General features: G+C 63.7%; 4 protein-coding genes and 2 long non-coding RNA genes across 9 annotated transcripts in view; 4 read left to right on the top strand and 2 right to left on the bottom strand.

Moving 5' to 3' along the window:
• Positions 1 to 2,062, top strand: part of EHD1 (EH domain containing 1) — a 23,229-nt gene extending 21,167 nt beyond the window's left edge. For both annotated transcript variants that reach the window (XM_051964654.1, XM_051964653.1), the window contains exons 5-6: positions 1 to 86; positions 239 to 2,062. The exon at positions 1 to 86 is cut by the window's left edge and continues 79 nt beyond it. In XM_051964654.1, coding sequence (XP_051820614.1) covers positions 1 to 86; positions 239 to 763 — 611 coding nt within the window. In that variant the 3' untranslated portion in view covers positions 764 to 2,062. The remainder of the gene's footprint in view (positions 87 to 238) is intronic.
• Positions 2,063 to 18,381: 16,319 nt separating this feature from the next.
• On the top strand, positions 18,382 to 38,629 carry CDC42BPG (CDC42 binding protein kinase gamma). Of its 2 annotated transcripts, none has more exons than XM_051964624.1 (36): positions 18,382 to 18,571; positions 22,064 to 22,155; positions 22,241 to 22,324; positions 22,526 to 22,621; positions 23,030 to 23,178; positions 23,541 to 23,634; positions 23,716 to 23,916; positions 24,245 to 24,493; positions 25,482 to 25,552; positions 25,732 to 25,844; positions 26,478 to 26,557; positions 26,891 to 27,070; positions 27,555 to 27,647; positions 28,278 to 28,411; positions 28,502 to 28,580; positions 28,913 to 29,019; positions 29,089 to 29,203; positions 29,494 to 29,642; positions 30,324 to 30,412; positions 30,572 to 30,624; positions 30,754 to 30,858; positions 31,221 to 31,274; positions 31,515 to 31,620; positions 31,705 to 31,838; positions 31,919 to 32,058; positions 32,819 to 32,900; positions 33,002 to 33,218; positions 33,393 to 33,455; positions 33,662 to 34,240; positions 34,392 to 34,489; positions 34,657 to 34,741; positions 35,118 to 35,238; positions 35,433 to 35,541; positions 36,255 to 36,381; positions 36,493 to 36,578; positions 37,192 to 38,629. In XM_051964624.1, exons 1-36 carry the CDS (start codon positions 18,403 to 18,405, stop codon positions 37,246 to 37,248), a joined length of 4,560 nt encoding a protein of 1,519 aa, XP_051820584.1. In that variant the 5' UTR covers positions 18,382 to 18,402; the 3' UTR covers positions 37,249 to 38,629. The 2 variants fall into 2 exon arrangements, with proteins under 2 accessions (XP_051820584.1, XP_051820583.1); XM_051964623.1 differs by having other exon boundaries at positions 30,751 to 30,858.
• On the bottom strand, positions 23,808 to 25,475 carry LOC127540111 (uncharacterized). The gene is made up of 3 exons (XR_007948099.1): positions 25,012 to 25,475; positions 24,663 to 24,749; positions 23,808 to 23,891 (listed from the first exon to the last, which is right to left on the bottom strand). It is a non-coding gene; the product is annotated as an uncharacterized LOC127540111 (long non-coding RNA).
• On the bottom strand, positions 38,585 to 41,083 carry LOC127540112 (uncharacterized). Its single transcript, XR_007948100.1, has 2 exons — positions 40,081 to 41,083; positions 38,585 to 39,764 (listed from the first exon to the last, which is right to left on the bottom strand). It is a non-coding gene; the product is annotated as an uncharacterized LOC127540112 (long non-coding RNA).
• A 283-nt stretch (positions 41,084 to 41,366) lies between these two features.
• On the top strand, positions 41,367 to 46,545 carry MEN1 (menin 1). 2 transcript variants are annotated; one of them, XM_051964647.1, is made up of 10 exons: positions 41,367 to 41,468; positions 43,048 to 43,498; positions 44,017 to 44,225; positions 44,315 to 44,443; positions 44,563 to 44,603; positions 44,685 to 44,772; positions 45,228 to 45,364; positions 45,484 to 45,619; positions 45,712 to 45,867; positions 45,979 to 46,545. In XM_051964647.1, exons 2-10 carry the CDS (start codon positions 43,054 to 43,056, stop codon positions 46,426 to 46,428), a joined length of 1,791 nt encoding a protein of 596 aa, XP_051820607.1. In that variant the 5' UTR covers positions 41,367 to 41,468; positions 43,048 to 43,053; the 3' UTR covers positions 46,429 to 46,545. The 2 variants fall into 2 exon arrangements, with proteins under 2 accessions (XP_051820607.1, XP_051820606.1); XM_051964646.1 differs by lacking the exon at positions 41,367 to 41,468 and having other exon boundaries at positions 41,906 to 43,498.
• A 297-nt stretch (positions 46,546 to 46,842) lies between these two features.
• MAP4K2 (mitogen-activated protein kinase kinase kinase kinase 2) lies at positions 46,843 to 60,218 on the top strand. Its single transcript, XM_051964675.1, has 32 exons — positions 46,843 to 46,972; positions 47,116 to 47,173; positions 47,284 to 47,374; positions 47,647 to 47,711; positions 47,907 to 47,962; positions 48,298 to 48,345; positions 48,553 to 48,595; positions 48,839 to 48,911; positions 48,980 to 49,111; positions 49,192 to 49,254; positions 49,372 to 49,453; positions 49,541 to 49,648; positions 49,815 to 49,893; positions 49,979 to 50,037; positions 53,795 to 53,838; positions 53,921 to 53,959; positions 55,265 to 55,298; positions 55,424 to 55,528; positions 55,619 to 55,723; positions 55,816 to 55,857; positions 56,030 to 56,114; positions 56,235 to 56,314; positions 56,467 to 56,527; positions 56,735 to 56,858; positions 57,048 to 57,106; positions 57,674 to 57,777; positions 57,949 to 58,126; positions 58,457 to 58,525; positions 58,932 to 59,018; positions 59,357 to 59,427; positions 59,520 to 59,575; positions 59,769 to 60,218. The coding sequence occupies exons 1-32, from the start codon at positions 46,877 to 46,879 to the stop codon at positions 59,854 to 59,856; spliced, it is 2,484 nt and encodes an 827-aa protein (XP_051820635.1). The 5' UTR covers positions 46,843 to 46,876; the 3' UTR covers positions 59,857 to 60,218.
• Positions 60,219 to 65,323: the final 5,105 nt, after the last annotated feature.

The raw sequence follows: 65,323 nt of genomic DNA, 5'->3' as shown, positions 1-65,323 counted from the left end.
TCAACAACCTGGGGGACATCTACCAGAAGATCGAGCGCGAGCACCAGATCTCCCCCGGGGATTTCCCAAACCTTCGCAAGATGCAGGTACGTCTGCCCCGGGGAGCGCAGGGAGGTTCCCCTCCCGCGGGTCCTGCGCTGGGGGTGAGGGGCCCCTCGGGGGCGGGGCTCGGTGACCTCCCTCTCCCCCCCGGGCCAGAGTTCAGAGGTTGAGGGGCTCGTTCTCGCCCTTCCTGTAGGAATTGCTGCAGACTCAGGACTTCAGTAAGTTCCAGGCCCTGAAGCCCAAGCTCTTGGACACGGTGGACGACATGCTGTCCAAGGACATCGCCCGCTTGATGGTGATGGTGCGCCAGGAGGAGTCGCTCATGCCCTCGCAGGCCGTGAAAGGGGGCGCCTTCGACGGCACCATGAACGGGCCCTTCGGCCACGGCTACGGAGAAGGGGCCGGGGAGGGCATCGACGACGTGGAGTGGGTGGTGGGCAAGGACAAGCCCACCTACGACGAGATCTTCTACACCCTGTCTCCCGTCAACGGCAAGATCACGGGCGCCAACGCCAAGAAGGAGATGGTCAAGTCCAAGCTCCCCAACACGGTCCTGGGCAAGATCTGGAAGCTGGCCGACGTGGACAAGGACGGGCTGCTGGACGACGAGGAGTTCGCCTTGGCCAACCACTTGATCAAGGTCAAGTTGGAAGGGCACGAGCTTCCCGCCGACCTGCCCCCGCATCTGATCCCGCCCTCCAAACGGAGGCATGAGTGACCGCGGCCTCCGCCCTCCCCGGCAGGGGGGCCGCCCCCCTCTCGCCCCTCGGCGTCCCCAGCAGCGGCAGAAGTTGGGGGGGAGGGGAAGGGCTCCCATTCTCAGCGCTCCCTTGCCGTGTCTGTTCCATAAAGACCTAACTAACAGATGGGTTTCCGCAGCTCTCGAAAAGGAAAACCACCGTTCAAACCGCTTCCCCCGAGCCTGGTGGGAGACAGGGCCAGCACTTGTCAATGTTGGAATTTTGTGCACAAGAACTATGGATATTTTTAATATATGAAGTTAGAGGCAGTATTCTTTCTTGCTCCCTCCCTCCACTGTGTGTGCCCCCGCCCCGGGAAGAGACCCTGCCCCTTCCCTCCCCCGACCATCTAAAGCAGGGGCCGGACAGCCGGAGCCCAGGCCCCATGGCGTAGCTCCCCGCTCCCCGCTCTGGCTGCGGGACCTCTGGCCGTGACCACCGCGGGGGGAGGGGGCGTCACGGGCCGCTGGCCACCTCCCTCTCTGTTCTTGAATTCACTCGGTACTCGTGCCTTTGCCCACCCTCGCCCACAGCACTGGCTCCCCCCTCGAGGCCCTGTGCACCCTCCCCAGACACCTCCCCCGGCACACCAGCTTAGATGCTCCAGGAGCTCCCCCCGGGAAGGCCCAGCAGCCCCCGGGGCTTTCGTCTGTGGAAGAAAACCAACTAGTTCTTTTTTACACTTGACTTTGGCTTCCTGGAAGTTTCTGGCCAATCTGGAAACGGGTCTAGACCCCCCTTCCACAAGCACCAGCCTGAGGACAGCTGTGGAGGCCCCTGGTCTGGGAGCCACTGACGGCCCTGCTCAACCTCAGACCCTCTGGGTCAAGGTGGTGCCTTCCCTGGGCCCGTCCTACGTGTCTGAGAAGGCTCGGTACCGTGGCCCGAGGACGCCCGGCCCCCCCTTAAACCGGGCCCAGGTCTCGGAGAGTCGAGCCGAGTCCCGGGCCTGCTCTCCCCCTTGTGGGCGGCCTCGGGAAGCCGGTGCCCATCGGGAAGGCCTCCTTCTCCTGCACTTTGGGCCTTGGGAGCTCGTGGAGGACAAAGCGGCCCCTGGCCGGGCTGGACTCGGGGAGCCTCTTGTCCTCTGGGCCCGAGGCCTCCAGAACGTGGCGGCGGCGTTCCCTGCAGCCGCACCGGCCACCTCCTTCCAGGGCTGGGGGGTGGGGGGAGGCTCATCTCTTATGGAAAGGGTCTTATTTATACTCACATGTGGAAAACCTGGAAAAAAAGGAAGATTTTTTTTCTTGCATTAAAAAATGGAAACTGGCGCCTAAGCTGTTGGCTGGTGATTATTCGCACATCTCCGGGGGCCTGCAAGCCGGTCTCGGGGCCGCCCACCCAGCCTTCTCCTGCTGAAGGGCCAGGGGCTGGGGACCGGCCTCCTCTCGGGGTGTTGGAGATGGGCCAGCTGAGAAAGGGAGGGGAGGGGATGAGTCTCTGAGCTCCCCCAAGCCTTCCCTGGAAGGGGATGAGCCCTCATCTGAAGGGGCGGAGGCCTGGCTCCTCAAGGCTTAGCTGGGACCCCTGGGGCAGGGGGTGGGGCTGCAAGGGGAGACATTTATTGGGTCCTTCAGACAAGCTGGCTCCCAGCTGGGCCCCGCAGGCCCTTCACCCACGGACTGGATCTTTATCAGGAGCTTGGCCCAAACACATGAGATTTTGTATCTTTTCCCACTCGCCACGGCGTCCTAATGACAGCTCCCTAATTACCGGTGTCAGGAGGGCCGGGGAGGGACTGGGCGGCGTTCCCGGCCGTTCCCAAAGTGCCGCCTCAGGAGCCCGGCTCCCCAGGCCTGAGGGCCACGACCCGGAGCTCGGGGGCCCAAAGCGGGAGCCCCTGTGGCACACGGTGAATGCTGTGTCTGGGGTCGGGGCAAGGATTCGAGCCCAGACCGGCCTCTGCCAAACCGGGTCCCTTGGGTGGGAGTGGCTGCGAATGCCGGCGAGAAGGCTTTGAGTGAGAGGGGGCTTGGCAGCCCCCGGCCGCAGGAGGTGCCTTCGGGCTCCATATCCAGCTGACCCCGGACGGGTTCAAGTCCCGGAGAGCAAGCTGACCCGTAGGGACGGCCAGGGGCGCGCGCGGTCCCGGGGTCACTGACGGGCAGCTGGGAGGGGAAATGGGGACGGCGCCGTCCCTGGCTGTTGTGTTGGGGAGGGGGAGACCAACTTGAGAGATAGATCAGGTGAAAAGGGATGGGGGCCGATTGTGGAGACACAGAGATGTAGAGGGAGGGAGAGTCCGAAGGCCGGGCCCCTGCGGGGGGAAGTCGGCCGAGCTCGGGGCACGTGGGGGGTCTGGCTGATGCAGTTTCCCAGGCCAGGGTCCAAAGAGAGCACGGAGGCTGCCGTGGGGGGGCCTGTGCCGAGCCGGTGAGAATGTTGGGGAGCAGACGGGAGAGCGGCGGGGCACTCGGGGCCGGCCCTGCTGGTCCCGTCTCCTCCAGTGACGAGTCTATAAATAAATGTTCTCCTCACGGGGCCACCCCTCCCCGTGTCCCCCTGACCCCTCTCTGGAGCCCGGCCGTACTTGGTCGAGGGTGGGGCTGGAGACTGGTTGGCGCCTGAGGGGCTCGGGCCTGGGCCCCCAGCTGGGGAGGGGAGGCTTCCTCTGGCTCGGCCCGGTGGATGATTAGAATACCATACGGGGCGCCTCTCCCCCAGTTGCTCAGCCGGGCCAGCTGGGGGTGGGTGGGAAGCCATCTGGCTCATTAACTGCAGGCAGCGGGAGCCCGGGACAATGAGAGCCCCTCGGCTGGGGGGGGGGCGGGGGCTCTGAGGTACACGTGAGCCCAGAACTCTGGGGCTTGGCTGGGCCGTCCCCCCCCCACCCTGGAGGGGGGAGGCAGAGGAGGGCCGGAGCCGGGGCCCCTAGTCCGTCTTGGAGCACATGGGACCAGGTGATGACGGAGGCCCTTTAGGTTCAAAATTCTGTGCTGTGGAGGGGGCCTGAGGGCCAGGGGCTCGCTACAGAGGTGCGGCCACTCACCTGGGCAGCCCTTCTTGCAAGAATGAAAAATAAATCCCTCCTGCGTTCAAAAAAATAAACAAACAAAAGTAAAATGAGCGTGCTGCCCTTCTCCGTCTTAGCGGCCTGAGCTCATGGGTCCGACTCAAGGCCCCGATCCCCTACTTCTCGTTGAGCCGTCCTTCACTGGACTGGGCCCCATCAAATGACTCCCAAATTTGGCTCCCCCGGCTCCAGCCCCCCGGGCTCTGAGCCCCGCCAGCCTCCCAGCAGCTCGTGGTGAAGGGCGCGGAGAGCCACATGGGTGGGACCGGCTTCCTGGAGGGAGAGCCTGGTCTCGGCCCATTTGGAAGCGTGTTCGGTTCTGAGCCCCGAGCCAAAGCATGAAGGATTTCTTCTGGAGGCAATGGGGAGCCACGGGTGCTGGGGAGTGAGGGGCCACAGCTGTGCTTTTGTCTGATCCGGCAGAAGTGAAGAGCTCTGACATTGTCAAAGGGAGTGACCCGGAATATGTGCAAGGATGGCCGGGAAGCAGATCGCGGCGGGCCCGGAATGCCGAGCTGATGCGTTTGTGGTTTATTTTAGGGGTGATGGGGAGCCCCGGGAGACTTGTGGGTGAGGGAGCGCCGGGATCTGCGTCATGAATACTGCTGACACACCGCCTGCCTGCCGGTCCGGTGCTCTGTTCGGCCATAACTACAGGAAAGAAATTGGTTTTTCTTTTTAAAGCTCGTGGGAAAAACATCACATTATTTAGTTCTGAGGAAAAGCTTATAAGATGAGCATCGTGGAGCAGATAAATAGGAAAACCCAACTTGGACAGAATCCCTTGGACTCAGAGGACATGACCTCAGGCCCGGAGGTGGCTCATTTTATAGATGAGTAAACTGAGGCAGAGAGAGTGAGTGCAGAGAGTAAGAGACGGGGGTCCTCCCTGCGGGGCTATCTCCAGTGCATCGTCCGGGGGGGACTAGGACCCGGCGCCCACGTCCTTCCCCGTCTGCTGCTGGTCCGCCTGGGGGCCAATCATGGTGACTCGGAGCATCTGGCAATGGACGGGAGTTGGGAGAACTGGTGACTAAGGAGGCTAAGCCGGAGCCGAGCGTCCCTGCCCCGGGTGGGACCTGTCCAGCTCCAGCTGCTCCTGCCCCTCAGCGAGGGGCCCTTTGTCTTCCGATGGCAGGGGAACGAGTATTCCAAGGCCACTGCGGGAGTCCTGAGAGCCCACCAGAAGCCTCCGTGGGGACGGGAGTCAGAAGCAGAAGCCGCAGAACTGGGCCCGGGCCGAGATGAGGAGGGGTGAGCATCCGGGAGGAGAGCGGTTCCTGAGGGGAAAGGTCAGGTGTCCCCCCCACCTCCCAGACAACAGCAGCTCAGGGGCAGGCAGCCTGAGGGACAGATAGGAGGGGATCCCCCAGACCCAAGGGCTTGGGGAGTCCCTGGCCACTAAAGTCCTGGGCCACCACACGTGGTTCAAGATCTGATGTCATTTATCAATGGAAATGATCTCAAAGAAGCCCGAGTACCACGGGAGCCTGCAGCTGAAACCTTCCGCCATGAGAACGAGTTCTGTCCCACTCTTCCATTGGTATCCCCAAAGCTTGGCACGGGACCTTGCATATAGTAAATGCCGAATGAGGACTTCATTCATTCATTCATTCACTCTGTTACTCATTCAGAGCCCCAGACAGCTGTCTAGTCAATGACGACAAGCCCAGTTTTGAGGGGAGATGCTCCTTCGAGGAACCAGCCCAGGTACAAGCACCCCACCCCGCAGTGACCTCACGAGCACTCCTCAGAACAGGATTCTCAGAATCAGGACCCCTTGGCCCCACGTGTTAGGGACCTTTGTCTTTTAAGCTCCAGCCTGTTATGCCCTAAATAAAAAAAAAATTATTATAGCCACCCCCCTTCCTTGCTAATAGGATGGGAGAACCGAGTCAGGAAAAACCCTGGAGCTCCCATCACCTTTACATACCTGTCATAAAATCCAGGTGCATTATCTGACCCTTGCTAGGATAGTTCCCCCTCCGACTGAGGCATCTCCCGCCCTCGACCTTCTCTTGACCCATATCCTGGCAAGACTAAGTTAGGATCCCTTCCTGGAATTATGGCTTGTTGCCCACCCCTTACCTGCCTTTGTTTCCCCTGTGAGATTGCATACTCAGGTCATGTATTCTGTTTGCAAACCCTAGTTAGCTAAAACCTTCTATCAGTTCCCTGTCTCAGTTCCTAGAATGATTTGGACAAGGCCGGATAGTCTAAACTCTCCACGTTAAAAGATTAAAACCCAATCTCTGTCTTGCCTCAGTTTCTCTGGTATTACAAGCATACAACCTCAAATACAATTCATGCACCTGTCAAGATACCAGCTTTTCTTTTCTGGCTCATGGGAGTGGGTTGTTAATGGCGGAGAGTCTGAAGTCTGGAAGCTTTTTCGGTGGCTCCTCACTGGGCCCCCGGCCAGAAAATGACTCCATAGAGTTACACTGAAAATGGTATGGTTACCCTTGCATGACCAAGAGAAAAAGAGAAAGAAGCAAAACCCAGAGGCTCATGAATGTTCAAAGAAAGCAAGGAAAAGGATTGGCCAAAATCGACCCTAGACGGCGTCGGGTCGAGAAATCTCAGACGAAAAAGATCAAGATGCACGAAGAGCGAAATATCGAGGGAAAGGCCGATGAAAAAGCTCCCAGGGAGGGGATCTGCTGGATGGCGAGGTGGGGGACAACCCAAACCGAGGCCCTTCCCCACCCGACTTGGCAGAAACAAGAAGAGAAAGCCGGGAAATGAGGAGTGCCCTTGCCAAAAGTCCGGGCCCAGGGAGAAGCAGAAGCGTGAAAGGTTGTTCCTACAGGAAAGGGAGACTGGGAAGAGAAGGTTATCAACTTTACCTAAAACCTACCAAAATCGGGAAGATTTATTAGGCCAGTGGTTCAAGTAACTCATCCTAAACTTAAAAGGCACTCTTTGTGTATCCATCATTGGAGGGAGAAGAATCCTCCACCCCTCCCCGTACAACTTTGGGTGTTATTACATCAAAGGGACCGTCCCTGAGGTGAGTGTGAGTGAGCTGGACCTTGGTTCACAGGGGGGCAAAGTTATCTGGGGAGAATATGCACAGGTGGCCGACAGTCTGGCCCATGACGCAGCCGGAATGGTGTCTCCCGCTCGATCGATCGGCTGAATAAAGTTCTTTGACGATTATTGGAAATTCTACACTACAACGAGAAAACTGACGCTATTGAATAGTCACAAAACAGTCCAAGACCCAGCTCTACACCTGAATTGTTTTGGTTTGAGGTTAACTTGGAAAAGAGATGAGACGCCATTTTCTATTCTTTTATGAGACTTCTTCCCATTTTGGAATGGTCGGTAAAAAAACTTGGAGTTACTCAGAGGCCTGAAAACATTGGAATCATCTCCCCGGAGATCAAACAAGCAAACAAACAAAGAAGTCATTATCCGGGTTATCACCTCCTAGAAAATGAAGGAGGAACAACAACTTTATAGGACGGTTCCCCATTCCTTCGGGGTGTATTGCTCATGCTTTGCTCACAAACCTACCCAACCCTCCATAAAGTCAGGGAGTCACATCCTAGGTTCAAATCCTGCCTCGGGCACCTGCTAATTCGCTAATTACTAATTGTGTGACTGGGCTGATGGCTTAAAGTCTCTGGGCTGGGGCTTCCCCTTCTCTACAGGGGTGAGCAATGGGAGCCCAAAGGCTCTTTCTTGCTCTAGACCTTGATTACCAGGGAAATAATGTTGTTGTGCCAGGATCACCCATTTCTTCTTCTTCTTCTTTTTTTTTAATAGCCTTTTATTGACAGAACATATGCATGGGTAATTTTTCAACATCCTTGCAAAGCCTTCTGTTCCAACTTTTCCCCTCCTTCCCTCCATCCCCTCCCCTAGATGGCAGGTAGTCCCATACATGTTAAATATGTTAAAGTATATGTTAAATATAATATACATATATAATATTTATTCAATTATCTTACTACGCAAGAAAAATCGGATCTAGAAAAAAGGTAAAAATAACCTGGGAAAAAAACCAAAATTCAAGCAAACAACAACAATAAGAGTGGAAATGCTATGGTGTGGTCTGTACTCATTTCCCAGAGTTCTCTCTCTGGGTAGAGCTGGTTCTATTCATCGCTGATCCATTGGATCCTCTCATTGTAGAAGAGAGCCACGTCATCGTATAGTATTGTTGTTGCCGTGTATAATGATCTCCTGGATGACTAAGAACTATTACATAGAATTCCCAATCCCTCTATTTTCGCCCGCCTGTATTTTGGATTTCCTTCACAGGCTAATTGTACAATATTTCAGAGTCCGATTCTTTTTGTACAGCAAAATAACGGTTTGATCATGTATATTTATTGTGTATCTAATTTATACTCTAATATATTTAATATCTACTGGTCAACCTGCCCTCTGGGGGAGGGGGTGGGAGGAAGGAGGGGAAAAATCGGAACAAAAGGTTTGGCCATTGTCAATGCTGTAAAATTACCCACGCATATAACTGGTAAATAAAAAAGCTATTAAATAATAATAATAATAATGATCTTCTGGTTCTGCTCATTTCCCTCAGCATCAGTTCATGTGAGTCCTCCAGGCCTTTCTGAAATCATCCTGCTGGTCATTTCTTACCAAACAATAATGTTCCATAACATTCATATACCACAATTTATTCAACCACTCTCCCATCGATGGGCATCCACTCAGTTTCCAGTTTCTGGCCACTACAAACAGGGCTGCCACAAACATTCTCGCACATGTGGGTCCCTTTCCCCTCTTTAAGATTTCTTTAGGATATAAGCTCAATAGAAACACTGCTGAGTCAAAGGGGATGCACAGTTTGACAACTTTTTAAGCACAGTTCCAGATCGCTCTCCAGAATGGTTGGAGGATCTCCCGTTTCTGCCGATTTATCTTGTGACAATAACTGGCCCCTTTTACAGGAGAGGAAACAGTAGATCAGAGAGAGGAAGGATGGTTGACAAGCATTTATCAAGTACCTACTATGTGCCACGCTCAGGATGAAGGATGAAAGAAGGAAACAAGCATTTATTAAAAAAAAGCTTACATCCCAGCCCAGAATTCAGGAGGACCTGAGTTCAAATCTGCCCTCAGACACGTAACACTTCCTAGCTGTGTGACCCTGAGCAAGTCACTTAACCCCAACTGCCTCAGCCAAAAAAAAAAAAAAAAAAAAAGCTTGCATCATCAATGGATCAGTGTCCCAGTTTTCCCACATCCCCTCCAACATTTATCATTGTCTTTTCCTGTCACCGTAGCCAATCTGAGGGGTGTGAGGTGGTAGCTCAGAGTTGTCTTCATTTGCATTTCTCTAATCAAGAGTGATTTAGATAATTTTTTCATCTGACTATAGATAGCTTTGATTTTACCACTTGAAAATTGGCCATTCATCTTCTTTGACCACTTATCCCTTGGGGAGTGACTTGTATTCTCATAAATTTGACACCGTTCTTTGTTCTTTCCGTATTCTGGAAATGAAGCCTTTTTTGGAAATACTGGCTTTTCCCAGCTTTGTACTTCCCTTTTAATCTTGTTTCTGCTGGTTTGGTTTGTGCAAGAACTTTTTAACTTAACGTAATCAGAGTTGTCATTTTGCCTTTTGTAATGTTCTCCAGTTCTTCTTTGGTCATAATTCTTCCTTTCTCCAAAGATCTCATAGGTAAATTATCCCTTGCTCCCCTAATTTGCTTATGGTGTCACTCTCTAAGCTAAATCCCGTACCCATTTAGACCTTACTTTGCTACGGGGTGTGAGACGTGGGTCCGTGCCAAGTTTCTGACATTATTTTCCAGTTTTCCCAGCAATTTTTGTCAAAGAGTGCGTCCTTTTTTTTTTTTTTAATTTTTTTATAGCTTTTTATTTACAAGTTATATGTATGGTTAATTTTATAGCATTGACAATGGCCAAACCTTCTGTTCCATTTTTTCCCCTCCTTCCCTCCACCCCCTCCCCTAGGTGGCAGGATGACCAATACATGTTAAATATGTTAAAGTAGAAATGAAATACAATATAAGTATACATGACCAAACCGTTATTTTGCTGTACAAAAAGAATCGGACTCTGAAATAGTGTCCAATTAGCCTGTGAAGGAAATCCAAAATGCAGGCGGACAAAAATAGAGGGATTGGGAATTCGATATAGTGGTTCCTAGTCATTTCCCAGAGTTCTTTGCCTGGGTGTAATTGGTTCAGTCCATTCCTGCTCTATTGGAACTGCTTTGGTTCATCTCATTCTGGAGAGGGCCACGTCCATCACAACTGATCATCGTATAGTCTTGTTGTTGAAGTGTAGAATGACCAAAGAATGAGTTCTTATTCCAGAAGTTGGAGTTGAGGGTTTATCAGATACTCTAGGCCTTGCTTAATGTGTCACGTGTATCTATTCCACTGATCCACCACTCTATTTCTCAGCCAGTACCACATGGTTCTGACGACTGCTGCTTTGTGATGTAGTTCTAGGTCTGGTACCACTAGGCCGCAATCCTTTTATTTATACATATATATATTATATATATAAAATATTGTTAATTAATAGTATTAATATATGTATTATTAATATATCTATATATTTTTTCCCATTAATTCCCTTGATATTCTGCCCCCTCCCCACCAGGCAATTGGGGTTAAGTGACTTGCCTAGGGTCACACATCCAGGAAGTATAAGTATCCGAGGCCAAATTTGAACTCAGGTCCTCCTGACTTCTGGCTACTACATCACCTAGCTGCCCCTTTCCCTTGATATTCTTGACCTTTTGTTTTTCCAGATGAATTTTGTTATTATTTTTTCTAGCTTTATAGAATAATTTTTGGCGGTTTGATTGGTATGGCCCTGAATAAGTAACCAATTTAGGCAAATTATCGTTTTTATTATATTAGCTCAGTCTATTCATGGGCAACTGATATTTTTCCAATTTTTTAGATCTGATTTTATTTGTGTGAAAAAATAGGAAGGAAACAAGTATTAATTAAGAATAGCTTGCATTTGCATAAGGCTTGAAGATTGCAGGGCATTTTGTATGTGTTAACTCATTTTTATCATATTAGCTCAGCCTATCCATGAACAATTGATATTCTATTTTTTTTTGGAGGAGGAGGCAGTTGGAGTTAAGTGACTTGCCCAGGGTCACACAGTTAGGAAGTGTTAAGTGTCTGAGGCCAGATGTGAACTCAGGTCCTCCTGACTTCCGGGCCACTGAGCCACCGCTGGCCCAGCAACTGATATTTTTCCAGTTTTTTTGATGACTTTATCTGTGTAAAAAATAGGAAGGAAACAAGTATTGCATTTGCGTAAGGCTTTAAGATTGCAGGGCATTTTATGTGTTACTCATCTGATCCTTACTCGAGTTTCCTGCTTGGTGAAATGAAGCTAACACCACCGTGAGACGTGCGGGCAGAGTGCCCGAGAGCGGACAGGTGCCAGCCCCTGCCGGGCCTTCCGGGAGCTCCCCAGGTGATGGGCTGTTCCGGAGCTTCTGGCTTCAGGAGGGGAGTAGAGAGGACCAGGCCCGCTTCAGCGGGAGGAGCTGGCAGTCCCTGGCGGGGCCCCCGGCCCGCCCCGAGTCCAGGACTCTCTCAGCTGGGCTGGCGTCCGGCCCTCGGTGGGTCAGAGCAAACCTGAGCTCAGAGAGCGCCCGGGAGAATAAATGCCATGTGCTTATTTGGTGGAAAGGAAGGGAAGCTCGGGCCCTTTCCCCAGTGGTGGCGAACTGACCGGGCGTGAGCTTGGCCCCAGGTGCCCCCCAGATGTCGTGGACCCCCTTTCTCGGAGGAGAGCAGAGTGGCCCCAAACTCCTAGGAGGGAAGAGGCAGGTCTGTCTCTTCTGCCTCCCTTTGAACCCTGTCACAAGCGGCTTCTCTATATTTGGGGTTTTCCCTAGAAACACGGGGAGAGAAGGCCCAAGTCCCCTTCCTCTGATCTAACCACCTGCTCCGGGCCAGCCCCTCCCCCTGCGGCTTCTCCCCCGAGTCCTCCCTATCGGCCGGTGCCAAAGCTCCGTGGGGCCCAGAGCCCCCCAGTCCGGCCTGTGGTTGCGGCTTCCTGGACATTTTGACTCATGGCTGAGCCACAGGCAACAGCAACTCCAACCCCCCTTTCCCAGCTCCCGTCCCCGACGCCCCTGCTCGGCCCCTGGCAGTGTTCCTTCCTCTTGTTTAAAGCTAGAGCAGACGGGCCGCGTTTCCCTTGCGACACCTCGGGGACCATCGGAGGCAGGTCTGGGCCCGCTCGGTCCGGGGGAGGTCGCCTTCCGGGGCAGGGACCTCCGCGGTGGCCGGAGGAGCCTCTGGGCCAGCGGGCTCGGAGCTCGGCCCGGTTCCTTCCCAGCCGGGTCCCAGGAGTCCGCGTGAGGGCTCAGGGCATTTCCGCCTCACCCCCAGTCAGCGGGAGACCCGAGGTTCTCCCCAGGCGGATCCCAGTGTCCTCGAGGCATCGACCCTGGGCTAGCTGCAGGCCTGAAGCCCAGCGCGAGGGGGAGCCCTCCCAAAGCCTCAGCTCCCCGAGGGTCCTTCCCTTCTCCCGCCTCTGGGCCCCGAGAAGCCTTTGGGAAAGCCTCCGGTCAGAGAGCCCCCTCCCCAGCTGGCGGGGAGGGGGCCGCGGCGCTCCCAGGTCTCTGGTTCCGTGTGGAGCTGCCGCGAGCTGTGTCCACGTTCCCCTTCCCCCACATCCTGTATCCCGGCCCGTCGGCCCGCTCCCCATCTCTGCCCGACCCTTGCCCTTGCTTCTGACCCTTGCCCTCGCTCCTGACCCTTACCCTCGCTCCTGACCCCACCCTCGGCGTCCCTGGCAGATCCACGAGACTCAATGCCGAGGAACCCCTGGCCTCGCCTAGGGTCACACAGCCAGTAAACGTCTGAGTCTGGACTGGAACTCGGGGCTTCCTGCGTCCGGAGCTGGCATTCTGCCCGCCGGGCCATCGAGCTGCCTCTGCCCTCGTGTGTTTGAGCCGCGCCTGGCCCAGAGGGAGGCCCTGTGTGATGGCCGACAGGGACTGATTCTGAGTCCTGCTGGGAGCGGGGATGCCGCGGAGTGATCCCGGGTCGGGGAGGGCAGGTTTAGGTCCCGGGAAGAAAGAAAGCTTAGAACAGGGGATATCGGAGCTGGGAGGGGGGGCTTAGAACAGGGGATGGCAGAGCTGGAGGGGGGGCTTAGAACAGGGGATGGCAGAGCTGGGAGGGGGGGCTTAGAACAGGGGATGGCGGAGCTGGGGGGGGGGCTTAGAACAGGGGATGTCGGAGCTGGGAGGGGGGGCTTAGAACAGGGGATGTCGGAGCTGGAGTCTCAGAACCCAAATAACTAAAACACAACAAAAACCAGGGTCTGCTTTAGTTCAGAGGTTAGACTTGGAGTAAAGGGGTTGGGGGGATAAGCATTTATGTAGCCCCTACTGTGTGCCAGGGCTGTTCCGCTCTCACTCTGTCTCTCTGGAGCGAGGGGCGTTTGTCTGGGCTTCCAGCAGGCCTAGCAGGGCCCCAAGGACACTGACTGATGGGCTCGGCTTTGTGTCCCCACTGAGGGGCAGCGGGACCGAGCGAGACCAGGAGGACGTGCTGCCCCCTGGTGGAGGCTTCTCCCGGGCACCCCAAGCCTAGCCTGCGACGAGCCGTCCCCCCTCTCTCGGTCTCTGGTGCCCCCATGTGGCTGCCGGAGGAAGAAGCCCTCCCGAGCCCCCTCCTCCTGGGACCTTCCCATCGTGAGGTTGGGGACCAGGAAGGGACCAGGCTCAGGTGAGACCCACGTGATCTCCTGTGGAAGGGGGCTGGCTTAGGAGGGAAAACCTGGACTCGAATCTGGATCATTTGGGACGCCTCCTCCCTGGGAAGTTAGCGATTTGGCCCTGGTGCCGGCTAAGGCCCCTCCCAGCTGTCAATCATTGATTCTATGACCTATTACTTGGCAGATGCAGAAGCTGAGGTCCGGAGGGACTGGCCCCAGTGGTAAGAGCTCTTCCATCCTCAAATTAATAAACCAACTGAGCAGCCCCCCAAGAAGCATTCATTAAGCACCTACTGTATGACAGGCATTTGTTAAGCATTTTATGATCGCTGGATCCTCGTAACAGTTCTGGGAAGGAAGCAGGTCCTTATTTCCCTTTTTTGTTCCGCTTTGGGCTTGCTGAGTTTTAGACACCTGTGGGGCCCTGGCTGGAGAAGTCGCAAAAGGATTCAGAAACGAGAGTGGGAGGGAAGTAGGAGGGTTAGGGCTGAACGAGCCGGGGCATAGAGAGGTCAGGATAGCCATTGGGGGAGGGGGGTCACCGAGGGGGGAGGAGGGGCCTGGACCATTCCTTTAGGGGACACCTGGCTTACAGGTGCCACGGGGAGGATGGTCCAGCAAAGGACTCTGGGAAAGAGTGCTCAGAGAGGTAGGAGGAGAGAAACAGAGACAGGAAGACTGAGAGACAGAGACAGAACGACACCCAGGGAGGTAGAAAGAGAGAAGGGGAGAGGAGAGAAATAGAGACACAGAGAGAGACAGAGGCAGAAAGAGAAGGGGAGGGAGAGAGAGACACACACAGAGACAGAAACAGAAAAACCAAGAGGCAGAGGCAGAGACATACAGAGAGACAGAGGCAGAAAGAGAAGGGGAGGGAGAGAGACACACACAGAGACAGAAACAGAAAAACCAAGAGGCAGAGACAAAGAGAGACAGAGAGACAGAGACAAAGAGAGAAGGGGAGAGGGAGAGGAGAGACACACAGAGACAGAGGCAGAGACAAAGATCAAGAGGCAGAGGCAGAGAAAGACAGGAGACAGAGGCAGACACACACAGAGAGGGAGGGAGGGAGAGACAGAGAAAGAGAGAACCTAGAGAGAAGAATGTCTGAGGAACGGGGCCTCTGCCGGCACCGGGAGTCTGGGGATGGGGGAAAGGCCAGGAGGGGCGTTCCTTGGGGGGCCAAAGACCCGGTAAAGGCAGGGCGGATTGTGAGGGGAGAGCGGGAGGCTGCGGGGGAGCTGAGCCTGGCCGGGGGCAGGGCAGGCTTTGGGAGGCCGCAGCAGAGAAGCCACTGGGAGGAAGTGAGGGATGCTGGGAAGCCGGAGGTCCCCCTTTGGGGGAGGCCTCCAGGGGCGCAGTCTGGCTCTGCGCACAGGCCCGAGGCCGGGACTCTGGGATTGGGGTTCAGCGCAGGGGCTGCCCTGGTCGGAGCTTTGTATTTTGTTTCTGCATCTCAGCCCCTACAGCACAAGTGCTCCTGTCTCCATTTTTCCAGGTGTGGAAACTGAGGCTGGGGCTTGGGGGGGGGGGGCTCGGGGCCACTGATGCCGCCAGGGCCCGAGGAGAACCGAGAGAATGCTGAGGGAGGAGAGTGACTGCGGAGCCAAGATGGCTCCGGGAGTGGCCGCCCACGCTCTGCTCCCGGTCCCGCGGGGGGAGGGGGGTCCTTGAGAAGAGGCCGGGAGGCTTCGGGAGCCGCCCAGCTGGTGGGGGAGGGGGCACAGCTCTGCCAAGTGCCCGCGGGGCGCCAGGCTGCCCAGCGCTCTCCAGGCCTTATCTCCCCAGAGGAATGTAAGACAGGGAGGGCGGGCACCTGGGGCTGAGGCTGAAGGGACTCTCGCTCTGGGATGCCGGGGGCAGGTCCCGCCCCGCGGGCAGGAGGGGTCTCTAACCAGCTATAAATGCGGGAAGGGAGCTGGGACAGGCGGCCCAGGTCCGGAATTCGCCCCAGGGGGGCAAAGTCCGGCAAGCACCAGGAATGGGAGCCTGCCCTCGGAAGTCAGGGCCTGGGGCAAGTCCTAGGCGCTCTGCGCCGGTTCCACAGCTGCACAGAACATAGTTCCAAAGGCCGAGCTCAGGTCCGTGCAGCTGGAGAGAGAGACCGGGCACGTGCCTGGCCCGGGGAAAATACCCGCTGTGTGACTTTAGCCAAGCCCTGTCGCTGCCATTTGCCTCAGTTTCCTCATCTGTAAAATGGGGATAATAAGACCCCATTTTAATAATAATTTTAATAATAAGCCCCTCCAGGGCTATTGTGAGGAGCAGAAGAGGTAATAATTGTACCGTGTGCCTAGCGCAGTGCCGGGCGCACAGTAGGTGCTGTAGCCTGGCTCGTTCCCTCCCAGGATCACAGGTAGTGTGAGATCAGCTCCGGCTCCAACTCCCCCTGGCCTGGCTGATCTTCTTCCCTCCGGGCACTCCAGCCCCAGGCCTGAAAGGCTTTTCCCTCTTAGAATTCCCTGCTGTTTTCAAAGCTCCACCTCCTCCTCCAGGAAGCCCCCCACAAGGGGCAGCGTTCCTTTTGTATCTAGTGCGGGCGCACAGTAGGGCCACAATACCTGCCAACAGATCACTGGCTCTCTCCCTCCATGGGCCAGCCAGGAGCCAGGGCAGCGACGGGTTGGGTGGGAACTTTGAGGGAGGGGGAGGAGCTAAAACAAGTTGGAGATTATGAGAGGAGGAGACCAGGAAATGCAGAGGCTGGAAAGCCCTGGACGGAGCCTCCCCGGACACCTAGAGGGATCCCAAAGAGCCTTTTGGGGGAGGCTAAACTTGGGAGCAAAGGAGAGAAGGAGGGAGAGAGGGAAGGAAGGAAAGAAGGAGGGAGGGAGGGAAGGAAGGAAAGAAGGAGGGAGGGAGGGAGGGAGGGAGAGAAGGCCTGTGGGCAAAAGGCCGGAGGTGGGAGATGGAAGCCGGGCTGCAGTCATCGCTGCCTTTCACATGCTCAGTGATCTGGCCCACGCGGCCTCCAAGCACACAGCAGCCCACCTCCCCTCGCGTGTCTGGGGCGCCCTCCCTCCCCACCTCCGGAAAAAATGCCCTTAAAGAAGAAATTGCCTTTACCTGATACTTCCACTTCCTGCCCCTGCTCAGTCTCAAATCCTCGCAAGACACGCTTCAACCCCCTTCCCAAAGTTCAGTTCAATTTAATTAGCATTTATTAAGCACCTACTGGCTTCCAAGTACAATTCCAAGGCACAGAGACAGAAGGAAGTAATCCCTTGGAACAGATCGGCCTCCTCCCCTTTGGTCTAATTAGATGTGACCCACCAAGTCCATTCCATGCAAGCTAATACGATAAGCATTTATTAAGCACCTACTGTGTGCCAGGAACCGTGCCGGATGCAGAGGCTACGCAGACCAGACCAAAATGAGATGCTTCCGGCTAAAATGGGATTGGGATTCTACTGGGGATGGGGGCGGGGAGCTCTCCAAAGATAAATAGCGGCCGAGGAGCACAAAGGGATAGCGGGGTAGGGGGGAAGCGCTTAACAATTGAGAGGATATGGGAGTTCTCGAGGGGGCGGCACCTGAGCTGGGTTTTGTATGGAGGAAGAACATTCCAGGCTTGGGGGGGGGGGGCGCGTGTGGTATATAGGAAACCGTGGGGCCAGAGCGGGGCTGGCAGGGTGGGAGGGGCTGGAGAAACTGCTGGGCCCGGGAAATGAGGGTGCTGGATTAATCTGGGAGCCCCTCCCCCCTCCGAAATCTCCCACCGGCCGCCAGCAGGAGCTCCAGAGAATGACGGATTCTCAGAGGCGCGAGACCTTCTGGGCCAGCTGGCTCTGGGCCCGAATCTCCGTCCTCCCGGCTCTGGGAGCCTCCTCCCCACTCCTGTGCTGGCCAGCTCTCATCCTGGGAAGTCTTTTCCCGTGGGGCCCAATCTAGCCCTCGGCAACTCTGGTCATCAGGAAAGTCCCTTAGCCTCAGTTTCCCCTTTGGGCCAGGCGCTCTCCAAGGGTCCCGGCCCCTCCCAATCTTTTCTCCTCATGCTGACTCCCATCTCTGAAGTTCCTGGAGTAGAGGGCAGCCTCCTGGTCCTCACCGAACGCCACTTCCGGGAGGTCTGAGGCAGACCCTCGTTGGCAAATGAGGAAACTGAGGCTGAAAGGGGAAGGATTAGGGAGCCGGGGGCAAGCCCCTCCCCACGGGCCTCCTAACCCAAAGCCGGCACCTCCCCCAACCCCGCGCTGGCCCTCTGTCCTCCCTGGGCCTCGGCGGCGGCCATGCCCGGGGTTTCTGGGTGGAAGGGTCCGGGGAGGCCGGGAGGTCAGGAATGGCCTGGACTGAGGAGAGACTACATCTCCCAGGAGGCCGTGGGCCGGTCGGCCGCCCCAAGGCCCCTCACCCCCGACCAAGACCGGGACCGCATTGGCCTGGGCTCCACGGAGTTCGCGGTCCCCCTGCTCGACGCCCCAGGTGGGCGGCGGCGGGGGGGGGGGGCCGGGGAAAGGCGGGGCGGGCTTAGGAGCACCCCCTCCTGACACACTCACATACACTCTCGCTCAACTTCCTGGACGGGGCTCGGGCACCCTCCCCGTCCCACCCATTCTTCCACCTCCACCTCCGGCCCGCCGCCGCCGATTGGCCGCCAGCTACCTGTCCGTCAGGGGCGGGGCCGGGGTGGCCCCAGCCCAGGTGAGGCCGCCCGCCCGCCCGCCGGGAGAGGAAGGTGACAGCCGGGGAGGGAGGGAGGGGGGGAGCAGACGCGGGGGAGGGGGCCACGGGTCATCGCCAGCCCATGCAGCCGGCCGGGCCCTAGCTCGGGAGCAGCGGGGGGCTGCCGGGGGGCCGGCCCCCCTCGGGCGAGCGCAGCCCGAGCCAGGCCACCGCCGCGCGGCCGAGCGCAGCCCCAGCCCCGCGCGCCGGAGCGCGCCCGAGCGCACCATGGAGCGCAGACTGCAGGCCCTGGAGCGGCTGCTGCGCGGGGAGCGCGGGGGCGCGGAGCCCGCCGGCCTCCTGGACGGACTGCTGGACCTCCTGCTGGGGCTGCACCAGGAGCTCTCCAGCGCCCCCCTGCGCCGGGAGAGGAACGTGGCGCTCTTCCTCAGCTGGGGTGAGTGGGCTGGGGTCCGCGGCCCCGAGGAGAGGGGGGGCGGCCGGCCGGTGCGGGGCGTACCCCGCGGGGGGACCCGCGCTCCCGGGGCAGCCGCCCGTGCCGGGTCTCGGGCCCCTCTGTTGCCGGCCCCTGTGCGGGACCCTCGGGAAAGGGCACGGACCAGTGACGCCCTCCTTGCCCCAGCCACACGTCCCGCGGGGACCCGGCCCCCTTTCAGCGGCCGTGGCGGCTGAGTCACCTGGGAGTGGCTGGCCCAGGGTGACCCTGAACCCCAGGCGGAGGAGACCCAGGCAGCGGCCGCGAGCCGGGATCCCCGAGGGTGGGGCCCGTGGCGCCTCGGCCTTCCCCTCCGACTCCCGCACGTGGGCTCCTGAGGGACTCCCGGCCCACCGCTCCCCCTGAGCTCTTGGGGCTGGGAGCTCGCCCTCCTCCGACTTGCTGGAGGCTCCTGGGCTTCCAGGCGGGAATGGAAGGCTCTCCTGCTCTGTGCTCCGGGGTAAAAGGCTTCCCTTTCCCTCAGTTTGCCCAGCTGTGAAATGGGAGTGGGTCGCCCAGGAGGCCCTTAGCTGGTGCTTTTTGAGTAGAATTTAACCCGGACGAAGTTTAAGTGCGCACAGAGCTGCCTCCCTGCGGCTCTCAGTCTGTCTCATTCTCTGTCAGGCTCGCTCTCGGTCTCTCTCTCTGCCTTTATCTCTGCTCTCTGTGTTTGCGTCTCTGCTTCCCCCTCCCGGCTCCCGTGTGGGGAGGGGTGACTCATCCTCCCTCCCCTGCCCTGACTCGCCCCGCTCCCGGAGTCGCACTGGGGGATCCTTCCCACTCCCAGAGGCCCCGGAGTCGGGGTCAGGCCGGGACTGGGTCCCTGCGAGCCACCCTGTGCCCGCTCTCGCCCAGACCCCCGCGCACCCGAGCCCCCCCCCCCCTCTCGGCCTTCTTCCCTTCCTTCCTTCCCCAGACTGCCGAGGCAATTACTTTCGGGAAGGAGGCTCCCGTCCCTCCCCCGCTTTAGGGTTTCTGTTTATGAAACCTGTGGAGCAGCTCTGGGCGGAAGCCCACAGACCAGCCTGCTTTGTGAGGAGCTGGCACCCGAGAAGGGAAACCGAGGCAGAGAACGGGCCCGAGCTTCAGGGTCTGCCCCAGATGCGAATCTCCCCTCTGGCCCGTGGCCCACATAGACCCGAGCCTTGGGTCTGCTGCATTTCACCTGGATTCAGCTCAACAAACAAGCCCTGAGCCAGGGTTCGGAGGCGCCAGGGGAAAAGTCTGCTCCCAAGGAGGGGCTTCCTGCAGCCTCTGGAGAAGCCACTTTCCGCGTCCGAGCCTCAGTTTCCCCTTCTGGAGGCGTCAGGGCTGTTGACCCGGGCTCTGGGCACCTAAAAAACTGATAACCGCATTTCAGTAACGTTTTATTCGTGGTTCTGGGAAGGGTCCATGAGCTCTCGTAGCTTGTCCCAGGGGTCGGCATGGACACCAATCCCATAAGCCTGCGGGGCCTTTCCTGGAGTGAGGAGGGGGCGAGAGCCAGGCCAGGGGTCCCTGGAGGGGGGGCAGAGTGTGCTGAGAGCTGGGGACGAGTGCAGAAGTGTGGAGGAGAGAGAACTGGCTCGGAGGAGCCGGGGAGGAGGGATGGGAGAGCCAGGGAGGGGAGCGGCTGTTTATTCCTTTCAAGGCTGTGTTTACACTCTCAGGAAAAGTTTCTTGCCCGGGCTTCCCCAAGGGAGCAGCTTGGGGCAGGGCAGGAACCCTGCGTCACAGCCAGAAGGGACCGAGTGCCCTGGATTTCCTCAGGTTGTCCCATCACTCCGGGCTCCCTCCCCAGCCGGCCCCCTTGTGGAAGGGGCCCTAGAACCATGACTTGCCGCTTCCTCCCTCCCTGTGGGACCTGAAGCGGTCTCGCTTCTCTGGGCCTCAGTTTCTCCTTACGTAAAACGGAAGGAGCGGCTTGGACGGATGATGCTCTCCAAGGTCCCTTCTTTTAAGTCCCCGGAGCCTTTTCGAAGATCCCACTTCCCTCCGACTCTCGGCTCCTTCCCGGTCAGTCCCTGCGCTGTCTCCCTCCCCGGCTCCCACCTTTGCTTCTCCCCAGGAGCCAGGGACTGACCCCCCGGCCCGGGGCTGGCAAGGGCAAGGGCCCCAGCCCAATTCCTTCTCCTCCTGCACCCCCCCATGCTTTCCCTATGAGGAATGTCACCGATCCGGTTCCCCAAGACAGGCCCAGACCTGGCCCCTGCTGGGGGAGCCCGGAGCCGGGAGCCAGGCAGGGTGAGCGAGGGAGAGGGCTGCGCCCCCCGAGTCTCCCCCAGCCTGCGCCAGCTTGCCCTCTTTGGGGCTGGGGGAACTACAGGTCCCATCAGCCCCTGGGAGGTGCCCATGCACCCCGGAGCACGCCCTAGAGATGGGGCTCCCTCTGGGTGGCCGGATTCGAGGGAGGGGAGGCTGACAGTCTCCCGAGCACGTTCCCATGAGCCCGGCCGGCTACCGCTCGGCTCCCTGCCCGCGGGGACTTAGGTAGACCGTGATTCCCATCTGCCCCTGGGAGGAGAACCTGCTTTCTCTGAGGAGCTAAACTGACCTGGGCTCATGGGAGCTGGGGGACTGCCGCCCAGCGCGGGGGAAGGGCGGGTGCTAGAACGCGGGGGGACCTCGCAGGGTTCCTGGTGCTGGGATCGGATCCTCGGCCGGACGGTGGGGACGGAGGGACCCCTCTCCCCATCGGCGTTTGGAAGGCAGAGCCAGAGCCCCTAAAGGGAACCGACTGGCTTGGAATGGGCCTGGCTCCAGCCGAGACGCCCCCTGCTCTGACAGCAGCAGCGAGTTTTTCTTCACATTAAAAAAAGATTCGGAACTTAACAAACTCCAATAAAACGGGCATTTCCGTGGAAACGTGGGGTGGAAAGTAGAACCTTTATTTTACTTTTAACATATAGAATAAATTTAGCCTATGGCTTTCGAGGCTGCCCTGTTTGTCTGCAAGGCTAACTGGCTTTCTGGTCTGCGCAGGAAAAAAAGAAGAAAAATATGCTCCAATGATCCTCCCTTCTTCCTTCCTTCTCTCCCTCCTTTCCTTTTTTTTCCCTCCTTCCTTCTTCCCTCCTTCCTATCTTTTCCCTTTCTCTCTCCTTCCCTTCCTCCCTTTCCCACCTTCCCTCTCTCCTTATCTCCCCTTTTCCTTCCTGCCTTTCTCCCTTCCTCTCCTTCCTCTTTCCCTCCCTCCTTCCCTTCCTCCCTCCTCTTCCCCCACTCCCTCCCTCCCTCCCATGCCTTCCTTCCTTTCTTTCTGGCGGTGACAGAGGTCACACAGAGCCGCGCTGCCCGTCTCTTGTCCCGCTCCTCCCTTTCACTAAGGACCCGGGGAAGAGGTGACAGCAGGAGGTCAGCGAGCGGCTCTACGAAGGGTTGGGGCGCTCCCCCCGGCCGTGGGAAAGGGCTCCTGGGCCTCCCGCCCCTGCTTCTCCCGCCCTGCCCTCACTCGAGTCTTTCTCTCCCCGGCAGCCGCCCCCTTCGTGACAAAGGTGAAAGAACTGAGGCTCCAGAGGGACGACTTTGAGATCCTCAAAGTGATTGGCCGGGGGGCCTTCGGGGAGGTGAGTGCCGAGGGCTGGAGCGGGCGGCGAATGAGGGGTCCGCGCCTGGGGGCCCAAGCCCCTCACTGTCCCCGGCTCCCCGCAGGTCGCCGTGGTGAGACAGAAGAACACGGACCAGATCTTTGCCATGAAGATGCTGCACAAATGGGAGATGCTCAAGAGGGCAGAGGTCAGTGGTCCGCCCTCGTCTGCGGGAACGCAGTGGCCGGGGCCGGGGCTGGCCAGAGGATGTCAGAAACTTCACAGCCGGGGAAACCGAGGCAGAGAGAGCGGCCGGAGACTTGGCCACGGGGTCGGAGCCGGGCGTCGGACTCATGGTCAGCGGCGTTTGTGAGCGGGGCTGACCCCGGTCCTTCCTTTTCCCCTCCAGACCGCCTGCTTCCGGGAGGAGCGAGACGTCCTGGTGAAGGGCGACGGCCGCTGGGTGACCGCTCTCCATTGCGCTTTCCAGGATGAAGACTACCTGGTGGGCCTGGCGGCGAGGGGCCGGCCCCGACCTTCGGGGCTTACATCAGTTCAGGCCGAGGCGGGAGAGACGCTCAGGGAGGCCGGCTGCGGGCCTGCGGGTGGGGGAGGGGCCGCCCCGAGAGGCTGAGAGTGTTTATGGTCCCACCCCCTGGGGATTCGTGAGCCAGGTTTGGTGGCCATTGGGTGCCTGGGGGAGCGGGGGGCGGGGCTGGCTCCCAGGCTAACCCTGAAATTCTCCCGGACAACTTGCGGACCGGGCTTGAGGTCATAGGTCGTAGGGCTCTGGATGCTCAAGAGTCACTGGGGTGATGAGATGGGTCAGAGGTGATAGTGTGTGAAGTGCTTAGGGAGGTGCCTGGTACACAGTCGGGGCTTAATAAACGCTGCCTCCCTCCCACCTGCCCAGTACTTGGTGATGGACTACTATGCTGGTGGGGACCTGCTGACGTTGCTCAGCCGTTTTGAGGACCGGCTGCCCCAAGAGCTGGCCCAGTTCTACCTGGCGGAGATGGTGCTGGCCATCCACTCCCTGCACCAGCTGGGCTACGTGCACAGGTGCCCCCTCCCCCACCCCCGGGACGCCCACCTCCCTAGGACCCTTCCCTCCCCCCCTCCCAGAGGCAGTTGCCCCTTTCTCCTGTCACAGGCCTTGACTGCCTCCTGGGACACACGAGTCCTGCCCTGGGCCTGACCCCTGTCCATGCCCCTCTCTGCGCCCCCCCCCCACCCCCCAGGTGGGCTCCACCAGGCCGGTTGAAACGCCCCCTTCACCAGCGGGTGCTGCCGGGGCCCGCTCTGCCTGCGGGCGCCCGCTCTGCCCACTGGCACCTGCCGCCCTCTGGCCTTGGCTGACCCCCAGTAGAGTGCCCGGCTCGGGCGGGGGGGCCTCTGACCGCTTCCCGATTCTCCTGGCGCAGGGACGTCAAGCCGGACAACGTGCTCCTGGACTCGAACGGGCACATCCGCCTGGCCGACTTTGGCTCCTGCCTGCGGCTCAACGCCAACGGGATGGTGAGGGGAGGCCCCGCGGGGGTGGGGGGGCCCTTGGGCACCGGCCGGCCCCTGCCTCACGCGCCCCTGTCCCAACCCCAGGTGGACTCCTCGGTGGCCGTGGGCACCCCCGACTACATCTCCCCCGAGATCCTCCAGGCCATGGAGGAAGGGAAGGGCCACTACGGGCCGCAGTGCGACTGGTGGTCCCTGGGGGTGTGCATGTACGAGTTGCTCTTCGGGGAGACCCCCTTCTACGCCGAGTCCCTGGTGGAGACCTACGGCAAGATCATGAACTACGAGGTCAGCGGGAGGGGCAGCGGGCACGAGGCTGACCGTCCCTCTCCCTCGCCGAGTCCCAGCCTCTCCTGTGAGAGGAGGGCGCAGACTTAAAGCCCCCTAAAGCCTTGTAACTCGGGGAAGGGGACACGGACACACAGCCAAGTTCTAGATTCGGGTTTGGGACTGGAGGAGTCAACAGGGTTCTGGATTGGAAGAACAAATGCTTGGGAATTATACGGGTTCTAGACTAGGGATGAGGTTCTAAGACAGGGAGATGCGTCAGGTTCTAGGCTGGGGTTCTGCTTCAGTGACTGGGCTCTGGAGAATCCGCATCGTCTTCCCCCTCCAGGACCACCTGCAGTTCCCCCCAGACGTCCCTGAGGTGTCGGAGAGCGCCCGGGACCTGATCCGCAAACTCCTGTGTCGCCAGGAGGAGAGGCTGGGCCGGGGGGGGCTGGATGACTTCCGGGGTCACCCCTTCTTTGAGGGTGTGGACTGGGAGCGGCTCCCGAGCAGCACGGCCCCCTACATCCCCGAGCTGCGGGGGCCCGTGGACACCTCCAACTTTGACGTGGATGATGATACCCTTAACCATCCGGTGAGGGGGCGCTGAGGGGGCGGTACCTGGTGGGGGGCTGAGGGGGGATGTCTGACCGGGGAGGATTGCCTCCTGGGTTACCCTCCCAGGCATGGCAGGGAGGGGAGAATTACACTTCCCAGAAGGCTCCTGGATCCATAACTTAATGCAGGATCTTGCATCCAATCACCTTCAAGAAGGGGTGATGTCATTCAGACTCCAGGGATCCAGCTCTGAAGGGACGCCCCCCCTGGGTATCGGCCCCTTCTGGGTCTCACTGGTGGACGGAGATGTGGAGCTGGACTACAACTCCCAGCAGCCTCTGAGGAAGGGCAGCTGGTTTCTAAGGGGGCTTGGCTCACAAAGCCTCATGGGAGTTGTAGTCTTCAGCTCCAAGGCCAGGCAGGGACTGGGGATGTGCCTTAGAGTATTCCAAATCCATGTTTCCCAAAGCTTTCCCATCCCGCATCTTAGAGCTTGAGTCGGTTCAGGCCTGTGAGCATTTATGAGGCACCTACTGGGTACGGCACTGGGCTTACCTGGCAGTGGGCACCCGGGCAATGGGCACGGCGCCTGACTGCCAGTCCCTGCTATACGTGGTCTTCTCTGGGTCTCGGTCCCCCCCTGTGAAGTCCCCCGGGTGGCAGCGATCTTCGGGACCTCCTTCAGGTCCCGGCCCCCGAGGGGGAGAAGCCCTGGCGAGGCAGCCGAGGAGCAGACGGACTGGGGAGCCTTTGTCGGGGGGGGCGGGAGGAAGGAAGAAGTGGATTTCCAGAGGCCGGGGCAGAGGGAGTGATGGGGCGCGGGGCCCAGCGCGGGCAAAGGCTTGGCGAGAAGCAGGACGGGAAGGCCGGAGAGTCGTGGCCGCTTTGTGGGGAGGCTCGTCGGCGCCTCTGAATGCGGGAGGCCTGGGCAGGGGGCCACGGGGCAGTCGCCCGCTGGGGGGAGAAGCGCCGCCCTGGCACGGGCCGGTCCTCGAGGCCCCCTGACGGCCCCTCCTCCCTCGCAGGGGACGCTGCCGCCCGCTTCCCACGGGGCCTTCTCGGGCCACCACCTGCCCTTTGTGGGCTTCACCTTCACGTAAGTGCCCCCCCATTGCCTCCCTGGTTTCTGTCCCCCTCTGGATGTTTGGGGCCCCGTGGGCAGGGCCCTGCTGCAGACCAGGGGCTCGCCCCGACTTCTCCCAGCGGAGTGTGGCCGTCTCCAGGCTCCCTGGGGAGCGGGGTGCCGCCCCTCACTGCCCCGCCCCCCTCCCCCAGCTCCAGCCCCGCGCCCGGCTCGGACAGGAGCCCTGACCTGCCGGCCTCCAGCCTTGAGCGGAGAATGCGGAATCTGGAGCAGGAGAAAGCCGAGCTGAGCCGGAGGCTGCAAGGTACGGGGGGCGCGGCCCCCAGGGCGGCTGTGGTCCCGGGACGGACGCTCTGCAGGGCCCCACGGAGCAGCTGGGGAAGGAGGGGGCAGGTACGGGGGGCGCCGCCTGCCTCCCCACGCACCCCTGGGCCTCAGTTTCCCCCTCGGTGCTGACTTCCAACGTGGGTCTGTGCGCGCTGGTTCTTTCCTAGTGCTCGGGCTCCGGTTATTATCCCATTTTACAGGTCTGGGAGAAGGGCTCTGGGGAAGGGAGGAAATAGGCATTTATTAAGCACCTCCTGTGTACCAACGTTCTCTCACTTGATTCTCACAACAGTCCTGGGAGGTGAGAGCTCTTATTATCCCATCTTACAGATGAGCAAACTGAGGCAAGCGGACGTTAAGTGCCCTGCCCAGGTTCTAGTCTGAAGCTAGATTTGAACTCAGCTCTCCCTGCCCCAGGCCCAGCTCTCTAAGCCTAAATGCCTCGTGTGCCCACTCTGGGCCTGCACGTCCCCCCCCTTCAAGTGGGCTTGGCCGGTCTCTCCTCTGGCGCCAGCTGACTTTTAGGGGGGCCCCGGAGGGGGGCCGAAGAGCTGGAGCTTCCGAGGACGTCGATCGGCCGGGTCATTCATTTCTCACTCTCCCCCCACAGAAGCCCAGGCTGAGGGCGGCCCCGGCGGGAGGCCGGCCCCTGGGAGCAGCTGGCAGCAGGAGAGAGACCAGCTCTGCCAGGTTTGAGCCCACGACACTGTCAGGGGGCACTGTGGGTGTGGGGGGCACTGTGGGTGTGGGGGCATCATGGGAGGGGCACTACGGGGGTGGGGGGCACTGTGAGGGGAGGGGCACCATAGGAACGAAGGCACCATGGGGCGGGGGCAGTGCCAGCTTGGGCCACCATGGGGTTCTGGGCAGCTTCGGAGATGAGACGTTTCTGGGGCCTGCCCGACTCATGATCCGGGGGGCTCTGGGACGGTCTGGGGACCCCGGGGCGGGGCTAACCCCTTCGGGCCGCAGGCTCACGGGTCTCAGCCGAGCCTCACGCCTTCCTTGTCCCGTCGCTCCTAGGACCTGTCGGAGGCCCGGGCCCAGCTGCAGGCCCAGGCCCAGGAGCTGCTCGTCTCCGACGCGAGGCAGAAGGAGCTGCAGCAGAGGCTTCAGGAGGCTGAGGAGGCCACGGGGGCCGCCCGGAGCCAGGCCCAGGCCCTGAGCCACAAGCTGGACGCTGCCCGGGAAGCCCAGGCTGAGGTGGCCGAGCCCGGCTGGGGGGAAAAGGGGGGGGGGGGCGGCCAAGAGGGCCCGGGACCCCAAGCCCTCCCCCAGCCTCGGGGCTCCTTTGGGCAGGGGCATGTGCTTCATGGTCATCGCTGGCCGGGGCGGGGGGGCCCGAGGGACCCTGAGCTCAAGGCGCTGCGCCCGGCACCCCCTGGCCTCTGCACGCGGGCGGCGTCTATGTGATGGGCATCCATGCCCAGAGTGCCCAACGCTGATGGGCGCCCAGGTCCTAAGACCGATGAACCTCTCTGGGGTTACCTGGGGAGGTGGGGGCTGCGGGAAACGTGCAAAAGAGGGGCTATTTGCGGTGTGCTTGGCAAAGTGCCCGCACACAGTAGGGGCCTAATAAATGCGCGTCTCCCCTACCCGACACCCTGAGCTTTAGCGCTTCCTCTGCTTGGCCCGAGGTCCCCTTCAAGGGGAGTTTCTGACCCTGTGACTCTTGCCCCCGATGCAGCTAGAGGCCAAGGTGGCCGCCCTCGGCAGCGAGGTGGCGCGGCTCCGGAAGCAGAGGGAGAGGAGCAGGGAGAAGGAGCGGTCCCGAGTCAAGGTACCCGCGGGCACACAGTGGGCATCGGGCAGTCCTGGGCACAGAAGGGCATTGGGCACATAATGGGCCCCGGGGCATGTCCTGGGCACATCCCGATCTATGCTTGTCCGGTCCTTGGACCTGCTCCAATTCAGGACCGTCGGGGAAGCCCCTCCCTCCGACTCCACGTGCCAGCCCCTTCCAGCTCTTGGCTGGTGCCCAAAAAGCCCCCATTAGAGTCTATTCCTGTAGCTTAACTGGTTTCCCAAATGCGACTGCGCCCCCTGCTGCTCCTGCCCTGGTGTGGAGTTGATGGGAGGGGGGGCACACGGCCCGGGGCAGGGGGGGGCACACGGCCTGGGGAAGGGGGGGGGACACAGGGGGCGACACAGGGCCCAGGGCAGGGGGGGGCACATGGCCTGGGGCGGGGGGGGCACACGGCCCGGGGCAGGGGGGGGCACATGGCCTGGGGCGGGGGGGGCACACGGCCCGGGGCAGAGGGGGGGCACACGGTCTGGGGCAGGGGGGGGCACACGGCCCAGGGTTACCGAGACAGGCCCCGTGACCTCGCTGGGTCTGCTAATTGGGGTGATGGTCTTTGGGGAGGGGGAGGGGCTCGGCGCTGGGGCTGACTGCCTCCTTCCGTCCTAGGCCATCCTCCCGCCCCCAGAGACCAACGGCTCCGGCCCCCTGAGCCCTGCGCCCCAGGGGGCGGGCCAGCAGGAGGCCCTGAAGAAGGAGCTGGAAGCTCTGAGATCTCAGCTGGACCAGGCCCGGAGCCAGGGGTGAGGGGGACGGGCAGGGGCAGGGGCCGGGCGGGGGGCTCGGCCGCCAGGGCCGGCTCGGGAGCCATCACCCGGGGTCTTCTCCCCCAGCCCCAGCAGCCCGAAAGGGAAGGAAGAACTTCTCCGGCTCCAGGAAGAAAACAGACGTCTGACCCAGAAGCAGGAGCTGGTGAGCCCGGGCCCCGGGACGGGTCCTCGGCTTCCCTCCAGCCTTGGTAGAAGCGGGGGCTTCCTGGGGAAGGGGGCCTTCGGGGAGCTCACAACCTCAGAGTCCCGCCCCCCCCACACTCATGGTGCAGATGGGGAAACCGAGTCCGGAGAAAGGCAGCCCTGCCAGGGCCCCACGGGCACAAGGGGCAGAGCCAGAAGGGGCGGCTGGAAGGGCCCCCCCCCCGAGTCAGAGGGTGGGCGAGCACCCGGTGGAAGCCGCGAGGCCGGGCAGGGTGCTGGGTTCGGGGTCTTGGCGAGGGCCACACCCGGGGGTTTCTTCCTTCCGAGCAGCTCGCGCGAGAGCTGGAGCAAGAGCAGCAGAGCAAGAAGCAGCTGGAGGGAGAGCGGCGCGAGAGCGAGAGCAACTGGGAGGCCCAGATCTCCGACATCCTCACCTGGTGGGTGGGGCAGCTGGGGGGGGGGCGGGAGAGGGAGGGTCCCGGGCTGAGCCCCCCTGCCTCCCACAGGGTGAATGACGAGAAGGTCTCTCGAGGTTACCTGCAGGCTCTGGCCACCAAGATGGTGGAGGAGCTGGAAGCCTTACGCAGCGCGGGAACCCAGACCCTCCCAGCCCGGCCCCTGGTGAGCGCCTGCTGCGTCTCAGGGGGGGACCAAAGTCCGAGCCGGGAGGGACCAAAGTCCGAGCCGGGAGGGACCAAAGTCCGAGCCGGGAGGGACCAAAGTCCGAGCCGGGAGGGCCGTTAGAGAGCCGGCAGTTCCAGCATCTTCGGGGAGACTGAAGCTGAGAAGGGGGCGGGCTTGCTTCCGGGGCCCTGGCAGACTAGTTACGGCCCCCCCCGGGGGGGTCCCCTGGGAGTCCGGGGCAGCCGCGGAGGGAGGGACCCTCGCCCACCTGCACTTCTCGCGGCCAGGACCACCAGTGGAAGGCCCGGCGGCTCCAGAAAATGGAGGCCTCGGCCAAGCTGGAGCTGCAGTCGGCGCTGGAGGCCGAAATCCGGGCCAAGCAGAGCCTGCAGGAGCAGCTGGGCCAGGTGCAGGAAGCACAGCGCCAAGGGGAGAGGTAGGCCCCGGGAGGGGGCCGCGGGAGGGGGCGGCGCAGGAGCGGCTCCGGGGGCCCCTGCGTGGGGGATGTCGGCGGGAGGGATGCTCCGACCTGAGAGCACGGGCAGTGTCGGGCTAAGGACTCCAGAACCCAAGAGCCGGTGGTGGGACCGCAGCTGGGCCCCGTGGCTGCCCCCGGGGGCCGAGGGCCCGGTGAAGGAGTCACCCGGCCAGCTGCGCCTTCCAGGACCCAAATATGGGGGTTCTGCGCCCCTCGCCCCGGAGCAAAAGTGTGGTTGTGTGTCAGAACACTGAGCTGGGAAGGTCTTTGGAAATCTAGGTAGAACAGAGAACCTAGAACTCAGCTGGGAGGGACCTAAAACACAAAGGTAGGGGAACCTAGAAGACAGGACTCAGGACGGATCTAGAACCTCGAGTCAGGACAGACCTAGAACAAAGACCTAGGAGGGATCTAGAACACAAAACCGGGAGGGACTGAGGAGACCAAGCGGGGAGGGTCCTCGGGCCCCCTCTGGGCCGCCAGTCTCACTGGGCCCCGAGCCCTCCACCATCTCTGTACCCCCTCGTCTTTAGCCCCTGGCCCAGGAGGGCTGAGTTGGGGGGCTTCCCGATGAAGGGGCCGGTGAGGGGGGAGGCCCCCGGGGGCCTGTGGACAAGGCGCGCCCTCTTCCCTCTCCAGCCGCCTGCAGGAAGCCGAGAAGCGAAACAAGGCGCTGCAGCAGGAGCTGGCGTCCCTGCGGGAGGAGCTGAAGGCCCGGGGGCAGGGGGGTAAGAGCCTGGCGGTGGGAGGGGGCCTTCCTGGGGGGCCTGCAGGCCGGCGCCGGACTCCCCGACCGAGGCCCGGGGCCCAGCACGCCGACGCGGGAGCCGAGGCCCGGCCCTGGCCTCCCTCGGCCGCCTCCACTTCCCTCCCCTTTCTCTCTCCAGATTCCAAACCGTCCAGTTCCTTGATTCCGTTCCTGCCCTTTCAGAGCTCAGAGGTGAGAGCGGGGTGGGGGCCGGGGTAGAATGGAGGAGGGGCAGGAAGGGGAGGGGGGAGGAGGTGGACGGGGGAACGGCCTCTCTGCCATTGCTTCCTCCTCCGGACCCCCTGAATGTTCCGACAGAAGGATGCTTCGAAGGACGCCGTCAGCTGCACAGACTCCCCAGACCCCCGGCGTCCCGGGGCTGAGGCAGAGCTCCGGCCAGAGGGCCGCCGCAGCCTGCGGATGGGGGTGAGACCCCGGCATCGAGGGGGCCCAGGCCCTTCCTCCCCGCCCCCGGCCCCAGCATGCACCTCCCCCTCCGGTCCTCATTCCCTTAGTCACTCACCCAGCAATTATTAGGCACCTACTGTGTGCCAGACCCTGTTCAGGGCGGCTGCAGAGGCAGCCGTGGGGCCGCCCCCACCCCCAGGGAGCTTACACCGCACTGGAGGAAGTACCGGGGGCCTGGGGAGCACCAGCCCGACGCCGAGGATGCTGGGTGATTCGGGGGGAGAGGGGCTCAGCCCTGCTTCCGAACCCAGCTCCAGATGGCGCCGCCCCGGGCCCAAGGCCGCGCGACCCCTTGACGCGTGTCTCCTCTCTGCGTACAGGCCGTGTTTCCTCGAACCCAGACCCCGGCGCCGGCCGACAGCGCTCCGGCCAAGGTCAGAGCCGAGGGCAGGGAAGCAGCCGAGGCGGAGCCGGCAGAGTATCGCAGCTCCTGCGGCCGGGCCCGGCTGCCCTGGGAGACCCCGGAGGGCCCTTAGAGCGGGGAGCGTCCTGGGGGGAGAACAGGGAGCGTGCTGGGGGGCGGGCGGGAAGGACCCCAGGGTGATCACCGAGTCGTTTTTGAGCATGTTCTGGGGTGCCGATTTTGGGGGTGACTGGCTCTGTGCCCTCGGCAGCCCGGCTCCCATGCCCTGCGCCCGTGGAGCTTCCCGTCCCCCACCAAGTGCCTGCGGTGCACCTCGCTCATGCTCGGGCTCAGCCGCCAGGGAGTGGCGTGTGAAGGTGAGGGCCCCTGCCGCTGCCCGGCCCCCGGCCCTTTCTCCCGCTCCCGGCCTCTCTCGCCATCCCTCTCTCCTGTACCCCCAGCCTGCGGTTACTTCTGCCACTCTTCCTGCGCCCCCATGGCCCCGCCCTGCCCCGTGCCCCCCGAGCTGCTCCGGACGGTCCTGGGGGTGAACGCCGAGACTGGCGTCGGCACAGCCTACGAGGGCTTCCTGTCGGTGAGTGGGGCCCGTGACCTCGGGGGGGTCGGGCTGGCTCGGGGGCCCCCTCACCCTTGTCCGGCTCCTCCCCTGCGCAGGTGCCGCGCCCCTCGGGGGTGCGCCGAGGCTGGCAGAGGGTGTTTGCCGTGCTCAGCGACCTGCGCCTCCTCCTGTACGATGCCCCCGACCCGAGGCTCTCCCCCGCGAGCGGTGCCCTCATCCAGACCCTGGACCTGAGGTGGGCAGGGCCGGGGGGCCGTCGGGGGGCGGTCCGTGAGGGACGGGAGTCTGCGGGAGGGAAGGACGGCGCGGGCAGCGCAGAGCGGCCCCGGGAGGGAGGTTCCGGGGCCAGGAAGGCCTCCAGGGGAGCCCCGGGCTCTGCCCCGCCCCTGTGCCACTGGGCAGCGTCCGGATGCCCCGGCCCCCCGGGCCTGAGCCAGAGACAGCAGGGCCTCTCAGGAGGCCCGGCCAGCCCAGGGTCGGCCCGCTGCGCGGGGGACTCCGGGCCCCGCCCGCCTCAAGTCTCCTTCACACGCCCGGGCCGGGCCGGCCATTGTCCCCGAGCCAGAAGCCCGGAGCCGGACCCCCCGAGTGCTGGGGTCCGTTCTCTGGGAGCGGCGGCGGCTCCTCGGTGGAATAGAAGCCGATGAGAACTTGTCCTGAAGGGCCCGGGGGGGGGGGGGGGTGACCCTGGAGCGGTTTTTGCCGGTTCCTTCCCCAGCCCATCTCACAGATGAGGAAATTGAGGCTGCAGGCGAAGGGAGTGTGTGAGGCAGGATTTGAACTCAGGGAGCCATGGCGCCCCCTCGCTGTCCCAGGTGGGACAGATCCCAGCGCTCGGGACCCTCGGGGGGTCTCCCCCGCCCCCCTGGGCCCGAGTGGCCCCTTCTCAGGGACATTCGATGCCTCTGAGAGCCTGGGCTCCTGGTAGACCCCAAGCAGGGTGCTACAGGCGGGGGTTGGGGAGGGGGTGCCATCCTCCTCTCTGTGCTCCTCAGGGACCCCCAGTTCTCAGCCACCCCAGTCCTGGCGTCCGATGTCATCCACGCACAGGTTCGGGACCTGCCCTGCATCTTCAGGGTGAGTGGCTGCCCTGGCCCGGGGGGGAGGGGGCAGCCCCTGGCCGGAGGGTCCCGCCCCCCGGGCCCCCGCACGCCCGTCCCAGCCCGGCTTCCCCTCAGGTGATGGCGTCCCAGCTGACCGTGCCCCCGACGCAGTGCTCCGTGCTGCTGCTGGCCGACAGCGAGGGCGAGCGGGCGCGCTGGCTGCAGGTGCTGGGGGAGCTGCGCCGCCTGCTGATGGACATGCGGCCGCGGCCCCTGCCCGTCTACACCCTGAAGGAGGCCTACGACAACGGGCTGCCCATGCTGCCCCACGCCCTCTGCGCCGCCATCATCGGTGAGCCTCCTCCCTGGTGCGCCCGAGAAGGGGGCAGGGTGGGCACTGCCAAGGGGGAGGAGCAGGGGGAGGGGCTGGGATGGGCACTGCCAGGGGGGAGGGGGAGGGGAGCAGTGAGCCCGTCCAGGCACGGCAGCTCCTTCACTCCAGACCCCTGGCTCCCCCTTCCTCTAGACCAGGAGCGGCTGGCCCTGGGCACTGAAGAAGGACTCTATGTCATCCACCTGCACACCAATGGTGAGGCTGGGGGGGGGGGTGAGTGGAGGCCAGGGAGGGAGCCGGGGCAGGTGGGCCTGTGGGGGAAGGGCAGAGCATGCCGGGTGCCTTGGGGGAGGGGGAGGGCGGAGCGCAGGGGGGCGGGGTATGGGGGAGGGGGAGGGCCGGGTGCTCCGGGGACCATGGCCGGGCACGGTCTGTGGCGACATCCCGGCTCCCTTCCCCAGACATCTTCCAGGTGGGCGAGTGCAAGCGGGTGCAGCGCCTGGCGGTGAGCCGGCCCCCCGGGCTCCTGGCCGTCCTGTGCGGCCGCGGCCCCAGCGTGCGCCTGTTCGCCCTGGACGAGCTGGAGAGCGGCGAGGCGGGGGGGGCCAAGATCGCCGAGTCGAGGGGCTGCCAGGGGCTGGCGGCGGGCCGCGTCCTGCAGGCCAGCACCCCCGTGCTCTGCGTGGCCGTGAAGCGGCAGGTCCTGTGCTACCAGCTGGGGCCCGGGCCCGGACCCTGGCACCGGCGCATCCGGGAGCTGCAGGTGCCCGGGCCGGTGCAGAGCCTGGCGCTGGTGGGCGACCGGCTGTGCGTGGGGGCGGCCGGGGCCTTCGCGCTCTACCCACTGCTCAACGAGGCGGCCCCCCTGGTGCTGGGCGCCGGGCTGCCCCCCGAGGGTCCCTGCGAGGCGCTGGGCGCCGTCGAGCTCAGCCTCAGCGAGCTCCTGCTCCTGCTCTCCACGGCCGGCGTCTACGTGGACCGCACAGGCAAGAGGTCCAGGAGCCAGGAGCTGCTCTGGCCCGCGGCCCCCACTGGCTGGGGTGAGTCGGGGGGCCGCGGGCGGGGGGCGGTCCCGGGACGAGGGGGGGCTGCCCTCGAATCCCTGTCCTCCCTCCCTCACTGCTGCAGCCCCCCCGGGGGAGGGGCGCTGCTGTTCTCAGTGTAACCGGGACGATCCCCTCCCACCCCCAGGCTACGCAGTCCCCTACCTGACAGTGTTCAGCGAGAACGCCATTGACGTGTTTGACGTCCGGAGGGCAGAGTGGGTCCAGTCGGTGCCGCTCAAGAAGGTGCAGCTGGGAGCACGGGGGGAGAGGGGCGGGTGGCCAAGGGCCGGCCCCGAGTTCTCCAGGACCGGTGCCCAGGGGTCCGAGGGCAGAGACGCAGAGGCTGGCGGCCGAGGCCCTGGCTGGGCGTCCCTGGTCTCGGTGTCCCTGACTCTGCGCCCCGTGATCAGGTCCGACCCCTGAACCCCGAGGGCTCCCTTTGTCTCTACGGCTCCGAGAAAGTCCGACTGACCTACCTCAGGAACCGGCTGGCGGGTGAGCAGGGGCCCGGGAAGCAGCGGGGTACGAGGGCCCCTGCGACGTTCAGGGGCAGGGCCTGGGTCCGAGCCCCGGCTCCGCCTCCTCCAAGCCCAGTGACCCCGGCAAGGCCGGAGGCCGCGCTCTGAGAGTAATAAGTGGCTGGGGGGTGGGGGGAGGAACGTGCACCTGAACCGGGACAAAAGAGTCCGAGAGTGCTTGGCGAGGTGCCCCTGAAAGGCAAACGCCCTCCCTCTGGCCGGGTGGGGGTGGGGGAGGGTCCCGGGGACCCCCAGCAAGGCCGGAGCGCCAGACAGAGGTCAGGGAGGGGTCTGGCCACCGGGACCCCCCGGGTTCCCTGGGGGACGCTGACGAGAGAGGGCCGCTGTTGCAGAGAAGGACGAGTTTGACATCCCCGACCTGACGGACAACAGCCGCCGCCAGCTGTTCCGGTCCAAGAGCAAACGGCGCTTTTTCTTCCGAGTCTCCGAGGAGCAGCGCCAGCAGCAGCGCAGGTAGGGCCGGCCCCCGGCGGCAGCCCCCCGGTCTCTGGCCCTGGTCCCCAGCAATGGCCCCCCAGCCTCCGGCCCGGCTGCCTCCTCCCCCTGCCCCACGTCCCTGCCGTTCCCGGGACCCTTCCCTTTTCGGGGGGGGGGAGGGGGGCGCGCGTGCTGGCTGCTCACTCCTCGCACCCCCCGCCCTCTCCCAGGGAGCTGCTGAAGGACCCTGTCACACGCTCCAAGTTCATCTCTCCACCCACAAACTTCAGCCACCTGGCCCACGTGGGCCCTGGGGACGGGAGGCCGGAGCTGCCCCCGGTGAGTTTTCTGGGGATCCGGGGTCGGAGAGCGTACCCGGGTGGAGCGTGGGGGAGCCCCGTGGGCCCATCCCCGGTAAATCCTCGGTGGGGGGGCAGAGAGCCGGGAGGCGGAGCCGCTTTTGCAGAGGCCTCGGAAGCTGCCCCGGCCCGGTCGAGACTCCAGGGTAACAGAAAGAGCCCAAAACAGGGAGTCAGGACCTGGGCTCTGAGCCTCCATTTTCCCGTCCGATACAAAGCGTTGTTCCAGGTGCACTCTGGGCTCTCCTCTGGGGCTGAGGTTCTGTCCTGGGACCCTGGCAGACGGGGCACCGAGGCCAGTGAGCTTAGGGTCAGAAGGTGACCCGGCCCTCAGCCAGCACCCCCGGGAGGGACCGGGCTCCCCGGGCCAGTGGCTCTCCCGGAGTCGGCCGCTCTCGTTTGGGCCGAGGGACAGGAAGCAGGGACGGGGCCCTCCTGCTTTCTCTCCTGCCTCCCCCCAGTACCACGCTGCTGCTCCTCCTCCTCCTCGGGGCAGGGACTGTCAGATTCTTGAGTGCCCGTCCCCAGTGCCCTCCCCGGGCTGGCAGACCGCCTTGTGTTCCAGTCCCTGGCACCTGTGGGCATCTGATGGGGCTTTTACAGACGGAGGGCAGTGCCCGCGGCTGAGCGTCGGTCCCTCGGCTCACGCCCGGGGCGGCTCTTTCCCCTTCACACTGGGTCCCTTTGCTCCAGGCTCCGAAGGACAAGGGCCGTGGAGGAGGCCGGAGCCACGGCCCGACGAGGCCCCACAGCTTTTCCGAGGCTCTGCGACGCCCGGCCTCCATGGGCGGCGAGGTCTTCGTGCCAGAGCCGGACTCCGGTAAGGGGCCCCCGGGTCCTCCCCCGCCGCCCTGGGCCCGAGGCCTGGCGCGCGCCCACTCCCCCGCCAACGCCCGTCTGGCCACGGCCGACCGAGTCCCTCTCTCCACAGTGAGGAGGAAGCCCAGGACCTCCCTCTCCAGCGAGTCGGTGTCCTGCAGCCAGGGCCCCCTGAGCCCGGCCGTCTCCTTGAGCCAGGTGAGCAGCCGGCAGGAGGCCCGGGGCCCGGGCCTGGAAAGCCCCAGCTAGCCCCTGCTCCCCTTGTCTCACTCCCCAGCCGAGGCGGGGGCTCCCCCGGGAGAGCCCAGAGCGGGGTCCTCCCTACGCGGAACATGGGGATCCGAGGGGAACCGGTGCCTCCCCTTGTTTGAAAGGGAGAACTGCAGCCTGGAAGGGGCGGCAGCTGGCCCAGTCCAAGGGCCAAGGCCAGCGGTGGGCTCCCCGTTGGTCTGCACTGCCCTGGAAGTCCCAGAACAGTCTGTTTCAGTTCTTTAAGGAGGTTCAGAAAAGAGTCTCCCGTCAGACTTTGAGTTCTGTTCAGAAAATCTGGCCGCTGCCCTGCCTAGGGATCCCCACCCCCCCCTCGTCCTGGCGAATCCTCCCCCGGGAAGCCCGGTGCTGACAGGGACGTACGAGGGGTGGGGGATGCTGTCTTCTGGCCACGGGGGCCCCAGGGAGGGAGCTCGGGGTGCTGGAGGCGGGGCCCTTTTCTTGGCCACGGGGCCCCCAGGGAGGCCAGCGGGGTACCTAGAAGGGAGTGGGGGTCCTGCCTGTCGTTCCACCCCCCTGACCCCCTGCCTCCCCCTCTCAGATCTCGGACCGTCCCCGGAGCCTCCCCCCGGCCCCTGAATCCGACAGCTCCCGCTGAGCCATCCCGGCTGGGATACCAGCCCCTCCTCCGCGCCAACCCCAAGAAGGGGGATGGGAGGAGGAAAAGGGACTACGCAGAGAAGCACGTGGAGTGGCAGGGGTCGGCCTGCGGGCCAGGGCACTGGGCAGGGGGGCAGGGGGGCGGGACGGAGCAGCTCCCTGGGGACCCAGGCTCAGGCAGCACTTCCCCCCAGCTCCCTGCCCGGGCACAGCCAGAGACTCGAGGATCCCTCATCTGCCCGCTCCCGCCCACAGGGGCCCCCGAGCCTCCCGCCCCCCCTGCTGTGCCGGGGGAGCCAGAGCTCTCTTGGGCTATGTGCCAGGGGCTGGCCCAGCCCCCCGGGGGAGGATCCTGCTTGTGCCAAAGCCCCGGCCCCGGGCATCGACGGCTGAAGAGAAGGGGAAGGTCGCACGTGGGGCTCTGGGGGTGTGGAGGTCACGGGCACCCAGGGCGCGTCCTCTGCTGAGATACGGACGGGACAGTCCGAGCCCGGCAGACACGGAGCGTCCTGGAGGAAACGTCCCGAGGGGGGGCTGTGGGGGGGCTAGAGAGAGAGGAGGGAGAGAAAGCAATGGAGGAGAGACCGAGGGAAGAGGGAAGCTGGAGCGGGAAGGAGGAGCACATCTGGACTGGGATCCCAGGCTAACGGCTGCCAGTCAGTCAGTCTGCACTTAGGAAGCACCTCCTGTGTGCCCGGTGCTGTGTGCCCGGTGCAAGCTCCCTCCTGCCGGGGCCTCGGGGTCTCTAAGGTGCTTCGGGTTCCCATGATCCAGGAGGGAGAAAGAGCAAGGAGGAAAAACGCACGTACGAAAGTGAAGGGACAGAAGGAGGAGGGAGAAGCCGGTGGAGTGAGAGGAGGAGGGTTAAAGAAAGAACTGGGGGATCGAGGAGAGGAGGAGGAGGAGGAGCACAGGAAGTGAGAAGGGGAGGAGCAGCAGCAGCGTGGGGCTGGGGGGAGGCAGGAGAGAAAGCAGGCAGGACCTAGGACGGGGGCTCCCCAGAGCAGGGAGAGGAAGCCCTGGCCAAAGGGCACCTCCTCCCATCAGCCTGGAGGCGGGGAGAGGAGGGTTCTGGGATTATTTATGAGGGGCTAACTTGTCTGAGCTGGGGGGTGAGGGATGCTGGGGGTTCCGTTCTCATTTGGACTTTGTTACCCCGTTTTTGGAGAGGGGGTGACTTCTTAAAGTTCCAGACGACTCTATTAGGGAGATATGGGGGTTCATTATTGTCATTATTATGGTTGTTATTATTATTATTTTTAATCCTCTCAGTCGGGGGGATCAGCCAAGTATTTATCTGCCGGACACTGTTTGTGGAAGGATCGACACCGACATTTGATGTGACAAAAGAAATCTAATAAAGATGTCTTTATAAGCTGCTCCTGGCTCCTCCCCCGCTGTACCCGAGGATGGGGGGGAGAAGAGACGGGGTGTGTTTGGGGGTCACAGAGCAGCTGCTCTTCCCGCCAGCGCCCCCCGTCAGGCTTTAAGCGAACGTGGGGACAGGTGGGATGGAGGAGGGGGCTCTGCGCCGGGTGCCCGGGCTCCCCCCCTTCCCGTGCCTTCCCTCCTCTGGCAGTCTGGGTGACGGAGCTGGTCCTCGGGCTCCGGATCCCTGGGGGATGTGAGTGCTCCCGCTCTGCCCTTTAACCCTCACTTTCCAGCTCCGACTTGGGGAGTGGCCAGAGACGCAGAGGAGGAGACTGGCCGGGCGGGCGTCCGGGAGCTCTCCCCTGACCGCCCTGGGCAGGGTCAGCATCCGTGATCCTCAGGGGCCGGGAAAGATGGTCGCATTTTACTTGCTGGCACTGATAGGGAGGGATCTGGAGGCAGAGTAAGTGCGTTCTTTGGGGCCACGCAGCTCCCACTGATACCCCAGAGGTGGAGCCGTTGGATGGCTGTATCCACCCCGCACCCCCAGCAGGAGCACTTTCAAGGGGAGCGGAGAAACGGACACAAAGCGAGTCCACGACTGGTCAGATTGTGGCCTGTCTCCCGCGCGGGGCGGCTGCCGCTCGCCAACACGGAGGGGCCGCGGCCCCCGAGGACATCTCTGGCTTCTCTCCCCACCCTTCCCCGAGAGGCTCTGCCAGGAAGGGAACCGGGACATTGGGGCTACAGCCCCTGGCGCTTTCCGGAGACAGGGAACGGTCAGGCTGGAATTCTACCTGCCCCTTTCCGTACTGCAGGAGGCGTCGGAGTCACAGAGACTTGTTCCGGGGCCACCTTAGACACTGATGGTGTGACTCAGTTTACCTTAAATCACTAGAGAAGGAAAAAGCCAAGAAAACTTCACACAGGTTGGTGTACTCTGGTCCACGGGAGTCGCGAAGAGTCGGGCACAACTGAACAGTTACGTGCCCTAGGTCCAAGATAACCTTGTCTGAATTGGCTGAGGCAGTGGGGGTGAAGTGACTTGCCCAGGGTCTCACAGCCAGGACGTGTGGAGTGTCTGAGGGCAGATTTGAACTCGGGTCCTCCGGACTTCCGGGCCGGGCCTCTTCAAGATGACTTCTGATTGGGGGAAGCAGGACCCAGGCTTGACAGCCAAGTCTTTGACCCCTTTCCCACCAAACCCAAGTTCTACTCATTGCACTTAGCTAGAAAACCATTTATGGGACCAACAGCCAATGAGAAGTGAGAGAAAGTGCTCCTAGGAGAATAGTAGGAGGAGCTCCTCCAGGGGAACAAGATACCTCAGCTGGACCGAGAGAGAAAGTCCCGATCTCCCCCAAGGGGACAGGCTGCGCTCTGGGGAGGGGGGGCCTCTGCCCGGTCCGGAAGGAGTTATTCCAGACCAGCTGGAGCGAGAAGAGACCTTATGAGTCACCTGTTTCAACACGCAGTTTTCAAGGAATTGTCCAGAGCTATGAGGCAAGAGGTGGGGCCGCCTGCAGGAGCGGGGGCAGCTTCTGGTGCCACCTGGTGGCTCGTGCCCTGGCCGAGACCAGCCCGAGTCACAGCTGAGAAGAAATGGGGGCGGGGGCGGGGCGGGGCCTGAGTAATGCAAACCGTCAAGTATTCGACAAATGAAACCCTCGAGCCCTCGAAGACGGACAACACACGCATGGGAGCAAAGGGGCGGGGAGGAGAGTGCCGGGGATGGCGGCCGGAGGCCGGCTAGGGAGGCCCTCGTCCCGGTAGAACTGGGGCACGTTCTTCTGAGACCCTGCGCACCCCTGAGCGCCCGGCTCGGAGCCGCTGTGACATGGGGCCCTTGGGCGGGGATTGCAGAACTACACAAGGGGAACCCCATCGGCCCCTTGGCCGGCTGGCAGAAGGCCTGAGCCGCCAGGAGCTACGGCATCGAGTCCAAGGCTCCAGACCGCCCCGCTCTCCGGGGTCCCGCCGGCCGCCCTGACCGCTCCTTCTCGGCCTCCTTTGCTGAAGCCGGCGTCCAACTCCCAGCTGTGGCGCGGCCCGTCTCCTCCTTCCCTTGGGGGATCCCGTCCGCGCCCCCGCGGATGTACCGCGCCTCTGCGTGCCGAGGACTCGCGTCTTTCCAAACCTGTGTCACCGCCTTTCCCTGACCTGGCCAGAGGGCGCCCCCACCTTCCAGTCCTTCAGGTTCCCCCCTTTCCCCCCCCTTCCCCCATCCGAGCTCTCGCCCTTTCCAGCTCTGGAGCGGCCGCTTCTCCGCCACTGGCCGCCTGAGGCGGACCTGCGTCCCCTCCGGCTCGGCCCACTACGGGGGAGGGGAGGGGGCTGCCTGCCTAAGTCTCTCTCCTCCGTGAAGCATCCAAAATGATTTCCTAAAGCTCAGCTCTGACCTTGCCATCCCCATCCTCCACAAACCACAGGGGATCCCCACTCCCTCCAGGACCGCACACAAAATGCTCTGTGCGGCCTTCAAAGCTTCCAACTGGGAATTCGGAACTCTTGAGCACTATTCTCGCGCTTTTACACGCTGTGAGCTGCCGAAACTACAATTCCCAGAATGCTGTGTGACGGGGAGACGAGTTTTTCCGGCGCCCGCCTTCCGCCCTGAAGATTCCGAAGTGCGTTCAACCGCTTTTCCCAAGAGCCCTTCGGCTCCGCCCTGATCCCCGGGGAGGCCTTCCGGGGTGGGGTTCCCGCGCGTGAGCGACAGCGGCTGGCGGGAACTCCATCTCCCTGCATGCTCCGCGCGGGGCTGGGCGGGGTGGACTCCATCTCCCGGTGTGCTCCGGGCCCCGCGGGCTCCTGGGCAAGCTCCTTGTGTGGGATGTACGAGCGGAGGTGGGCGCGGGGCCGGGGGCTTGGGGCCCGGGGGAGGGGTCGCCGCTGACCACTGCGACTCTGGTCGGGCCCGAGGACGGGGGAGGGGGCAGCAGATCCTGGGGAGGGAGAGGAGGAGAAAGAAGTGGAGGGGGAGGAGCTGCAGGTGCGAGAGAGGGGCTTAAGGTGACAGAAGAGGGCAAAGTCGTGGAGGAGGGGGCCGGGGGAAAATGAAGGGAGGGGTCTTGGAGGGGAGGGGCGAGGGTGACCGGACTGGGATCGGGATCCTCGGAGAAGGGAGGAGCTGGGGTCTTGGGGGAGGGGAGGGAGCTCGGGGAGGGGCGGGGTCTTAGGGAAAGGAAGGGAGGTGCAGGAAGGGTGGGGGAGAGGCCAAGGGAGGGGGTTATGGAGGAGGAGACTAGGCGACTGGAGGGAGCAGGATCGGGGAAGGAAAGGGGGTGGGGCTTTGGGGGAAGGGGGAGTAGGGAACAAGTGATGGGGAGGGAGGGGCCGAGATCTCAGCGTGGCCTGCTCCCGGGGAGAGGTGCCCCCCATGAGGACGTCACAATGGGGAGGGGGTTAGTGGGGAACCCCTTGGGGAGGGGTACTCTGGAAAGTGGAGTGCAAAGGGGTCCCTGGAGCCCACTGATGCTCATCCATGTGGAACCAGAAGGTCCCTTCTCCACCTATTTTACTAATGGGGAAACCGAGGCACAGCAGAGCAGGGGAGTTTGGCCTCTCCTAAGGGGAGAATGGCCGGACCCATTCTTCTAAGCCCAAGCTTAGAATTCTTTCTTCTCGGGTTCAGGGGGCACTGAAATGCCCAGAGGACACTTTTTACTCTCTGAGAGTTTCTTCTCCCGCCCCAGGGCTGGGGGGTGGGGGGATCCAGCAGGAGGCTTTGACCCAGATCTCTGCCTTGGAAGGAGAGAAAATGGGGACAGGACGGTGGGCTTAGAGGGTCCTTCCAGATCCTTCACTTGTGCTTTTTGGAGACGCTGAAGCCAGAATTCAAATCCAGACCCCAAGGGAGGGGATGTGTGAAGCAGGACGGGGGTGGGAGAGAAGGGGTTCTGGCCTTGGGATGAAAGGACCAGCCTCAAATCCCAGCTCTCCTCCCTACCCCGACCTCAGCCCTTTTCTCTGTGAGCCTCAGTCTCTATATCATGGGAGTTTGGGCCAGAACCAGCCCTGTCTCCTATAAAAGTGTGGGGAGGGGGCGGGGCAGAGGGCACTCCCATCTTATCATGGGAAGGGGTCGGGATTTGGGGTATGGAAAAGGAAAATTGTGGTGGACTCCAAAAACAGGGAGGGGAGGGAAGGAAGAGGTGGGGTCCCCTGGGGGGATATGGGGGAGGGGTTCCTCAGGGCCAGGAGCCTCAGGGCCAGGTAAAGAAATGGGATGTGGGAGGGGGGTGTTTATAAAGGGCCCCTGAGAGCAGATGAGATTCAAAGAGCTCTCCCAAGAGCACCGAGGGCCAAGGAGGAGAGTCAGATGAATCCTAAGGGGGAGGAGGAGGCAGGAAGGGAGGCCGCAGGCCTCGGGACGGTCCTGCCCGGGCACAGTGGCAGGGTCCGAGGGCTTCCTTTCTCTGCCCAGGTCGCCATGGGGCTGAAGGCTGCCCAGAAGAACCTGTTCCCTCTGCGCTCCATCGATGACGTGGTGAGGCTCTTTACTGCCGAGCTGAACCGAGAGGAGCCGGACCTGGTGCTGCTGTCCCTGGTGCTGGGCTTTGTGGAGCACTTCCTGGCTGTCAACCGGGTGATCCCCACCAACGTGCCCGAGCTCTCCTTCCAGTCCCGGCCGGCCCCCGACCCCCCTGGCGGCCTCACCTACTTCCCCGTGGTCGACCTCTCCATCATCGCAGCCCTCTATGCCCGCTTCACTGCCCAGATCCGCGGCGCCGTGGACCTGTCTCTCTACCCCCGGGAGGGCGGCGTTTCTAGCCGGGAGCTGGTGAAGAAGGTCTCCGACGTCATATGGAACAGCCTGAGCCGTTCCTACTTCAAGGACCGAGCCCACATCCAGTCCCTTTTCAGCTTCATCACAGGTTTGGGCTCGTGGGGAAAGGGACCCTTTCTGCCGAGCGGAGCCCCCGCCACCTCGAGGGAGGAGGTGGCGCGGGCAGGTCTGGGGGCGCTTTCACAGGTTGTCGAATCCTCTGGCGACGAGGGACGGTTCTCGTGGGGGAGAGGCGGGGAGCCGGGGCTCACCTGGGCAGCTTTCCTTCAGAGCTCGGGTCCCGGGGGGAGCCTCGGCCGGGCCAGAAAGGACCCGAGAGGCTGCCTGGGTCACGTGACGATGGGCCGGCTGCCAGCCCCGGGCCTCGGAACCCAGAGCCAGCTGGGAAAGGTCACTGGACGGCTGCCCTGGCTCCCCCCCCAGGAATCTTGGGAGAGTCATGAGAGCACTTGGCAGAGCTCGGGCCAGATGTCGATGCCTTTTTGTTTACACGAACACCAGCGAGCACACGTGCCGAGGGCCGGGGGGGAGACGGGGGCGGGGAGGGGGCCCGCTTGGGGTTCCCTCCGCCTAGCTCCCAGAATGTCCGCCCCTCTTCACTTACAGGCACCAAGCTGGACAGCTCCGGGGTGGCCTTTGCCGTGGTGGGGGCCTGCCAGGCCCTGGGCCTCCGCGACGTCCACCTGGCCCTGTCTGAGGACCACGCCTGGGTGGTGTTTGGCCCCAACGGGGAGCAGACGGCCGAGGTCACGTGGCACGGGAAAGGCAACGAGGACCGCCGGGGACAGACGGTGAATGCCGGCGTGGCCGAGCGGGTGAGGCCCTGTGCCCGGGAGAGGGGGATGAATGGGGAACGAGGCGCTGTCGGGGGGAGAGCTAAACCGCCCCCCCCTCTGCCCCCAAGAGCTGGCTGTACCTCAAGGGCTCCTACATGCGCTGTGACCGCAAGATGGAGGTGGCCTTCATGGTGTGTGCCATCAACCCCACCATCGACATGCACACGGACTCTCTGGAGCTGCTGCAGCTGCAGCAGGTGAGGCCTGGGACCCTCCCCCAGCTGGCCCCCGACTCGGGCTCCCGGCCCCATGGGGTCCTGGGTCGGGTTCCGGGCCCCCAGGCTCAAGATGCATCTTTGCCATTCTTTGCTCACAGAGTCTCCTGTGGTTGCTCTACGACTTGGGACACTTGGAAAGGTGAGTGATGGGGAAGAGCGGGGGGGAGGGAATGGCGGGTGCCCAGGCCACGGCGGGCATCGTTTCGTGCCTTCTCTTTAGGTACCCAATGGCTCTGGGGAACCTGGCGGACCTGGAAGAGATTGAGCCAACGCCGGGTCGACCAGACCCTCTCACCATCTACCATAAGGTTGGGAGGGGGGGAGGCCTGCGAGGCCTGCTGGGAGCAAGGGGGGAGGGGGGAGGGGCTTGGGGAGCAGGGCCACTTGCTACCCAGGAGGAGGAGGGGAAAGGAGAGCCAGGGGGGCCCCTGCCCTTGGGGTCAGGTAGGAGCAGGGCCCCCGGCCTGCTCCGGCTCCAGAAGGGAGTCTCTCCACATGTGCACACACAACACAACACGGAGGCCAGACCCTACCCCTGCCCTTGGGGAGCCCCGGCCTGGGGGGGACCCCCGAGGGCCACAGGATGGACAGCAGCTGTGGGCCGGACCTTGGCCAGAAACATCAAATTCACATCCCTTGGGGGGGGGCCTCGAGGGCTTTGTGGGACCCCAAGGGCTGCACGGCTGGGGGGGCAGGAGGGGCCGGTTCGACCTTGGGTGCCGGGGAGCCAGGGAGCGGGTGCTGATGTTCTGAGCCCCCCCAGGGCATCACCTCTGCCAAGACCTACTACCGGGACGAGCACATCTACCCCTACATGTACCTGGCCGGCTACCACTGCAGGAACCGCAACGTCCGGGAGGCCCTGCAGGCCTGGGCCGACACGGCCACCGTCATCCAGGAGTGAGGGCCCCCTCCCCCCGACCCCCACCCCTCCTCCCTGCTAGCAGGCGTCCTTCCCTGAGGGGCTCGGGGAGGAGGGTGCGTCCGTGCTCACTCGGCCTCCCCCTCCTCCCCCCCAGCTACAATTACTGCCGGGAGGATGAGGAGATCTACAAGGAGTTCTTCGAGGTGGCCAACGACGTGGTTCCCAACCTGCTGAAGGAGGCGGCCGCCCTGGCCGAGGCGGGCGACGAGCGGGGTGGAGAGCACGCCCAGGTGAGGGGCCGTCCGGGCTCGGGGTGGGGGACCCCTGCTGTGACCCTGGGGGGCGCAGCGGGTCTGACCTGTGTGTGCCCCCACGGCTCCAGGCCCAGGGTTCAGCCCTGCAGGACCCCGAGTGCTTCGCCCACCTGCTGCGCTTCTACGACGGCATCTGCAAGTGGGAAGAGGGGAGCCCCACCCCCGTGCTGCACGTGGGCTGGGCCACCTTCCTGGTGCAGTCCTTGGGGCGCTTCGAGGGCCAGGTGAGCCGGGCCCCCAGGGGCCCTCGCACGAGCCGGAGGGGGGGATCCGGATGCTGAGGGGAGGGGGCAGGGCTGGAGGCGCCAGGCTCAGCTTTCCGCCGGGCCCCCCAGGTCCGGCAGAAGGTCCGAATCGTGAGTCGGGAGGCAGAGACTGCGGAGACGGAGGAGCCTTGGGGGGAGGAGGCCCGCGAAGGCCGCAGGAGGGGGCCCCGGCGAGAGTCCAAGCCCGAGGAGCCCCCGCCCCCCAAGAAGCTGGCGCTGGACAAGAGCGCGCCCCGCAGGCCGGGGCTGACCCCGGGGGCTCCCAAGGGCCCCGAGGGGGGCGGCCCGGCTCCGGCCCCCGCCCCTCCGGCCTCCCCACCCCCCGAGGGCCCGGTGCTCACCTTCCAGAGCGAGAAGATGAAGGGTATGAAGGAGCTGCTGGTGGCCACCAAGATCAACTCGAGCGCCATCAAGCTGCAGCTCACGGCCCAGTCGCAGGTGCAGATGAAGAAGCAGAAGGTGTCCACGCCCAGCGACTACACGCTGTCCTTCCTCAAGCGGCAGCGCAAGGGGCTCTGAGGGCCCGGCCCCGCCCCCGCCCGGTGCGCCCCCCAGCGCTTCACCCCCTCCCCCGCCTGTTTGTACATAGATTTATTTTTTAGTCTCCGGGAAGATGAATAAATTTTTGTAACAAAACCGGTGTCCCGGCTCGTGCTCTCGGGCGGGGGTCGGGGTGGGCGCGGACCGGCGGGGGCGCGGAGCTTCGGCTCCCTCCCCCGGCGAGGGGTGGGGGGAGGGGAGGGCCGGCCGTGCCGCCCCGTGCCTTCGCGGGGCGGGGCGGGGGGCGGCGGGGATTCCCCGGGACGCCTCCCGCGCCCCGCCCCGGCCCCGCCCCGACGCCCGCCCGCCCGCTCGGCTCCGGCTCTCCTCGGCCGCGGGCTCCTCCCCTCGGGGCGGGCGGGCGGGCGGCACTGGGCTGCGGCCGCTGCGGGCTCCCGGGCGGCCGGCGGCCACCGCCAGCGGGGCCATGTCGCTGCTGCGGGACGTGTCGTTGCAGGACCCCCGGGAGCGCTTCGAGCTGCTGCAGCGGGTGGGCTCGGGCACCTACGGGGACGTGTACAAGGTGCGCGCGGGCCGGGATGCCGGGGGAGGGCGAGGGGGGGGCCGCCCTCCCCACGGCCCGGCGGCCCCATCGCGCCCCCGGCGTCTCCATCCGCCCCGCGGGCGGCCCGGGGGAGCCCTGCTAGCTTCCGGACTCCGTTACAGGCCCGGGACACCGAGACTTCCGAGCTGGCTGCCGTGAAGATCGTCAAAGTGGACCCGGGTGAGGTCGCGGGGTCCTGGCCGCGGGGGGAGGGGGGAGGGGGAGGAGGGAGGGAAGGGGGCGCGCGCCGGGCCTGCCCCCCCCAGGTGACAGAGCCTTTGCTCCTTCAGGAGATGACATCAGCTCCCTCCAGCAGGAGCTCACCATCCTCAAGGAGTGTCGGCACCCCAATGTGGTCACTTACTTAGGCAGCTACCTCAGGTGACCCCCTCCTCCTCCTCCCTCCCCCTCTCCCCTCCCCCTCCCCCTCCTCCGTGCCCCCCCCAGCTCCTCTCTGGCAGCTGCATGCCCAGAGCTAGAGGATGCCATCTTGGGCCGCCCTCGTTTTGGGGAGGGGAGGGAGTGGGCCGCTTGTTACTGGGTGATCTGGGCCCTCCCTGGATCTGTTCCCTCGGAGGGGAAGCGGCCGGGGGTCTCTGAAGCTCCCTCCTGGGCCGGCTGCCCCCCCCAGCCTCTTCCTCTGCCCAATGCAGAAATGACCGGTTGTGGATCTGCATGGAGTTCTGTGGAGGAGGATCCCTGCAGGAGATCTACCAGGGTGAGAGCCACAGGCGGCGGGGGGCGAGGGGGCTCCCAGGCCGGGCTTCTCCCCGGGGGCACGGACCCTGGCCAAGGCCGGGGCCTCCTGGCGGCTCCCAGGGGCCCTGAGGGCCCTCCCGACCTCCCCGTCCCCGGCCGCAGCAGGCCTTTCCCTTTGCATGGGGGCCTGCCTCTACCTCCCCCCTTCTTTCAGCCACCGGGCCCCTGGAGGAAAAGCAGATCGCCTACGTGTGCCGGGAGGCCCTGAAGGTACGCGGCCCCCGGGCCCCCAGGCCGGCCGCCTTCTGCTTTCCCTTTTGTCTCTTCCCCGGAGGCACTAATTGGTCCCTTGGGTGGGGAGGCCCCTTGATCCCGGTGGGAGACTGGTGCCGGAGGGGGAGGGGCTGTTCCCCTGTTGCCGGAAGCATCTCGTTTCCCTCTTGCCTCACCCGCTTCCTGTTTGGGGGAAAGTAGAGGTGGGAGGAAGCAGCGTGGGGGGGGCCCTTCCCCAAACCCCCCTGACCCCCCACCCCGGGCTGGCTTTGGGGACTCTGAAGGGAGGAGAGCGGGGGCCGGGGCCGACCCAGGAACTCTGCTGTCCCCAGGGCTTGCATCACCTGCATTCTCAGGGGAAGATCCACAGGGACATTAAGGTAGGGGCAGCGTGTGTGTGCGTGTGTGTGTGTGTGTGTGTGTGTGTGTGTGTGTGTGTGTGTGCGCGCGCAGAGACAGAGATGGGAGGTGGGAGGGTCCTGGGGGGCGGGGTCTCTGGGGTCCCCACATCAGGGGATGGGCGAAAGAACCGCCCAATGGGGGCTCCCCTCGGGGACAGTGGAGAACCCGCTCTTGTGTCCCCACAGGGAGCCAACCTTCTTCTCACTCTCCATGGAGATGTCAAACTGGGTCAGTGCTGGGGGGGGCCGGGGAGGGCCCGAGGGGCGATGGGGGGGGGGCCGGGGGCCTGACAAACCGCCCGCCGGCCCCTTGGCCGGGGCGAGTCCCTGGGGCCCCCGGGGGGGGTGGCTGTGGCCCCGGAGGGCTCTGGCTGACCCAGAGGCCGGGAGCCGGGCCAAGCAGCCAGGTGTATCCTGCTTCGGGCCGGGGAAGGCGGGGGCCTCCTGAGCAGCTGGCTCCCCTCCCCCCCAGCTGACTTTGGTGTGTCTGGCGAGCTCACGGCGTCGGTGGCCAAGAGGAAGTCCTTCATCGGGACGCCCTACTGGTAAGGAGAGCGGCGGCCGCGGGGAAGGGCCCCCGGGGCCAGGAAGGTGACCGTCTCCCTGCCCCCAGGATGGCCCCCGAGGTGGCCGCCGTGGAGCGCAAGGGGGGCTACAACGAGCTCTGCGACGTGTGGGCCGTCGGGATCACCGCCATCGAGCTGGCCGAGCTGCAGCCCCCGCTCTTCCACCTGCACCCCATGAGGTCAGTCTGTGCGCCCCGTCCCCCGCTCGGCCGAGCCCGCTCCTGACCGCTCCTGACCGCCGCCCTCCCCTCCCCCCCAGGGCCTTGATGCTGATGTCCAAGAGCAGCTTCCAGCCGCCCAAGCTGAAGGAGAAGGCCTGCTGGTGAGTGGCCGACCCGCCTCCCGTCTCGGGCCGGACGCCCCCCCCCCCCCTTCCCCCGGCCGGGCGGGTGCCGGTCCCTCAGGCACCGGCCCAGCTCAGCCCCGGCCCCGCTCTCAGGTCCCAGAACTTCCACCATTTCCTCAAGCTGGCCTTGACCAAGAACCCCAAGAAGAGGCCCCCGGCCGAGAAGCTGCTGCAGGTCAGAGGGGCCCCGGGAGGGGAGGAGGAGGGGCCGAGGGCCCTGACGGGGCAGCCTCCTGATTCCTTTCTCCCCCCTCCCCCCCAGCACCCTTTCACCACCCAGACCCTCCCCCGGACCCTCCTCATGCAGCTCCTGGACAAGCTCAATGATCCCCACCTGGGCATCCCTGCTCCGGAGGATTGTGACCTGGAGGTGAGCCGGGCCGCGGGGGGGGGGGGGGCGTCGGGGGCGGGGGCCGGGGGCGGGGGGGGGGGCAGGGGCGGGGCTGGGGCCGTGGGGGGGGCGGGGCCGCGGGGGGCGTCGGGGGCGGGGCTGGGGCCGTGGGGGGGGCACGAACCTCACCCCCCCTCTGCCGCAGACCTACGACCTGTTTCCCGACACGATCCGCTCCAGGGGCCAGCACAGCCAGGCGGAGAGGACGCCGTCGGAGATCCAGTGTGAGCGCCGGCGGGCGGTGGGGAGAGGGAGGAGCGGCTCCCCTGCCCTCCTGGGCCCCCGCCTCACGGCGCCCTCTCCTTGCAGTTCACCAGGTGAAGTTTGGCGCCCCCAGGAGGAAGGAGACGGAGCCGCTGTGTGAGCCGGTGAGAAGGGGGGGGAGAACGCTGACAAAGCGCTTTGGGAGCCTTAAAGTGACATGCGTGTCCATACGTGTACACGTGTGTGTAGGTGTGTGGGTGTGTGGGTCTGTATGTGACAACACGTGTACGTCTATGTGTATTTGTTATAGGCCGTGTGTTTACACGTATGTGTTTACGTGTAGGCATTTGTACGTATAGGCACGTGTGTTATGCTTCTGCGTGTGTGCACATATGTGTACTACACACGCACGTGGCCACACACCGTCCATCCCCTCCCCCCACGCACACGGCTGCTCCCATTCCTATTTTTCTCCATAATCTGCGTTTCTCTGGGCGCGGTTGGAGCGGTTTCTCACCCCCTGGGGGAGGGGTCCTGGCCGCGGGGGGAGGGGGGAGGGGGAGGAGGGAGGGAAGGGGGCGCGCGCCGGGCCTGCCCCCCCCAGGTGACAGAGCCTTTGCTCCTTCAGGAGATGACATCAGCTCCCTCCAGCAGGAGCTCACCATCCTCAAGGAGTGTCGGCACCCCAATGTGGTCACTTACTTAGGCAGCTACCTCAGGTGACCCCCTCCTCCTCCTCCCTCCCCCCTCCTCCCTCCCCCTCCCCCTCCTCCGTGCCCCCCCCAGCTCCTCTCTGGCAGCTGCATGCCCAGAGCTAGAGGATGCCATCTTGGGCCGCCCTCGTTTTGGGGAGGGGAGGGAGTGGGCCGCTTGTTACTGGGTGATCTGGGCCCTCCCTGGATCTGTTCCCTCGGAGGGGAAGCGGCCGGGGGTCTCTGAAGCTCCCTCCTGGGCCGGCTGCCCCCCCCAGCCTCTTCCTCTGCCCAATGCAGAAATGACCGGTTGTGGATCTGCATGGAGTTCTGTGGAGGAGGATCCCTGCAGGAGATCTACCAGGGTGAGAGCCACAGGCGGCGGGGGGCGAGGGGGCTCCCAGGCCGGGCTTCTCCCCGGGGGCACGGACCCTGGCCAAGGCCGGGGCCTCCTGGCGGCTCCCAGGGGCCCTGAGGGCCCTCCCGACCTCCCCGTCCCCGGCCGCAGCAGGCCTTTCCCTTTGCATGGGGGCCTGCCTCTACCTCCCCCCTTCTTTCAGCCACCGGGCCCCTGGAGGAAAAGCAGATCGCCTACGTGTGCCGGGAGGCCCTGAAGGTACGCGGCCCCCGGGCCCCCAGGCCGGCCGCCTTCTGCTTTCCCTTTTGTCTCTTCCCCGGAGGCACTAATTGGTCCCTTGGGTGGGGAGGCCCCTTGATCCCGGTGGGAGACTGGTGCCGGAGGGGGAGGGGCTGTTCCCCTGTTGCCGGAAGCATCTCGTTTCCCTCTTGCCTCACCCGCTTCCTGTTTGGGGGAAAGTAGAGGTGGGAGGAAGCAGCGTGGGGGGGGCCCTTCCCCAAACCCCCCTGACCCCCACCCCGGGCTGGCTTTGGGGACTCTGAAGGGAGGAGAGCGGGGGCGGGGCCGACCCAGGAACTCTGCTGTCCCCAGGGCTTGCATCACCTGCATTCTCAGGGGAAGATCCACAGGGACATTAAGGTAGGGGCAGCGTGTGTGTGTGTGTGTGTGTGTGTGTGTGTGTGTGTGTGTGTGTGTGTGCGCGCGCAGAGACAGAGATGGGAGGTGGGAGGGGTCCTGGGGGGCGGGGTCTCTGGGGTCCCCACATCAGGGGATGGGCGAAAGAACCGCCCAATGGGGGCTCCCCTCGGGGACAGTGGAGAACCCGCTCTTGTGTCCCCACAGGGAGCCAACCTTCTTCTCACTCTCCATGGAGATGTCAAACTGGGTCAGTGCTGGGGGGGGCCGGGGAGGGCCCGAGGGGCGATGGGGGGGGCCGGGGAGGGCCCGAGGGGCGATGGGGGGGGGGGGCCGGGGGCCTGACAAACCGCCCGCCGGCCCCTTGGCCGGGGCGAGTCCCTGGGGCCCCCGGGGGGGGGTGGCTGTGGCCCCGGAGGGCTCTGGCTGACCCAGAGGCCGGGAGCCGGGCCAAGCAGCCAGGTGTATCCTGCTTCGGGCCGGGGAAGGCGGGGGCCTCCTGAGCAGCTGGCTCCCCTCCCCCCCAGCTGACTTTGGTGTGTCTGGCGAGCTCACGGCGTCGGTGGCCAAGAGGAAGTCCTTCATCGGGACGCCCTACTGGTAAGGGGAGCGGCGGCCGTGGGGAAGGGCCCCCGGGGCCAGGAAGGTGACCGTCTCCCTGCCCCCAGGATGGCCCCCGAGGTGGCCGCCGTGGAGCGCAAGGGGGGCTACAACGAGCTCTGCGACGTGTGGGCCGTCGGGATCACCGCCATCGAGCTGGCCGAGCTGCAGCCCCCGCTCTTCCACCTGCACCCCATGAGGTCAGTCTGCGCGCCCCGCCCCCCGCTTGGCCGAGCCCGCTCCTGACCGCTCCTGACCGCCGCCTTCCCCTCCCCCCCAGGGCCTTGATGCTGATGTCCAAGAGCAGCTTCCAGCCGCCCAAGCTGAAGGAGAAGGCCTGCTGGTGAGTGGCCGACCCACCTCCCGTCTCGGGCCGGACGCCCCCCCGCTTCCCCCGGGCCGGCCCTGGCGCCCCTTCCCCCGGCCGGGCGGGTGCCGGTCCCTCAGGCACCGGCCCGGCTCAGCCCCGGCCCCGCTCTCAGGTCCCAGAACTTCCACCATTTCCTCAAGCTGGCCTTGACCAAGAACCCCAAGAAGAGGCCCCCGGCCGAGAAGCTGCTGCAGGTCAGAGGGGCCCCGGGAGGGGAGGAGGAGGGGCCGAGGGCCCTGGCGGGGCAGCCTCCTGATTCCTTTCTCCCCCCTCCCCCCCAGCACCCTTTCACCACCCAGACCCTCCCCCGGACCCTCCTCATGCAGCTCCTGGACAAGCTCAATGATCCCCACCTGGGCATCCCTGCTCCGGAGGATTGTGACCTGGAGGTGAGCCGGGCCGCGGGGGGGGGGGGGGGGGCGTCGGGGGCGGGGCCGGGGGGCGGGGGGGGGGGGCAGGGGCGGGGCTGGGGCCGTGGGGGGGGGCGGGGGCCGCGGGGGGCGTCGGGGGCGGGGCTGGGGCCGTGGGGGGGGGCGCGAACCTCACCCCCCTCTCTGCCGCAGACCTACGACCTGTTTCCCGACACGATCCGCTCCAGGGGCCAGCACAGCCAGGCGGAGAGGACGCCGTCGGAGATCCAGTGTGAGCCCCGGCGGGCGGTGGGGAGAGGGAGGAGCGGCTCCCCTGCCCTCCTGGGCCCCCGCCTCACGGCGCCCTCTCCTTGCAGTTCACCAGGTGAAGTTTGGCGCCCCCAGGAGGAAGGAGACGGAGCCGCTGTGTGAGCCGGTGAGAAGGGGGGGAGAACGCTGACAAAGCGCTTTGGGAGCCTTAAAGTGACACGCGTGTCCATACGTGTGCACGTGTGTAGGTGTGTGGGTCTGTATGTGACAACACGTGTATGTCTACGTGTATTTGTTATAGGCCGTGTGTTTACATGTATGTGTTTACGTGTAGGCATTTGTACGTATAGGCACGTGTGTTATGCTTCTGCGTGTGTGCACATATGTGTACTACACACGCACGTGGCCACACACCGTCCATCCCCTCCCCCCACGCACACGGCTGCTCCCATTCCTATTTTTCTCCATAATCTGCGTTTCTCTGGGCGCGGTTGGAGCGGTTTCTCACCCCCTGGGGGAGGGGTCCTGGCCGGGTGTTGCACACGTGTGTCTGACGGGGGGGGGCCCTCTCGCGAGCCCTCTGTGTCCCCCCCGGGCCCCGGCCCGGCTCCCTCTCGGTCCGTGACCGCGGCTCTCTCTCCGCAGTGGGAGGAGGAGTGGACGCTCTTGGGGAAGGAGGAGCTGGCCGGGTAGGTGCGGCGGGGGCGGGGGGTGGGGGGCGGGTACGGGGAGGGCTCTGGCTCCATGGCCCCCCTGTGCCCCCCTCCGCAGGAGTCTGCTGCAGTCGGTCCAAGAGGCCCTGGAGGAAAGGTGAGCGGAGGCCCCGGTGACCCCCAGCCTGTGGCCGGCTTCCTCCCGCCCTGGGGACAGACCCCGGGCCCCCCCAGCCTCGCGCGGCTCTGGGGGGGCAGAGGCAGAAGTTAAAGCGCCCCCGGCCCCAAGGAGACTGTTTTCCCAGGGGAGGAGACGCCCATGTCCACAGACGGGTCACCACTGACCTGGGGGCTGGGGGGGGAGCCTCGTTCCCCAGCCCGGGGAGAGGCTACTTCCTGGGGGGCGTCCTAGTCCTGGGCATGAGGAGGGGAGAACCCAGGCCCATGAGCCTCAGGGAGGCTGTGAGGAGGATGAACCGGAGAAGGGAGGGCCTGGAGGCAGGGAGGCCAGAGGAGGCCGGTGAGGGGCAGTTTGTGAATAATCCAAGGGCATTTCCTCAGGTGGAGGAGGAGGGCAGCCCGGGGGAGGGAGGAGGGCAGGCCTGGGGGAGGGAGGAGGGCAGGCTTGGGGGAGGGAGGAGGGCAGGCCTGGGGGAGGGAGGAGGGCAGGCTGGGGGGGAGGGAGGAGGGCAGGCCTGGGGGAGGGAGGAGGGCAGGCCCAGGGGAGGGAGGAGGGCAGGCCCAGGGGAGGGAGGAGGGCAGGCCCGGGGGAGGGAGGAGGGCAGGCGGGGGGGGGGGGAGGAGGGCAGGCCCAAGGGGGGGGGAGGAGGGCAGGCCCGGGGAAGGGAGGAGGGCAGTGCTGCAGGGCCCGGTCTCAGGCCCAGGCTGGAAAGGTCCTGACTGAATGGGCCCTTGCCCGCCTGCCCCGAGTCCCGGCAGGGCTGGCAGCTTTCTGGGCCGCTCAGAGGGCAGCGGGGATGGGGGGCGTGAGGGGTGACCGGTCCCCCGGCCCAGGACGGGCGCCCAGCAGACCCAGGCAGCGAGCTTGGCTCTTGGTCTTCCTTAAAATGACTTTGTTAAAAAAAAAAATGACTTTGTTGCCTTTTAACACCCGTTGCTGAGAGAGAAAAGTCAGAGCGCGAGGGAAGGAGCCGGGAGGGAAGAAGCGGGCCTGGGGCGGGAGCCGGCGCCCAGTCTCCTCGGCCTGTGTCGGGGCAGGCGGCGATTTCTGCCCAAAGCCCCCTGGGCCTGCTATGAGTTGGCTCTTGGTGGGCGCCCCCCGCCCCCCTCCCCCGTGCGCCCCAGAGTCCGCGTGCCGGCCTCGCTCCCCCAGCGTCGCCGGCGCCTCTCGGGGTAGGTGACAATGAGCCCCCCGAGGGCTGGCGGGCAGCGCTGTGGGCCCGGAGCCTCCCCGGCGTGGGGCAGCGGGGCCAGGGCCGCTCACGGGCCTTCTCTCCCCCAGGAGTCTGACCATGAAGCCGGCTCTGGAGAGACAGGTGGGACAGCGGCGGCCGGGGGATGGGCTCAGGCTGGGGGGGTGGGGAAGGGCCTGGGTGCCCAGAGGGGCCAAAAGCTTTGGGAGCTGATTCCCAACCCCTGAAGCTGCTCTCTTCTTCCTCAGGTCCTGGACTCCCCTGAGGACGGAACGGGAACCATCAAGAGGTCGCCATTCGGGGGGCCCGGACCCCCCGGACCTGCAGAAGTGACCCCCCCGAGTCTCCGCCAGGTAAGGTTTGGTCGGGGGAGCGGGAGCAGCTCGGGAGTCGGGGTTCTGGGAGGAGGAGGAGGGGGCCACGAGGGGCAGGGCTGACGGCAGCGCCCCCTGCCCCCAGGGACGCCGGACCTGCCTCTGGCCCGCCCCGAGACCCCGCCGCTGCTCTCCTCCGAGTGGGCCACCATGAAGCGCAAGGAGGACACGGAGGTGAGCCGGACTTCCCGGGAGCCGGGGGCGGGGGAGGGAAGGGGTGGGGGGCCGGACCAGACCGGCCCTGAGCCCCTCCCTTTGCTCCTCAGCGGTCCTGCTGTCGCGGCCTCCCGCCCACCCCCAAAGTCCACGTAAGTGTCCCAGCCCCGCACCTGCCCTCCCCCGGCACTGCGTGGTCCGGGCTGGCGCTGCGCCCTTTCAGCAGATGGGGAGACTGAGGCCCCGAGCCCCCGGGGCCTGGGAAGAAGCGGGGGGCCGGCTCCGGGCCCCTCTGAGAGGCCCCTTCTCTCTCCCTGGCCCCAGATGGGCGCCTGCTTCTCCAAGGTCTTCAATGGCTGCCCGCTCCAGATCCACGCTGCCGTCACCTGGATCCACCCGGTGACCAGAGGTAGGGCCGGCCCTTGAGGCCCCAGGGGGGCGTGGCCGGGGCCCCTCCCCCCCTTTCCCTCTCACCCCCTTTCCTCCTCCCCCCCTCCCCCGCCCCTGACCCAGACTTCTGCTCCCCCAGACCAGTTCTTGGTGGTGGGGGCCGAGGAGGGGATCTACACCCTCAACCTGCACGAGCTGCACGAGGACACGCTGGAGAAGGTGAGGAGGGAGGGGCCTTTTGTCCGTGTGACCCCGCCCATATTCAGGGCCCCAGGAGCTCCTACAGGGCCGCGGTCTGGGGGGGGGGGGTCCTGGGGGCGGGGCTGGGGGCGGGGCTGGGGCAGCCCTGAGCAGGGCCTCTCTGTTCCCAGCTGATTCCCCAGCGCTGCTTCTGGCTCTACTGTGTCAACAACGTCCTCCTCTCCCTGTCAGGTGCCGAGGGAAGGGGGGTTGGGGGGGGGTTGGTGGTGGCTCGGGACTAAGGGACGTCCCCCACGGCCCAGCCCGCGGCTCTCTGGCCTTCACCTCCCCCGCCTCAGTTTCCCCGTCTGGGGGGGGGGGGGCGACGATCCTGGCTCTGAGCTCCTTCCCGGGGAGCGCCCTGAGCTCCTGGTCTGCCCCTCCCCCTCCTGCCCCCAGGTAAGACCACCCACGTCTGGGCCCACGACCTGCCCGCGCTGTTCGAGCAGCGGCAGCAGCAGCGGCAGCGCCAGGCCCCCCTCTCCATCCCCACCCATCTGCTCACTCAGCGGATCATCCCCAGGTAGGGGGTGGGGGGGAGGGCAGGGCCCCTGCCGGCTCTGTCCCTCAGGACCGAAGGGTGGATGTGGGGGCTCTGGGGGGGCGCTGTCCGAGGGTTTTGGGGGGTCCGGGGGCTCTGGCGGCCCCTCCCTAAGCTTCCCTAGGGGAAGGCCCGGGCTTGCGGGCCGGCTCACGGCAGCCTCCTCCGCAGGCGCTTCGCCCTCTCTGTGAAGATCGCGGACACCAGAGGCTGTCTCAAGTGCCGCGTGGGTGAGAGTCGGGGCATCGCCTGCCCACGTCCCCCTGCCCCGCAGCCCTCCCTGAGGGCACCGGCCGCCTCCCTGTGCCAGGCCCGGGGCTGGGCCTGCTAGGGCTCGGATAGGAGAGCCGGGGGGGCAGAAGGGAGGGGGGAGGGCGGGGGGGCGGCCGCGGCGCTGGCAGAAGCTGACGGTGCCCGCGAGGAGAGATACGGGCAGTGCCCTGCCTGTGCCCCCGCCGCATTGCTCCTCCCTCATCACCAGGGGCGTCCGGCAGGGACATCCCTGAAAAGGAGCGAATGGGGGGGTCAGCCCCTTACCCCGGGGAGACGGCGTCACCGTTGCCCCAAATCCCCAAAGCTTTGGGGGGCTCCGAGAGGGGCTCGGGGATGGGTGGGGGAGAGCCCGGGAGGCTGCCGGGACAGCTCGGGAGCCCGAAGGGGCCGCCCAGGAGCGGAGGCTTCCCTCCCTCCCTCCCTGCTCCCGGCTGGGCCCCCGGAATCTGCGCCCAGGCTGGGAATCTCCCTCCCGGGAGCCCAGCGCTCGCCTGTTGACGGGAATCTCCCTCCCTCCCCCCCAGTGCGCAACCCCTACACGGGGAGCACCTTCCTGCTGGCCGCCCTGCCCTCCAGCCTGCTGCTCCTGCAGTGGTATGAGCCCCTGAAGAAGTTCCTGCTTCTCAAGGTCTGGGAGCCCGGAGGGGGCTGGGGAGGGTCTCAGCCTGGGGCAGGGGGGGCCATGAGGAATGGGGAGGGTCTCTGGGCCTGGGGCGGGGTGGGGTGGGGGATGGGGAGGGTCTCTGGGCCCGCCCCTCCCCTACTGGGTGACGAAGCTGCTGCCCCCTCTGGCCCTCAGAATTTCAGCACAGTCCTGCCCAACCCCCTGGGGCTCCTGGAACCTCTGATCCTGGAGGGGAAGGAGCTGCCTCAGGTGTGCGTGGGGGCCACGGGGCCCGGGGACCACGGCCTCGGCCTGCAGTTCCACATCCTCCCGCTAGAAGCCGGCCCCAGCCCCGACTTCCTCATCCCGCCCGGTGAGCGAGGGGCCGCGGCCTCCCGTCGCTCCTTTTAAGGGTCCCCGGGGTGGGAGGCGATGGGGAAACTGAGGCCAGGGGAGCCTCCGAGACCCGCAGGCTTTCCGCCCTTAGCCTGCTATTCCTCCTTTTACCACTGGGGAAACTGAGGCAAAGACTGGAGCCCAGGGCCTGCCCCGAACGGGCTGTTTCCCAACCAAGTCCCTGGGCTCAGTCCCCCCTCCGTTAAACCAGAAGAACCAGGAGCAGTCGGGGGCCCCGGCCTGGGGGTCAGGGAGGGGCCCGGGGAGGTCCTGGGGCCTGAGCTCAGCCTCTGCTTCCCCTACCCAGAGGGGGCTCCGGGCGCTGCCCAGCAGGTGATCCAGGTGGACCGGGACACGGTGCTGGTGTGCTTCGAACGTGAGTGACTGAGGCGGGGGGCTGCCCCTGGGCTGGGGGAGGAGGGGGGAGCTGTCCCTGGGGGGGGGGGAGCTGTCCCCTGGGCTGGGGGGGGGGAGGGGAGCTGTCCCTGGGGGGGGGGGAGCTGTCCCCTGGGCTGGGGGGGGAGGGGAGCTGTCCCCTGGGCTGGGGGAGGGGAGCTGTCTCTGGGGTGGGGGAGGGAAGCTGTCCCTTGCACTGGGGGGAGGAGAGCTGTCCCCTGTGGGGGAGGGGAGCTGTCCCCTGTGGGGGAGGGGAGCTGTCAGGGGGGGGCTGTCCCCTGGGCCGGGGGGGGGAGGGGAGCTGTCCCTGGGGGGGGGGGAGCTGTCCCTGGGGGGGAGGGGAGCTGTCCCCTGGGCTGGAGGCTGAGCCCGGCCCCGCCCTGCAGGCTGTGTCCGGACTGTCAACCTTCAGGGGGCCCCGACCGGCGCCCTGGCCCCAGAGCTCACCTTTGACTTTCCCATTGAGACTGTGGGTGAGTGGGGGCCCCCAGGTCCGGGGCTAAGCCAGTGCCTGCAGGGGGGGCAGGGAGCGGGTGTGTGATTGTGGTACAGACCACCAGGACCGGGAGCCTGGGGCTGATTTGCGCTCTGAGGGGCGGGCGGGCGCCTTGGGAGGTTCCGGATGGAAAATGCTGCTGAGAGCGGCCGGGAAGGCCAGTGGCCGGACAGGCTCTGCCTGTGGACTCTGGGCGGGCCAGACCTCGGTTTCCCCATCTGTGATATGGGGGCCCTTTCCTAGTGTCTGTGGAGATGGGGGGTGGGGCAGGGGGAGGAGGGGGCCCGGCCCTCGCTGACGCCCCCTCGCCCTCAGTCTGCCTCCAGGACAGTGTGCTGGCTTTTTGGCAGCACGGCATGCAGGGGCGGAGCCTGGAGACAAACGAGGTAGGACCGGGTCTGGGGGGGATGGGGGGCTCCCCCGGTGGGACCTGAATGGCCCCCGCTCGCCGTGACACCCGCCTCCTCCCCTCCCCCAGCTGACTCAGGAGATCACGGACGAGACGAGGATATTCCAAGTGCTCGGGGCCCACAGGTGAGGCTGGGAGCCCGGGTCCTCAGGGGGCAAGTCTGGAGTTTGGGGGCGCTCAGGAGGAGGGGACGACAAAGGCTGCGGGCAAAGGCCCGGGAGCGTCCTCGAGGAGAACGGCTTCCGGGACGCCGGCCCAGGCCCGCGGGGCCCAGCTCACCTCCTGCTCCCCACTCCCACCCCCTCTTCTCCCCCCCAGAGATATCATCCTGCAGAGCACCCCTACAGACAACCCCGGGGCCCACAGCAACCTCTACATCCTCACCGGCCACCAGAGCAGCTACTGAGCCTTCCCTGCCCAGGCCCGGGCCCCGCGGGACGGCAGGAGGAGCCCCCGGGGAGGCGCCGGATCGGCAGGGCCGGGGGCTCTGGAGGAGGCGGGGAGACGCGTGATCCTGAGATGTTTGTGGGGGCGGGGGCCGGGGACCCCCATCCACCCCCTTGCAATAACTGGACCGGACCAAGCTGCTGTGACTGTGCCCTCCGCCCCTGGGCTGCAGGCTCTCTCTTAGACTGCTGGGGCGCTGGCATGGAACCGGAGAAATGGGCTCGGCCCCCGGGGCAGGTGGTGCAGGGCTCCCCCTCCCCATGGCCCAGGGAACGTGGTATTTAACAGATGCTATATTGGTATTAAAGTCCACTTGTTTTCCTCCTCTGGGTCCCGTGGTCATTGCAGGGAGGGAGGGGCCCCGGGGCCCGCAGATTCGCCGTGATCACCTTCCACGGCCTTGGCGTAGCCGGGATGCCAGGGGCTGCTGGGGCACGTCGCTTCGGCTGCGGCACTCCCGGGGCTGCCCTCCCTCCGAGCGGGGCGGGCCTAGGTGGGCTTCGAGGGAGAGGAGAGGGGGGGTCCCGGGGGCTTCTGCCGGGAAAGAGCCAGGCGAGGGAGCAGCTTTGTCCGTGCCCCGGCGGCCTCCAAGGCCTTGGGAAGCACCGAAGCCGCGGAGGTCGGCGCCCGGGCATCATTAGCTGGGCTGGGAGCTTCCGGGCCTCCTGGGCCCCGCCAGTGTCGCCTCCATGAGCTACCAGAGGATGGAGCGGGACACGAGGAAGGCCCTGAAGCTCTCGCTCACCACGTGATCTTGGGCCACGGCCTCCACTCCCTGAGAGACAATCCCAGCCTTGGAGGCTCAGGCGCGCGAGTACTTTGGAGCCCTAGACCCACGCGCCAAGGTGTGGGGGTGGGCGGGAGGCTTCTGGCCGAGCCCCTGCGCCTAAACGCCCGCTCTGAGGTCGCCTCTTGGGCGGTTACCTCGTCCCTGCCTCAGGTTCCTCACCTACGAAAGGGGCTGGTTTGGACTCAGGTGTTCTCGAGTTCTCTCCGGGATGGAAAAGCTTTAGATAACGTAAAACCGAGGCTGCTCCGGACCGCTGAGCCAGGCCGAGGGGGGCCCAGAGGCTCAGCCAGGGGGGAGGGGAAGAACGTCCTTTGAAAAAGGTTTTTGGGGGTTTTCTGGTCTCCTTCACTAGAACGATGATAAAACCAGAGGAAATGTGCTCACGAGGTCGGGATTACATGGGGACCCAACACAGCAGGGGAAAAGGGGGTGAGCGAACAGCTCGGGGAGCCCCTCGCTGCAAGGTGGGTCGTGGGGGGCGGGGAATCCCAAGCCAACGATCCCGAGACTCTTCACTCTAAAGGCCCGAAGTCCTGGGTCTAGCGCGCTCACACGTGGGGAGGACGGGAGGAGGGCTGGCTCAGTGCGGCAGGGACAGGAGGCCCTAGAAGCGCACTTTGCCTTGATTTTCGAGGCGGTCCCGGCTCCGGTAAGACAGCGCTTTGCGCATAGTAGGTACTTTATAAGTGTTTGTTGGGTTGCTCTTGAGTGTTGTTTCAGACCTAATTAAGGAACACGAGAGAAATCAGTCTCAGGAAGAGGAAGTCACTTGGCAACATCACGCAGACTTTATTGAGCGCCGTGGGCTTAAAAACAACAGGCTTCCATCTAGGAGAGGTCTCCCTTGTCCAGAGAAGCAGTTTTTATCTGCCGTGTTCCCTTTTTGGTCACAAACTCCGCTCCTATTTATGGTTTGGGATTATCTGGATTAGCGTGGATAGCCCGGATCAGGGCGGTCAGTCACAGGTCGCTCTCCATCGCTGGGTTCGATACCGTTTACGTATCTCATGGGTCCATTTGGGGCGTTTCTCGGACGGCACAAACGCTGGTCTCCATTTCTGCCGGCCGCCTCGCGGTTTTTCCTGCGTCCACGTCCTCGATGTCGGGCTTGCCCAGCGATGCCCGCCCTGCCCGTCTGTGCGCCGAGAGGCAGCGAGATTCTGAGCCCCCATGAGTGCTCACCGAGGGGACGATGCTCCCGAACCTCAGGTCCTACATCCTTAAACTGGTGGTTGTGAGGACCTTAAGGGCCTGGAATAACATCAGCCTACAGGAGGAGAGGGAGGAAGGGCCTTGAAGGCCGTCTAGTCTAACTCTGCCGAGGAGGAAGGTGGGAGTCCAGAGGGCGAGAGAGGGGGCCGGGGCCGGCCGTGGGCCTCCAAATCCCAGCAGGCTGGCGGGACTCTTGCCTTCCCCAAGCCTGATCTGCCTGGGACCCAGAAATGACCCCGACTCGCCTCTTTCCTGGGGACTCTCCGGCGAACGCTTTCTGTGGTGGCGAGTAACGCTCCCGTCTGGCTGCGCGAGGAGAACGCTCTCAGCCAGGAGCCTGCCCCGCGTGTGGCCCAGAGGAAGCCAGGCAGGGATTGAACCTTTCATAAAGTCCCGGATAGGATTTTTCCCAGAGACTAAAAGTCAGCGCGGGATCAGGCGCTCATCTGTCACGGAGAGGAAGCTCTCTTTCAGACAGGAAACAGAAAAGGGAGAGCAGACGTCGTGTGAGTGGGGAAGTACAAACAGCCGGGTCCCGGGGGGTCTGGGCTGGGAGATCCCCCGTCAGATCTTCCGATAAATGACCTGGAAGTCGAGCGAGCGCCATGAAGTGCGCAGGCCGGTAGAATCGATCCAACAGACGAACAAATGAAACCAAAAAAACAAAATGGAACAAAAGAAAAATGGCGCCGGCCTGTCCGCGAGTGCTCCCACTCTGTACGTGGCGGGTCGCCTTCCGTTTCTTTTGAAGAACCAGGAGTTTGGATGATTGAGCAGGAAGGTCCCTTTTAGCTCGAGATACACGATCCCAGCATCTGGGTGATGGGCAACGAGGGATAGAAGCTCCAGTGTAGATCTGCTCACCGGAGCTCCCCTTTGGGGACGGTGGGCTCTGAGCGCCCTCGTGATCTCAAGGGGCCCGGAAGTCACTCGAAATGAAACACGGGCTATTGAGGGAGGTTTGGGGACATTTAGGAAAGGCCATTTTAGGCTCTGGGTCCCTGAAGGATCCTCGGGGTTACGGGAGTGGGTAGCTACTCCCTCCACCAGGGGAGTGGCTAACCAGGGCCTCGCTCCAGCACAGGAGAAGGCCTTCTTGAGCAGTCTTCCTATCCCCCACCCCACAGACTAACCTTGACCAGCCTGACTTTCAGGCTGTACCATTCATTCATTGCCCTTGTGCCTAACTCTTTGTGACCCTCTTGGAGCTTTCCTGGCAAAGCCAGCGAACTGACATTTCCTTCTTCAGCTCATTTTACAGATGAGGAGACTGAGGTCCTTGGAGTCAAGTGACTTTTCGGAGGTCACCCAGATATTATCAGAGGCAGGATTTGAATCCAGATCTTTTCACACCCGAACTGGTCGTCTTTCCATTTTATCACCCTGATTTTGAAATCCTGTCGGTCTGAATATTGGTGAAGTACCATTTAAGCCTCTGTTGTTAAGGCAAGTCACTCTCACCTCTGGAACTTCTCTTCAATTTGTCCCTTTCTCTCTCCTCTGAGAGAGTCTCCATCCTAGTATGGGGCCCTCATTACTTTACACTTAGAGTACTGGGGGCATCTGCCTGCCTCCCAGTCTCTTCCTACTCCATTAAATGATTTTCCTAAAGCCCAGGACCAACCATGTCACTCCTTACCATGTCACCCTTTTACCATGTCGCCCCCTTATCATGTCACTCCTTACCATGTCACCCCCTTATCACATCACCCTTTTACCATGTCACCCCCTTACCATGTCACCCCTTTACCATGTCATTCCCTTACCATGTCACTCCTTACCAAGTTACCCCCTTACCACGTCACCCTTTTACCATGTCACCCCATTATCATGTCACTCCTTACCATGTCACCCCTTTACCATGTCATTCCCTTACCATGTCACCCCCTTACCATGTTGTCCCCTTACCACGTCACCCTTTTACCATGTCGCCCCATTATCATGTCACTCCTTACCATGTCACTCCTTTACCATGTCATTCCCTTACCATGTCACCCCCTTACCATGTCACCCTTTTACCATGTTGCCCCCTTACCATGTCACTCCTTACCAAGTTACCCCTTTACCACGTCACCCTTTTACCATGTCGCCCCATTATCATGTCACTCCTTACCATGTCACTCCTTTACCATGTCATTCCCTTACCATGTCACCCCTTTAACATGTCACCTCCTTACCATGTCACCCCCTTATCACATCACCCTTTTACCATGTCACCCCCTTACCATGTCACTCCTTACTATGTCGCCCCCTTACCATGTCACCCTTTTACCATGTCACCCCCTTACCATGTCACTCCTTACTATGTCGCCCCCTTACCATGTCACCCCCTTATCACGTCACTCCAGGGGTTCCCTATTCCTTCTAGGATCAAACACAAAATAGCCTGCTTGGTATTCAAGGCCTTCACGACCCCGTCCTCTCCTACTTGCTCCCCACCTTATGCAGGTAGAGGGATCAGCCTTGGTAAGGAGCGGGGCCATCTCTTCACGTGAGAGGGGGGTGGAGGAGGTGGTGGTGGAATCCCGAAGAGGGGAGACCTCTCGGCAAATGGCCTTGATTTTTTTCTGCAAAATACGAGACAAGATTCTCAGCCGAGAAAAGCAGGAGAAAGGGACGCCATAGGAAGCTTGAAAAGAGATGAAAACTGGAGTGGGAGAGTTGATAAGGGAGCCACAGTAAGTTTACCCTGTAGCACTGAGGGCCCAGTTGAGGTAACATCGCATCAATCTGTAGAGGATTCCGTCAAAATGGCTGCATGATTTTCTCCATCTTCGTTCAGCAGAGTCTGTAAGCCATTTTGCAAATCTTAAAGCACAAAATGGGAGCCGTCTTTGCTATTCTGGGAAATTTAGAGCTGGAAGGACCCTAGGAAGCTTTCTAGCCCACCCTTCCCTCGTTTCACCCACCAGGAAACTGAGCTGACTTAATCACGATTGCTTAGGTAGTAAGTGAATTCTCTCTCAATTTGCTGTTTCCTCCACTGGACCTTACTGCTTCCCCCAAGACTACGTCCACCTTCTGAGAACCAGCCTTGTTAAGTTTAGAGAGCCTCGTTCTCACCACAAAGCTGCCCATGACAACTCTGGAGCCGAGGAAAAGGAAAGCAGTCTCCAGTCCTGGATGGTCGGGGGTGGGGGGAGAGTGCTGAGGGGCTGCTGAGAAGCACATGTGGAAATGTTCATTTAGCCCGTGTTGCTGAGAATGCGACGTCTCTGTTCAGCAACTAACAAGTGAACATACCGATCGTTCCCGGCACCGATATCCCATCAGCCTCCAAATTTCGCTGATTCTCGGAGAATCCCAGAGTCTGAAGAGATCTCAGTGGCCATCTAGGCCAACCTGTCATCTGAATCTAGATGAAAGGCATCCTCACCATGACTGTAACAAGTGCTTGAAGGCCTGGCTTGGGGGAAAGGAGGGA

The sequence above is a fragment of the Antechinus flavipes genome, chromosome 6 (assembly GCF_016432865.1).
Source record: "Antechinus flavipes isolate AdamAnt ecotype Samford, QLD, Australia chromosome 6, AdamAnt_v2, whole genome shotgun sequence".
Taxonomy (NCBI): Eukaryota; Metazoa; Chordata; class Mammalia; order Dasyuromorphia; family Dasyuridae; genus Antechinus; species Antechinus flavipes.
This window is presented reverse-complemented; position numbering and strand designations above follow the sequence as displayed.

Excerpts from the sequence above, each read along its gene's own strand:
- MAP4K2 (XM_051964675.1), top strand. The coding sequence starts at position 46,877 with ATGTCGCTGCTGCGGGACGTGTCGTTGCAGGACCCCCGGGAGCGCTTC. Across the intron at positions 49,454-49,540 it reads CGGCCGAGAAGCTGCTGCAG|CACCCTTTCACCACCCAGAC; the intron begins GTCAGAGGGGCC and ends CCTCCCCCCCAG. Across the intron at positions 55,529-55,618 it reads CCCCCCCGAGTCTCCGCCAG|CGCCCCCTGCCCCCAGGGAC; the intron begins GTAAGGTTTGGT and ends GGCTGACGGCAG.
- MEN1 (XM_051964646.1), top strand. The coding sequence starts at position 42,850 with ATGTGGGAGGGGGGTGTTTATAAAGGGCCCCTGAGAGCAGATGAGATT. Across the intron at positions 44,226-44,314 it reads ATGCCGGCGTGGCCGAGCGG|AGCTGGCTGTACCTCAAGGG; the intron begins GTGAGGCCCTGT and ends TCTGCCCCCAAG. Across the intron at positions 44,773-45,227 it reads CTCTCACCATCTACCATAAG|GGCATCACCTCTGCCAAGAC; the intron begins GTTGGGAGGGGG and ends GAGCCCCCCCAG.
- CDC42BPG (XM_051964623.1), top strand. The coding sequence starts at position 18,403 with ATGGAGCGCAGACTGCAGGCCCTGGAGCGGCTGCTGCGCGGGGAGCGC. Across the intron at positions 29,020-29,088 it reads ATCTCCGACATCCTCACCTG|GGTGAATGACGAGAAGGTCT; the intron begins GTGGGTGGGGCA and ends TGCCTCCCACAG. Across the intron at positions 35,542-36,254 it reads GGAGGCCGGAGCTGCCCCCG|GCTCCGAAGGACAAGGGCCG; the intron begins GTGAGTTTTCTG and ends CCTTTGCTCCAG.